This window comes from Thamnophis elegans, chromosome 5 (assembly GCF_009769535.1).
Source record: "Thamnophis elegans isolate rThaEle1 chromosome 5, rThaEle1.pri, whole genome shotgun sequence".
Classification (NCBI taxonomy): Eukaryota; Metazoa; Chordata; class Lepidosauria; order Squamata; family Colubridae; genus Thamnophis; species Thamnophis elegans.
This window is the reverse complement of record NC_045545.1, coordinates 59,615,305-59,687,393: the sequence shown is the minus strand read 5'-3', so window position 1 is coordinate 59,687,393 and position 72,089 is coordinate 59,615,305. Positions and strand designations below refer to the sequence as shown.

Sequence of the window (72,089 nt, the reverse complement as noted above, 5' to 3'; positions counted from 1 at the left end):
GGCAACATGGAATAGCAACATTTCATCAGAGCAATTTCTCCACCCAGTGGGCTGTTCTTGTGTCATGACCAGTTTGTGGAGTAAAAGAACCTTGGAAGATTTTTTTTCCTGCTCTGTGAGTCACTTAAGAAAATTAAAAATTATCTGGATAATTAGTTGTTTCCAGCAAGTTCAGCCACTTGTTAACTTGGTTTTAATCTGTTGTCTTGAGTAGAGTAGCCACCATTGCCTGGCTTATTGAAAGTCAGTCTAACATAGATAACAGTCCACAACTGGAGTTGCTGAACTAGAAAGCAGGATAATTAATGTTAGACAGGTCTAAGGAGTGGGAGGCTTAGGGGCACAATGAGAAAACCTAAAGTGTCTTGTGATCTAACAGAATCAACTGGCATTGCAAATTAAAGAGTAAAGAGAAAAGTATGATTAGAGACAGTCTGATAAGTGAAACCAGACAAAGACAGTCATTGGGTCATATAATTTCGCTTCACTCTTCCCATAGAAATGGTAAAGTAGAGGCAAATCAGTTTTGTGATAGCCATGAAAGTAAACCAACAGACTGGATTGGGGACTACAGAGTAAGATTCAAAAGCAGGCCTTTAGCACAGGCTTTTCTAATTCTGCAGGAATCATTGTACTAAAAAGACAAATTCAAGGGGAAAAAGCATTAAAAATTGTCAACTCTATTGTGCAGTTGAGTGTAATCTTATCTATGCAGATTAGCAGCCAGCACAACATTAGATTTAGAACCAGTATTTCTAGATTTAGAAATACTGATGTAGCACTAATTTTTGCTCTCCGACCTTGGGTCAGTCATTACACCAACTGTATGGCAGGAGACACAATTATTTCATCCTATGAGCTGGACGAATCTTGGGCAAGGGTCAAAGGCCAGTAATATAACAAAAAGGAATAAATGGAATGAAGGTTTGGAATTTCTAAGAGACAACGTAGGTACAAGGAAGGATACAGAAGTGATAATTCTGTTTTGTCCACAGTCTCTCATGTTCTGCTCAGTTGAAAAGAAGGATTGCATGTCAGTGATTAAGAGCAACAAGACCCATTCAAGCATTCACACACATACAGACAACTCTTGTATAAAAGAGGAGACAGAACAAAGCAAAATGTAGCAAAAGGAACATTGAATATGGTGTGGGTAGCAACAGAACTATTCATTGTTGTCATTCAAGACAATGATAAATCTGCATACAGATGGGAGGTTGAACAACTAGCTTTGTGGTGTAACAAGAACAGTCTTGAAATAAGTACACTCAAAACAGTGGAAATGGTGGAGAAACCCTCCTATACTATTACCTATTATAATACTAGACAACACAATATCAACAGTAAAGACTTTCACGTTTCTAGGTTCTATCATATCTCAAGACTTAAAATGGACACCTAACATCAAAAATGTCATTTAAACAAATGTTCTTTCTGTGCCAACTCAGAAAGTTCAAACTGCCCAAAGAGCTGCTGATTCTGTTCTACAGAGGAATTATTGAGTCTGTCATCTGCGCCTCTATAACGGTCTGGTTTGGCTCTGCAACCCAACAAGACAGACTCAGACTTAAACGGATAAATAGAACCACAGAAAAATAATTGTTACCAACCTGCCTTCCATCAAAGACCTGTATACTGCATGAGTCAAAAAGAGAGCTGTGAAAATAACTACAGACCCTGGACATAAATTGTTTCAACTTCGACTCTTAAAATGATGCTATAGGGCACTGCACACCAGAACAACTAGATACAAGGACAGTTTTTGCCCAAATGCCATCACTCTGCTAAACAACTACCGGTAATTCCCACAACATTGTAATATTACCTACTAAGACTATATTACTATTATTCTTCTCTTCCTTCCTTGTACATATCTCTTCCCACTTATGACTAACTATGTTGCTTTTCTCTTTAAAATTTATATTGCTTTTTTTTCCTAGTATAATTTGATTGCTTATCAAATAAGTAGCCTACCACTAAGTGTTGTATCTTGTGATTCTTGATGAATGTATTTTATTTTTCTTTATATACACTGAGAGCATATGCATCAAAGACAAATTTCTTGTGTGTCCAATCACACTTGGCCAATAAAGAATTCTATTCTATTCTATTCTATTCTATTCTATTCTATTCTATTCTATTCTATTCTAAATAAAGAGAAGTAAGGAACTGCTCTAGACAACCAAGTGGTTCCTGGGCCACCATTGTGCAATTGTGATTTACACTCTTAATGAGAGAAAAGTGCTCCCTGACACTCTTCGCTGAAGATATCAAGGACTGAATGTGCGATATTGCACATGCGAAACAAGTATGCAATGAACTATGCCCCTTCTCACATCGGTAACCCTTACTAGTCAGAGGTGATAAGCATGAGCTGGGTAGAAACATAATCTGATCTAGTTTAAGGCACCTTTTTTCTGCTTTCTCTTCCTTAGGATCTCCTCAACTTCTCTGAAAAGAACTTTCTTTGGTTTTCCCCTTCACTTCAACCTCTTTAATCTTTCTTCTTATATTTGTTCATCACTGATTGAAGACAAATACAGTAATATAAAAAACAAACAAATGATCACTGGTTTCTTATAGGAGCTGACACTAAAAGAAGAGCAGAGATCCAGCCCCCAATTTAATATATAGCAAGTGAGTGGGCAGAGACACACTTATACATAGGCATTTCTACTTGGCATATTATATAAATTTAAAACAATAAAATAAAAACTAAAACAATTAGAAATATGTGTGCCTAACTTGCAATTTTGGGGTCCTCTGTGTGTGTGTGTGTTTGGGTGTGTGTATGAGAGAGAGGAAGAGAGAGATCTTTGGTGTTTGATATAAGTGTCTCTTACTTTTGCATTCTGTACTCCTCACTGGATCATACGATCTAATATATGTATGCTACAAATTATTGGTTTCTAAGTATACATTATCTTCAAAATAAAGTACATGTTAATTCATGTCTCCAGCTAACGTATTTCTAATGTCACCATCATCATTCTTGATTCATTAAAAATCAAGGGAACATCACACATCCTTGTATTACTTCTTGTTCAGTACTTGTTCAATAACTACTTGTTATACATTTATTCTATTCTATTCTATTTATTCTCCCCTGTGCTTTATTCCCATTATGTAGCACTCTAATTGCATTCAGAAACCAATCTCCAATTCCTGATTTATACAAAACCTCATAAATTAATTTGTTTGCTTTTTCATATGCTTTCTCTAAATCAAGAAACATGCAATAAACTTTCAACCTCACATTCATGTACTGGCAAGATAGTGTCTTGGCAGGCAAAGTACTGTCTAGGTCAGAGATCCTAGCTTATGCAAAATAACATGACCACACTTAGAGTAAAAATAGGCTTTGATTGTGCTTGTGCATACTGACCAAAATTTATTATATTGTCTTTTGTATTTGTAAAGAACACACATGATTATCATTGATACACCGGTCTAGAACTTCTTTATTGTACTCAAAATGATTCTGCAACATAAAAAATGGGAATTCCAAAAATAAACCCCTGCAAAGATGTTATTGTAAGGGAAATGGCTGCCAACACTACATAGGAATTCACATGCCAGTAGAAATACTAATAAAAATGTAAGCATACATTTTTATTTGACCTAAAGAAAGCAAATAAGGTTTAACAAAATGGAATGTCAGAAACTGAGCAAACTATTTTGTTCATTCCTATGGAAATTATTCTTCCTGAGAGGTAGCCTTGCTTCTGCCCTTAATCTAACTTATGCAGGATATACTCAGATGAGTACTAACTTAAAATAGCTGGGGTATTTTTGGCTTCAGGATGAGCCAAAAGTGATGCAAGTATAAATTGATTATGGAGTATTTATGTGCGAATGCGTCCCCCCCCCCCCAATTTCTCATTATCAAGGAACAGTAAAATATAACTCTCTTAATTCTGGATCATCAACATCTTATTCAAAAAGATGCCTGAAAGTTCCTGGTCCCTTCAGTTGCAACTTTTGGCTTTCAAAAAGGACCTTTCGACATAGAGTCCTGGAGGTACAATATTGTTTGGGATAACATATCATGACCGATAGGCCACCTGTGATGCTCCCTTCAATTCTATTTCCTAGAGTGCCTCTAGATTTATAAACCACAGTACGTGACTGACAGCCCAAGGTCTCCCGCAGAGTGCATGGCCTGGGAATCAGCATGTTTGGAACTGATTCAAGGAATTTGCAGCCTATCTTGTAGGAGCAGGTTTGAAAGGAGATGTTGCCAAAGTTCATTAATCCGTAAAATTGTTCCTTGAGGGGAAAAAAAAGTTTGGGTGAGATGGTCTATCTGCAGGTATTGGATCTTATTCAGATATTTATAACATTCATATGTTCAGTTAGAAAACAGAAACATTTTTGCAAGTCCCTAAAATGGAGAGAGGAATTTCAAATAAGAAAAGGAGAAAAAGAAAATGGTAACCTTGAACAATTGAAAGAGATAAAAATGATGATTCCATTGTTTTAATATTTCAATAATTCATTGTGCTTAAGTACATAAAAATGAAGGCATTTGGCAATAAAATTTAGATCATTTGGACAACAGATAAAATGCAGTTGCTTTTTAAAAAGTGATTTCTAAGTAGTTCTGAAAAAAAACTGAGATGGAAATGTATTTTTTGTTAGGTTTTGTGATCAGAAAAACTCTGGACTGGAAATCTCCAAAGTTTCTTTTTAATCCTCAGCATCTGTGTCCAACCCATTCACTCCTGCAGTTTGTCTTCCTTATTTATTTTTCTGTATGTTTACTTGGAAGTGCAGACTTTTCCCAATATACACATTTAACATTTCCTGCTGGGAAAAAGAGTGACTGGAAATACAAAAAGCTGCTGAAGTCTCTGTTGGATTTCCAAACAGAAAGAAGAAACATACATAACTGTGTTCTGCATTGATGACAGCTGCCAGTGTACATTTGCTGTAATTTAATTTTTCAAAGTGCCATGGCAGAATATTGTATAAAACTGCTATGAATATTTCATTGATTTCGATGGCTGAGGAGGAAATCTTGATTGTCTCAGGCAGAATGGAAACTCAGTGAAAAGAATAGGACAAAAGTACCTTATACAAATAGATTTGCTTTTTAAATTTATTTCCATATTGAGCCTAAAATCTCCATTTGGAAGTAAGAGCTCCATCTCACAGTATTGGCTGGCAGGTAGTGACAATGAAATGCATAGCAACACATGGCATTTCTTTGCTTGTTTGAGCATTTGTTCCCTTTCTCTTGGCTCCTGGGCCAGGAAATTAAATTAAGACAATATCTGCCATCAGGTTTACAATGTAGAAAGCATAACATAAAATGAGAAAGGACTGGGAGGTAAGCAGAAAACAATTTTCCTTTTCAATAACCAGCTGGAATAGAAGCAGAGAGAGGGTGAGCCAAAAGTTGCAGAGTGTGTGTGTGTGTATATATGAATAACTAACTAACTAACTAACTAACTAACTAACTAACTAACTAACTAACTAACTAACTAAATGGCTTTGAGTCAGTCTTGGCTCTAGGCAACTACCTGAACAGTTTCCTACAGATTTTGGAAGTGATTTGCCATTGTATGTTTCCTAGGGCTGAAAGAGAGTGACTGGTCTAAAATCTCACAGCCAAAGGAGGGAGAAGAATTCAGTCAGTCTCCCCCTCCCTTCTTCCCGCCCCCACCCCTCTCTTTCTCCCTAAAGTGAATGAATTATCATGGTTTTCAATGGAAATTATATTCTCTTTGGATTTTAGATACAACATCACCAATTCCTGACAGAGATTAATTTAATATTGGCTTTTTCAATTTGATTTTGCTCAGAGATGATGACCACAATTCCCATCATTTCCAGCATTTGCCATAAAAGCTGTGCTTGATGGGATGTATAGAGTGATGTATCAAAGGTGATAGTTTGGGGAAGGCTGTTGTAATCAATTATGGGTATTCCAAAGCTGCATTTCCTGCATCTTCCATTGTCCTGCAAATCTGCCAAGCTATATTTTGCAGACTGGTCCCTGACTGCTCTCTTTTTTCCTTACGAAAATGTTTACAATTAAGTTGCACTATAGCTTAATACTCTATAATCTCAGATAGTGCATAATTTTATGATTAAAGTCGCAGGTTATAGTTTTGTAAAAAAAAAAAACTGTTGATGCAGGGGAGGGATTCTACCTGTTCAGACTGGTTCGGGGGAACTTGTAGCTCCGAAGATCGGCTGGGAGTGAACCGCTTCACTCCCACGAGCAAGAGCCCCACCTGCCCCCATGCTTTACCTACCTTTATCTTCTCAGCTGAGTCGTGCAGCAGAGTGGATTTCCATGCCTCGGCTATTTTCCTTCCCAAGCAGCAATCCAAAAGGTAAGTATTCTCTAAACTGCATACACACACGCAGCGTGCATCCTAGTGCATGCACAAGCAAAGTGCACACTCAGCGAACCGGTTGTTAAATCAGTAGGATCCCACCCCTGTGTTGATGTACATGAATTATCTATTTTATTGAAGGTAAGAAATGGAAAGCAAACAAACCATGCATGTTAATAAAGATGCATTTAAAGATGCAAATACAGATGACTAAATATCTTTCCCTTTTTTCAACACTTTTGGAACAAAAAAGGAAGGTCCAGCGTGTAGCAGAGTTTAATGTGTAGCTAAAGTAGTGGTGTAAAAGGGAAGGCTTTGGTTTGATTAGTCATTATGTCTGCAGCTGGTCCAATGGAAAACTGTACAAAAAAGATGGTTTGCACCCATCCAAGAAAGGGGCTGAGTTACTTGGCATTAAATTCACAGATTTTCTGGATACAAATTTAAACTGAACAGCAGGAACAGAGAATTGACTGGTACAGAAGATTTCTGTCCCCAGCAATCTAAAATTCATACGGTTATCAGTGCATGTAACACAGATGTTTGTGTGGGTAAGATTATCACTCCTGCTGTCAAGCAAAACCAAGCATTTCATAGTGAGTGCCATACCATGTGCATGAATCATACAAGTGGCAAGAAAATAGGGGCAGTCAGGCACAACACAGGTTATGTAGACAGTAAACACAGGGTCAATCAAAATGGACTCAAATGTCTATACACCAATGCACAGAGTATGAGGAATAAACAGTGCAAATTAGAAATTCAAGTAAAAGAGGGCAGATACGATATTGTTGCCATTACAGAAACTTGGTGGGATGAAACCAACAAATGGAACATACAGCTAGAAGGATTTAAATTATTTAAAAGAAATAGACCAAATAAAAGAGGTGGAGTTGCACTACATATAAGAAATAACTACATGTCTACAGAAATAGAGCACAACAATGATGAGACCTATCTTGAATGCATTTGGGTCAATATTAGAGGTTGCGGGGGGGGGGGAATGACATTGCCATAGGTCTATAATACAGGCCACCCAACCAAGCAGAGGAAGTAGATGAACTTTTTGCTGGTCAGCTAACTAAGGTATGTAAGAAGCACACCACAATAGTAATGGTGGATCTTAACTACCCTGACATCAACTGGGAAACAAACTGCACCAAATGGAAGATCCAACAGGTTCCCAACAAACCTAGCAGACAATTTTGTTTCCCAAAAAGTAGAGAAGGGAAGAAGGGGATCAGCCCTATTGAACTTAATTCTCACTAACAGAGAGAAAATGATAGAAGGTGTTGAAGCCACAGGAACCCTGGGGGCAAGTGACCATGCAATATTGGAATTCAACATTATGCAAACACAAGTAGTAGAACAAAGTCAAGCTGGAGTCTTGGACTTTAAGAGAGCTAATTTCAATAAACTTAGAGAGAGAGCTTGGGAAAAATTCCATGGATGAGAATATTCAAGGGGAAAACAATTCAAGAAGCTTGGAAAATTTTGAAAAATTAGATTACAAAAGCCCAGTCTAGTACAATACCAATGAAGAAGAAAAATAACAGCTCCCAAAAGAAACCAGCATGGCTGCATAAAGAGCTCTCTGACAAATTGAAAGACAAAAAAAGATAAGTATAAAAAGTGGAAAGAGGGGGACATAACTAAGGCAGAATATCAGCAAATAGCCTGAGCATGTAAAGATGAAGTGAGGAAAGCTAAGACTCACAATGAAGAAAGGCTTGCCACAAAAGTTAAAAATAACAAAAAAATCTTCTTCCAACATGTTAAAAACAAGAAAAAGGTTAAGGAAACAATTGGTCCATTGCTGGGAGAAAGTGGCAAGAAGGTGACAAGCAACAGGAAGAAAGCAGAACTATTTAACTCATGTTTTGCATCTGTATTTATACAAAGGGATAAAACAGTCCAACCTATCAAAAACAGCACCACAAAAATCAGATTAAGAACACAAGTTGAAATAGGGAAGAAAATGGAGAGTGAGCACCATGAATTAGCGAACACCTAGAAGCAAACAAAGTAATAGCCAAAAGCCAACATGGGTTTGTCAAAAACAGATCATGTCAGACTAATCTTATTGCATTCTTTGATGAAGTGACAAAATTAGTGGACCAGAGGAATGCTGTCAATATAGTTTATTTGGACTTCAGTAAGGCATTTGATAAGGTAGACCATAACCTACTACTAGATAAAGTAGAAGAATGTGGGTTAGACAGCATCACCACCAGATGGATTCGTAACTGGCTGACCAACCGTACTCAATGTGTAGTCCTCAATGGAACTGCATCTAAATGGAAGGAAGTATGGAGTGGAGTGACCCAAGGCTCTGTTTTAGGCCCAGTACTATTCAACATCTTCATCAATGATTTGGATGAGGGAATAAATGGGGAACTCATCAAATTTGCAGATGATAACAAGCTGGCAGGAATAGCCAATACTCCAGAAGATAGGCTTAAGATACAGAAGGATCTTGACAAACTTGGAACATTGGCCACTTAATGAAATTCAATGGTGAAAAGAGTAAGGTTCTACATTTAGGCAACAAAAACGAAATGCACAGGTACAGCATAAGTGGTACCTTGCTCAACAGTAGTAACTGTGAGAGGGATCTTGGAATACTAGTGGACAACCATTTAAATATGAGCCAGCAGTGTGCAGCAGCTGCCAAAAAAGCCAACACAGTTCTAGGCTGCATAAACAGAGGGATAGAATCAAGATCACATGAAGTGTTAATACCACTTTATAAGGCCTTGGTAATGTCACACTTGGAATATTGCATTCAGTTTTGGTCGCCATGATGTAGAAAAGATGTGGAGACTCTAGAAAGAGTGCAGAGAAGAGCAACAAAGATGATTAGGGGACTGGAGACTAAAACATGAAGAACGGTTGCAGGAACTGGGTATGTCTAGTTTAATGAAAAGAAGGACTAGGGGAGACATGATAGCAGTCTTCCAATATCTCACGGGTTGCCACAAAGAAGAGGGAGTCAAACTATTCTTCAAGGGACCTGAGTGTATAACAAGAAGCAATGGGTGGAAACTAATCAAGGAGAGAAGCAACTTAGAACTGAGGAGAAATTTCCTGACAGTTAAAACCATTAATCAATGGAACAGCTTGCCTCCAGAAGTTGTGAATGCCCCAACACTGGAAGTCTTTAAGAAGATGTTGGATAGCCATCTGTCTGAAATGGTATAGGGTTTCCTGCCTAGGCACGGGGTTGGACTAGAAGACCTCCAAGGTCCCATCCAACTCTGCTATTGTATTGTAACACGTTGCATATGCAATGCATATAAAATATAGGATCTCCATATGCCCCTGCCACAAGGATCTATTTTAGCAATAAAATGTACCCATTAATACCATATGCACTCTACATTGAGTAGAACCAGTTTCTGAAATATGTACAAATGGAATGCAGTATTTAAATGAAGAAATGTCTTCATTCTTCTTGTTTACACAGATACAATTATATAGATTTTCCTGCCAATCAAATTCGACATTAAAAACTATTTGGGAGAGAACTGGGGAACTTTTCCATAACACTAGCAGTAAGGATTACCCGAAATACCCTGAAGATTTGCTTGCGGTTGTGACTTGTTCTAATCTAAACATGTTGTAATGCACAAACACATAGATTTCTAACCTGTTGAACTGATGCTTTTAAGAGTCTCTCATTCTTCACTGAAGGCTCCTGGTGTAAGTGGAGTGCCAAACAAAAGCAACCTTAACACCGTTGCTACGCTGCAACATTTCACTGCAGGTTTGTCATGTATAACTTGGCAGGACTACCTACAGAAGAAAACAAAAAGAGGCAACTGTCAGACAAACACAGGAATGTAAAAATCCTGCTTTGCTTTTGGATTAACAGCCACCTGTTAATGTTATTTGCCTAACCTCTGAATAAAGCCCAGCAGCATTGTACAAGCAGTTTCATGTTTGCTGTCAAAACAATTACAATTGTACAAACAATGTCTCTGACCCATAGATACAGGTGAAATCCCACAATGACGTATCGTACCCTGTAACTACTAACACTGGAAAAGCAATTACGATAGTCTTCTGAACAGTGGAAGTTGGGAATTTTGCCAGCATTTTGGAGGAAAGGATCAACACCCAGGCTTTAACCACAGAGATGAGCTTTTCTAAATACATCTCAACCATAGTTTGGTTTAACTCATTTCTTAAAGGGGCCAGCAGAGACAGAGTTGGCACACTGAGGTTACATGCTGTGATGTCCCATCTTACTAGAATCATCGTGGAATGCATTTTTGTTTTTTAAGTTCAGTTTATATTTTTAATGCTTTTACTAAGGGCTCCTGTTAGGTAAGCTCCCCGTTGGGAGAGTGAGTATGTTCAGTGAAACGTTGTCAGAGTTGTGTTGGAGAACACACAAACCAGCATACAGAGACACTGCAGTTTAAATAGGCTTTTACTTTCGTGGAAAATAGAAGTATCAGAGTCCATCAAACAGTCCAAGTCATACATGGATAAGACAGTCAGTCATCAATGTCTTTCAGTTAAGGAATAATCCAAATAACATAGTCCATTATCATATAATTAGTCCGGTACACAAAGTTTGCTAGCATTTGCAAAAATTACAATAGCTCATGGCACTTCCAGCTTCCAAAAACACTCAGATCAGATCAGCCCACCATCTAACGAACAGAGAGAGCTAACAGTCATTCTGGCTCCCTCATATGGCCGATTGACAGCAACCAATCACATTTTACAGTATGATTTAAAGAAACAGGTACAACATTGTTGCATGGTCTATATATTGCCAACCCAACCGTTAGATTATATTCCTAACAGCTCTTCTTTATGGCCATGTTAAAGTAATTTCCCCCCAGTCCTTATGGTGGCCATAATATGGGTCAGCGTAGTTAGTCATTCTCCTTATTGCTGAATTCCCAGGAACAAGGTCAATGACTGGTGCTGTTATCACAATTTAATGTGGGACAAATGAAGCAAGGTGATCGGTGAATCCCCTGACTTTGCTTGCCTCCTGCCTAGCACCACTATCTGGCAGAAAAATATCCACATATCACTCTCCTTAATGTGGGAAGAGGCTAGAGAAGAGGTGTGTTTTGACACCTAGACCAATGGGTTTAGTGGTATCAGCTGAAGGTTAGATGTCTTTTGTATACAAGTCTAAGTACTTTTTTTAAAAAAGTAAAGCAACGTGGGAAAAAGCTCTTCCCATTTATCTTGACCTCCCTAAACTCCCCCCTCCACCTTCATGATGTGCAGTTGATCCATAGGATAGTAAAGCCAACAGCTCCTGTACCTCCAGGATTAGTTGAAGAGCCTATTCTGGGGGTATCTCCAGACCACCCATGCAGTAACAGCTGATTGGTGAAGTGGAAGGAAAACTGTACCATCCCATGAATCCACTTTGAGATCAGCACCTGATCTGTGGGGTGGGGCCCTTTCTGGTAAAGCAGGAGCAGCTCCCTGCCATTTCCTTACCCACACCATAGAACTGTGATGGCGAACCTATGGCATGTGTGCCACAGGTGGCACGTGGAACCTTCTCTGCGGGCACATGAGCTGTCACCCAGCTCAGCTCCACCGCGCACCCACGCACGCCTTCTGCCGACCAGCTGATTTTTGGGTCTCTGCTATGCATGCAAGAGACACATACATATGCGTGGGGGATGGGGGCACGCAGCTGCACAGGGGGTGCGGGCCATGCGGGTGGTGGTGGTGAGTTTATATTATTTCAATTGCACTTGCTGATTTTAACTGCTGGGCTGAAAGAAACAAAACAGAACATACATTGGCTATTGTAACTGCTGAGACAAACTACCTTTGGTGCTAATTGTTTAAAGGGTGATACATAAATTCATGGGTGTGGGTAAGTATGTACAATAAAAAAGATAAGTTCTGAATTCCATCTGTCAGAATAATAGAGGCATGTAACAAGATGGGAGTAGGTTGGAAGCCGAAAGAATCCATTTTAGTTTTATTTTAATCTGTGCTCATTTCAATTTGCTGTCAGATATGAAATGCTAAAGAGTTTTGGAACACAGCAAGAAACACTAACTTAACAAATGATATTAGATTTTTTTGATTAGTCTGCACATATGATTAGTCTGCACATATGTTTTTTTGTCAGGTACTCCAAAAATGTCTGCATCTGGTCAAGCAAGGACAAACATATATGTCTCATACACCGCTGTACTTACACAAAAGCACACACACCCATATACACCGTTTACATTTTCCAGAGCATAACCTGATCAGTAGAACCTGTAACTGTGTTTATGATGTCAGATTCCAGAGTCTCTTCTGTCTTTAAGATGTATTTCCTCATGTGCTATTTTATTTCTTGGCAGGCTGGTCTTTTTAGGAGAGTCTGGCATATGTCAAAGTGGAAATAAAGTTCCTATGTGGGGAGGGGGATCTTGTTAAAATTCTCATCAAATGGACCCTTGACATAGACCTTTGGTGCGTGAATGTGAAAAGGGCACATTGATGTGCAAGTGGAAGCTCTGTATGTGAAATTTGCATATGAAATGTTCTACTGTAGATAGAATTACACATTTAGAATCAGGGCTTATTTCTTATATAGGCCAATAATACATCCCACCACGGGCAATGAAGTATTTGATCTGGATGCCTCTGGTCCTGGTAATACCTGACAATGGATAATTTCAGGATAATTTCTCATATGGTTCCTCTTGAAGCCAGACTTTAACTGATCTTTCTCGAAACAGGAAGAGAAGATGACCATTTTACAGTCTTGCAGCTCAAGTGCAGAGTTATGTGAGAAGTGTCTCTTTGTGTGTGTGTTTGTGAGTGTGTGTGTGTGTTTGTGTATCTTACTGAGATATAAATATTCATGAATATTAATGAATTATTTGAAACACTGCTGAAATCCACACATTTAACTATTTTTGTATGGACATACTCTATGGATATTCCTGATGGGATAGAATAAGCTAGAGACCCATTGGCTGGGTTTCCAACAGATTGAATGTGTAACATTTCTGGATATTGAATCATAAATTTACCAAAATAGACTGGGGTTGCACAATAAGTTACCTAAAGTGTCCTTCCCCCAATACCTGTGCAAATTAATCTACTAAATAATTAATTATCTTGTTGAAATAAGTTGTAGTAATCTATCCATTTATCAAGCATGTTGAGTAATCTAATAGCATTTCCTTCTTAATTTCACATAATGAAACAGTTATTAGAGAAGTCTTCTGTCAATGCTGAATGCAAATTCTGGGAGCTGAAATCCGGCACATTTGGAAATAGCAATTTCCTTTTTTTTCTAGCATATTTTTTTGGACACGGACATGATCTAACTAGCCCATCTCACTGATCATATATTTGCTGGATCTGAGGTATGATCTACCCAGCTAATGCTGATCTTGTAAGGTTATTGTGAATCATGTCATCATAATCATCATCATCACCATCACCACCACCACCACCATATGGGCAAGGACATCTAACCATATAGTACCTAACTGCTTTCTCTGAAGTGCTCTTGCCAGGTCTGACACGGCTCTTTATAAGAATGAGTTTAGTATGCTTTAGAAAGAATTAAGCTCACTTATTAAACATGGTTTTAGTATTCTTAAGAAAGCTAGAGTGCTACTCTTTTTAAAATATTTTTTATTTTTAATTTAAAACAAATACAACATCCTTCTTTACATGCTATAGACACTGTAGAGTTTGTTTCCTTATTCAGCTTATCTTTGATCGTCAGCAGTGTTATCAATGCTTTTGCTAATAGAATTTCTCTCTTTAAATCCATAGATTCTTTGGTTTTTTCTTCTTCTGTATCTTGTCCTCTGGGATAAATTTCCTCTCCATTTAATTCCTCTTTCAGTATTCCATTCTTTTCATTTTCAGAGACAAACCAATCACCATACATATCATCAGATTTAATCTCTTTATATTCATTTTCCACTTCAATTTTTTGAGTTTTAACCACCACATTTTGCATTTGATAGACATCCTCAATTTCTTCATCATATTTTGCTGTTATATGCTCTAAGTCTTCCAGTTTCTTCTCTGTTGGACCACCCAGCGGCAAAAGTATTGGCTGTGGTCTCGGAGCATCGAGACTGCACGTCCATATCGTCATGATGTTGGCTCCTCCTTCTCGCTACTCTTGTGCTTCATGTCAATTAGGAAAGAGAACTAGATTTGGTTGGTTGCAAGTGGTAGGGTCTGTCACCATTGGGTGTATTCCAGATTTTCTATTTTTTCTGCCAATGAGATGCTTTGTGTGACTGAATGCTTTAATATTTTTTATTTCCTGGGGTGAGCAAGGGGGAGAGAGTAATTCCAGCTTTTGTGCTCATGGAGCAGAAGGAAACTCATGGTAGCAATAGCACTTAGTCTTATGTACCACTTTACAGTGCTTTAGGGCCCTCTCTAAGCAATTTACAGTGTCAGCAAACTGCCCCAACAATCTGGGTCTTCATTTTAGTGACCTTGGAAGGATGGAAATTTGAGTCAACCTTGAGCCAATGAGATTCGAACTGCTGAACTGCTGCACTGTTATTTTATTTCAGGAATGATTGAGGGCTAGCCTGTTCTTTTTTCCTACTAATTTGCCCAACCCCTCTTCTGCACTGCACCTTATCATCTAGGCAACTTTTGAATATACAGTGGGTCTACTACTGTTTCAGAAGAGCAGTAGTTCTGTTTGCAATAGTGGCAGATATCTGTAGCTTGGGTGTAGGATGAAGATAAAGGTTCATTCTCTGAGCTTGTGGGTTTGTTTCTGAATGTTTTGATAATAGGGTAGGTAACATATTCAGTGGAATTTAGGGGATGTCAGTATTCCCTGAGGTGGGGGCATCAGTAGGTCTTACGATGATGAGGTAATGTCAGGTGAGGGTCACATCAGTTGAGGGTTTTGTGATGGGTGTTGTGGTGAGTCAGGTGTGGGTGTGTCTAGTGAAGGTCTTGTGGTGGGTCTTGTGGTGAAGTGCTGGTTGGAAGGACTTGCATTGGTTGGTTGAGGATCAGTGGTGTCTCTGGTTGGCTGTATGGTTGATTTGAATTTTAAGGGTTTTGTAGGCTGGTTGTAGGTCAATATGTCTGTTGTTGTGGAGTGCCAGGCTTCAATGAAGTCACAAGTGTGGTGGTGTGGCCAATGATTCTTGTATTGCTCCAAAACTGGTGCTGTTTGGTGTCCGTGTGGACAGAGATAATCTATCTACACAATCCCAGCCAATCAGTATGTCACCTCTCAATGACATTCACCTGATGTAACCTTCCCATTACAAGACCTATCACAAAACTCTCACTGATGACCCACACCTGACCTAAGTCACGAGATCCTGACCCGATGTGACTCTCACCTGACATGACTTCACCATCACACGACCTACTGAGCACAGAAAGCCCTTATAAACAGAAGAACACTGACATGACATCTCCTAAATTCTGCTGAAGATATTACCTTGTTGGTAACAAAACATTCAGAAACTAACCCACAAGCTTAGAGAACAAATCTCCACCTTGATCAGTAGTCCTATGTTCAAAAATACCCAACTAATAAGTGGCAAGTGTGAAATGTCTCTGTCCCAGTGCCATATTGGGCAACTTGACAAGTAGCTAAACAGACCGTTCTATGCTGCTGCCTACACTTCTTCCAATGCCTCCTAATTCCATGACAGGTGCTGTTGTTTTTTTCCAGGCAGATAATGCTTGATAGAGGAGAAAATGATGGTGGGTGAATCCACCAATTGCTTTCCAAAATGTATTATGTTTTTTATAATTATTCAGATTCAAACATAGACAAAATAGATAGAAAATTATTTTCCAGACTATATTTCAACATTGTGGTTAGAAAGAGAAAGGCAAATTCAAATTACGGCTAATTAAAGTGGACTGTTTTCATTAACTATAATTAAGATTAATCATATTTGAGGCTTTAGATGACACACTAAATGAAGTGCAGAGAACTTGTGGCTATCCATTCAAATCAAATAATGTGTACTATAACAATTCAATTTAAGGGAATCTGGAGGATATGGATTCATCACATCTGCACTAAACTGAGTTTATGTAAAACAGAAGTAGAAATGTACAATGCTTTCCCAGCAGCCATCCCAAGGGAGAGGAAAGTATATCCAATAAGTGTTCATGTTTTATGTAAATAGTAATCATAGTAAATTTCTTCAAATTTATTGTATTTCACAGTGTGCATGCTAGGAAACCTTTATTAAACAAGTTGATAGGTATGTGAATTCTTTCATTAAAATGAATGAATTACTCCTTATCCACTCTTCATATGTGCATGTAAATTTAATGAAGGCTTAGCACCAGATTTAACAATATGGTCAATATCCATTAAATATACTATGAACTTTTAGAGTGACTTTGTCACTGAATAGCCATATCTTTATGTACTTTGAAACAACCATAAACTGTCTTAGTATTTAATTAACATCTTGTGGTAAAATATGCAGGTGCTTTTTATTTTTCTTAAACAAAGCTCTTTCAATTTTACAATATACATTCAGAGTCAAATGTTTTTCATTTTATATTCTTATTGGTTTAACTTGAACAATGCAAATATTGCTAAAAACATTTTCCAATCCCATATGCAATAATTTTTGTGCAACTACCCTCTTAGGGGCTATCCATGTGAGAGACCTAATGCATCTTCCTTTTATAGCCAAAGTTAGAATATTATAAGTATGACCAATTATGTAGAGATACTGAGATAATAATGAGAAAAGACAATTAAACTAATATATATTGACGGTTTGTTTCTCCGCGGTCACTAAATTCCACTTAGCAATTCCTGCATGAAACAGGATTTTCAGAGAGAGAGGCATAATAATGTGATGTCCATGATTGGGGAAATGTCCATTCTTGCAGTGGAATGTACTTCCTCCAGCACTTAGATAATGGCGGGTTTTTAAACCTCATAATATAGTTGTTTCAATCAATTGCCATGATCCATAAAAGTTCTGTTTTTGACATACTGAAGTACTAATTTTGAAAGGGTGCTTTTTGTGCAAGCAAATGACCTAGGGTGGTGATCTAGATTTATTTATAGCTTGCATTTATAAATAAATGCACATTAATCATGCATGTAGGGAAAGCCTCAGGGAGTTGGGCTTCATTATCAATTTTTCCATACAGTCAATCCATCAGAGATCTAAATATTTGTATATATATACAGCTGCTTTGCACAAACGTAATTTACAATGTAGCTTCATTTTTTCCTTATAGGAAGAGGCTAGGTTGCCTGGTCTTTTAGGTTAGGGAAAGTATAATTCCCATTCTATAATGGTGTGACATTTAAAACCAGATATAAAACCACAAATCTAACTCAAAAGCATTTTAGGTCCTATAATCCACTTCATTAAAACCGCATCCAGAAGACAAAATTAACTTTATTCCACAGATGTAAGTGAAGCCATTACTGTATTACCTTGCTACTTAGATAGTGTCAAAGCATTCTCTGAGCTAAATTATTAGCTTCTTTGCAAGGCAATTATATAATGCAGTGATGGCAAAACTTTTAGACACTGAGTGCCCAAACTGTGCGCACGTGCATGACCAAGCTGAAAGATGTGCATGTGCACAGACATGTGCAAATGCATGCATGCATGAACATGCACATGCACATGCACATGCACAGACATGACTCGAAGACCAGCTGGAGAGTGGGAAGTGGCGCATTCGAACACTGGCAGCGCGGCAAGAGGTAAGATCCAGTAAAAGTATCTTTTCTTCACTATCAGTTCAATAGCGGGAGCGTGCATGCAAAAAGTCCATGATGATGTGGATGGGTGGGTGGGTGGGTGGGCAGAGCTACTTGTTCGCCTGAACCAGTGCGAACTGGCAGAATACCACCTCTGGTAAGATATTTTTCTTTTGTTAGCTTCTGTTTCGTCGTTTGCATAGAAACAGAAGTTCACAAAAGAAACGCCACAGAGATCTGACCTGGGAAGATGGAGCACGTGCCAGGAGAGAGGGCTCTGCATGCCACATGTGCCATAGGTTCGCCATCATGGATATAATGTATCAATACTGCCTCCATCTGTCTGCATTTATCTGTTGGATCAAATCTGTATGATTTGGCAATAGGTTTTATTCAAGAACTTTTAGAAGTTCCTACCAGCCCCACCATTAGTGTGTGTGTGTGTGTTTGTGTGTGTGTGTGTGTGTGCATGCATGCATGCATGCTTAAGTCCTCATGTTTGATTTTAATAGAATGATGACTGCAGCCATGAAATAAAGAGATGCCTGTTATTTGGTAAATCAAATAATGATAGACAAAATATTATTTCATAGTGATAATAAAGATATTGTGAGGCTCAGTTTTCCAGATGTAACATATGGCTGAGAAAACTGGATTATCAGAAATCCCAAATGAAAAAAAAAGATGCTTTTCAAAGGTAGTGTTGGAGAAAACGGTTAAGAATATCTTGGGCTGAAAGAAAAACAAAGATTTCAATAACAAGTGAGATAAAATCAGACTACTCACTCATAATACTACTATTAATTAGATCAGGCACACTGGCTGGGAATGCTGGGAGTTGAAGTTCATACAACTTAAACTTGCCAAGTTTAAGAACTAATGGCACCTGAATTTCAAATAATATAGATTATTTTCAGGGGCTATCATTCGAATGCTACATATTTATTTACCATCTGAGCTATACATACTTTTTTTTCCACATACAGAGTTTGCAATTATGGATTGAAAAGATATTCTTAGTGTCAGTTTCAGAATGTTCCAAGCTATTTTCAATCTATGTAATACTTTTAATTCCACATGACAGTTCTGTACATTGCATGGTTATATTTATATTTTGTGTTTACATTGCTTGTAATTGCAGTTGTGTGTGTGTGTGTGTGTGTGTGTGTGTGTGTGTGTGTGTAGGTATATCTCTCTGTTTGCCCTGAAATAAACACCTCTTCAGTAACAGGCCTATGTGCTGAGCTGTGAATTTTCATCTCTCAGCTCATCAACTCGCCTTCCAGTCCAAACCTGTCAAGCATTTTATCCCCAGGCTGGCCGCCTTCTCTTCAACCTCCTAGTGACAGCAGGCATTCCCTTCGCACCCCCCCTTTCTCTTATGTAGGCAGCCCCTCCACAAACAAACCTCCCGCAGTGGTGACCCTTCCCCGTCAAACACATTTGACCCCAGATCCTCACACTCTGCTTGCCTCAGTGGCTCTGAGCCTGGCGGCCTTTACCATAACATTTGTTCTGCTCTGTGCATCTGACAGTCGGACTATCCCCAGTCACAGTTAGTAAAAAAGGGAAATGTTTACCAGGCGGCACTGTCTAGGTTGGGGGTTTATTAATTGCTGCCTTAGACAATTATTCAAGTGCGAGAGATTAATCATCTGGCACGACACATACGCACGCATACACACGGCCTGTGAGGCAGACGAGAGGCAGCTGTGTGTAGAAGAACGTGGTTGGCTGAACCAAAAAAAGCTGGAAAGAACTTGAAGAACTGGAATGCAGTAAAACGGGACCTTCCATTCACAAATCCTACTTGAATGTTCTTTGCCAAGGCAGTAAAAACTCATTCACCTATTTTTCTTGCCTTTATTGGAAATATGTTGGCAATGTGCATTAAGCCCTTCAAAATATTTGGCTCATGGTTTTTCCAATACTGATGTATTCAAAATTTTGTCTGGATTTGGGTTTCCCCCTCAGATCACCAAAAACTAAACTATGGAAAATTACACTGTTAGATTCGTGGCCCTAATTGTCACAATCATGTTAAAGAATTATGTTCAATATGCTCAGTTGGAAATTTCTGGGGCAGAAAAAAACTCTAATAATTTTAATTCTAGCCCTATTGGGCCCATCAACCCATAAGGCAACTTTGAGTAAAAAATGCTGCTCCTTAATTGGGATGTTAAAAGAGCCGATTGTGGGAGACTCCCAGCATAACTTAATGGGTAAAGGAAGAAGAAAAAGAATAATGGGGGAAAATCCATTATCATTTCACTGGATAGAACCTTTCAAAAGCACCACACCATCTTTGGAACTAGTTAACAGTATTTCAGAACAGGACTTAGTGAAATTGCATGACATACTTTTATATGATGTAATTAAATCACTGTAGCAGGGAGGAGTAACTGGCACTTCCAATGCCATATATGCCCCCTAAGACATCTCCCCCCAAATGTCTCCAAAACTTTTTGCCAAACTGATTTGTTATGCAACAGAGAATGGTAATTACATGCATCATAGTAACTTCAATTAATTTTACTAAAATAACTTTTTGTTTTGGTTATGTTCTGTCTACTTGTGTCTCCAGATCTAAGGCCAAAAACATAGCTTGTATGTTTGCTTGTATTTTTCCTGAGTTGTATTTTTCCTGAGTTGTATTTTTCCTGAGTTGTATTTTTCCTGAGTTGTATTTTTCCTGAGTTGTATTTTTCCTGAGTTGTATTTTTCTTGAGTTTAAAGGAAGCCTTTGAGCTTTCTCTTTCTTTGCTTTTAAGCCCAATAAGTACTCTTCTCTTGCTTCCTGCTTTCAAGTAGCAGATAATTTCTTCACCAATTTTCAGTAATCATGGTCAAAGGAATCTTGGAGAATACAAAAAAAAAAATACACAGTATCTGAGAGATGACAATTGAATGTATTTCTGTTCTTTTATGGCCTCCCAAAGCAAATTTCATTTAAACAAACAGCAGATAGGAAAGAAAAAAATGCAGCAGACGAGGCAAGTCACAGGAGGTCAGCAACCAGTGGTTTGATTTTGCTGACACTATTGTGTCATTTGTGGGATATTATTGGGCCACAGCACACTCCCTGTGGTCTTATCTGTGAATGCTGGAGCATCTTCTATGAATAACCATGCAACTGGGTTAGCAGATGGCAGCTAACATTATGAATATGTACCCCGAATGTGTTATTTAAGAGCAATTGAATTGGAAGCATACTGGTGCCACTGAACGTTGATGTGGAGGATGGTGGGGGGGGGATTGCTATCAACATTGGGCCTTGATCATACAATATTGGTGGAGGGAGAGGATAGAATTTAATTATGATAAGAATTGCTGGAATATATAAACTCAGGCATCTGAGACCCGACTCTAAACAGCCCCCAAAACAAGCTCACTTTGCCTTTATAAATCAGTGACACCCAACTGCATAGATTTTTCTAGTTCATTTTAACTTTTCACCCTAAGTGCAGTCCAGTCTTTGCCCACTAGGTTTGGTGACGCTCACTCCCCTCTCCCTCATCCCAATTGAGCTTTCCAAGCAAAGGGCAAGTTTCATTTCTCCCAATTCTAAGTAAAGCTGGTGATTGGACTGACTGCTTCTTCCAACCTGGGCAGTAAAACAACATCTTGAGGGCAGGGAGAGCATTTTAATGCAGTAGACTGTGGACAGGCATCCTCTTCCAAAACTTTGCTCCTTGGTGTTTCATCCAAATGCAATGGCTACCATACACTACCTACCAAAGAAGAGGACCAGCTCTGCAAGCAGCTATGGTAAGAAAACAGACCAAGATGCACAAAATCTACCCATCTGTATGGGAAACTTGGTTCAGTCTAATTCTCATCATCAGTTACTTTCTGCCACAATGGTACTCTATGGTTTATACAACTTTTCCACTGATTTTTCTTACGCTCCCTCCTCCAGATACTCCAATTTGTGTTTATATTTTAGAATACGACAAATCAGTGTCAGAAACGTTAATGAGATTTATTTGGGATACAGACAAGAGAGAATTTTTAGATGAGAATTTCAATTTCCTCTTGGCAATATTCCAGACCTCCTGCTCTGTTTCTAAACTTCAGCTTGAAGAATCTGTCCTGCCAGCACATCAAAGGGTATTGGGAAGCTCCACTTGGGAAAAATAATATCCCACCCCCATGTTGCTTTTCTATCATCTTTAACACTCATTGTTCATGATAACATTGAAGATGAGAGGTATAAAAGCCAGCTGGACATTTTTATCTTTGGCCTGAACCAATAAAACATATCTGTATTGCACTTTACAATGGATGCAGTTTCTGGACAGTTATATAAAAATGTACCTTCTTTTTCCTATACCAATAATTATTTGAAGATTGTGTTTTTGGAATGATGATCGCAGTGGGGGGGAAATGCCTTCCATGGGTTTAAACATTTGGTGACAATGACATGATAATGTGTTATGATATCATTGTGCAAATTATGGGAATTATATAATTGGTTTTAGGTGCATCATGCTACAGATAAAACTTATTTTTTAATTAAAATAATCTTTTAAAGTTGTCTGGGGGGAATAATTTGACAAGTATATTGGGATATTTTATTGATTGGTTGGTTTATCATAAAAGATAAACTACAAAACAGAAAAACAAAACAAAAACATACATTCAGCTCTAATAACAAAAAAGAAAAAAGTGTGTACAAAAAAAAGGAAAAATACCAAATAACTTTAACGTCCAAATACAAAATAAATTTAACATTAAATATATAGGGATCTGATATCCATTTAGGTAGGATTGGCATTTGCAGATAATACAGTGGGACTCCCATTTTTAAAAAGTTGATTTGAAACCATTTATGCCCATTCTTCTATAATCATCCCCTCCCCCCCATATGCTTACACACATTTCTTTGCCCAGGACAGAAAGGGTATTAGTTCCTGGGCCTTACTTGAAGAATATGCATTTCTATAATATTACACAGTGGGGCAAAGAACTAGAGCATAGGCCACTGCTTATTATATATACTGTAATGCAATGAGCATTATGAGTAGTTACCATCTTAAAGTCAGTTGTCTCTGATCCTCTGGTACAGTCCATCAAAGTGGGTGCATTGCAGGTCTTATTAATTACTAAAAGTGGAACTCAGGTAGTGCACTTTCAGTGTTGCAATCCCTGCCCTCTGAAAAGATCTCTTCCCAGAAATTTGGTCTCATCCTTATACTGTTCAGGAAGCAGTTGAAGACCTGATCGTTCCTCCTGGCCTTGGGGGCAGGTTGGCTGTGGAAACCCTCTTTTTCCTTTTCCTTGTTTTATTTTATTTTGCCATGATTTGTTTTAATCTTGTTTTGCATTTGGATCAATTGCATATGCTTTTATATATCTGTTAGTCAGTGGTGGGTTTCAATTTTTTTTAGAACCTCTTCTGTAGGTGTGGCCTGCTTTGTGGGAGTGGCTTGCCAGCCATGTGACTGGGTGGGATAGGCTTGTCAGCCATGTGATTGGGTGGACATAGCGAACTTGTAAAAAGTGGTGAAACTCACTTAACAACGCTCTTGTTTAGCAACCAAAATGTTGGTTCAGAAACTCTGGCATTTGAAGCACACAAGTCTTAAAGCTGTCAAGTTACAAGACCCTTGCACCCCTAACCCTTTAGAAAAAAAACCTCAGGGGTGTTCAAACTTGACACCTTTAAGACTTGTGGACCTCAACTCCCAGAATTCCTCCTCTCGCTCTTCATCTTGATGATGTGCGGACGGGCGGGATGAGGGAGCTGGAGCCGGTTTTAATGGGCACTGTAGATTTGTGGAACCTCTTCTATAGAAGAGGTTAGAACTGGCAGGAACCCACCCCTGCTGTCAGTTCTTAGCTGTAAGTCATTCAGAGTAATTTTGAAGTTGGGCAGCCTGTACTTAAATAAATAAATCACGGATATATACATGTCTGTACAATTGTTTTGGTGAAAGATAAGATTTTCGGCAATAAACTTGGGAAACTATAAGCTTATGCTTTCATCAATGAGAGATTTACAGGTAAAGAAGGCGATTGTAACCAACACTTTTTTTCTGCTTAGATTTGGGACAGAATACTATACTGTACTTCCTCTTGCCCCAAGAAAAAAATGAATAGTATCCAACAGGCAAAGCTGCCACCTACTGGTCTTCTGTTTAGGCAGCCATGCCTTTTCTTTATATCAAGAAGAATGGGAGCATCTAGAACTGAATCTGAAACAAGAGAGCTGGGCTGATAACAGGCTAGACTAAGGCTAACATGGGACCGGGCAATTTGTGGCTCAACCTGTGTGTGAATCCAACCATTATATTATGCCATTGTAAGATTTAGTGCTTTAGTGCTCCAGAAGGGTGGAAGGAATGAGAAGAGCATGACCAGCAGCAAAGTAGGTGGCCTCACTGACAGTGGCAATGAGGGTATTGTTGGAACATCAGAACATCTGTTCATGTTAGGGGCAGATTGTCATGGAGAGATCCTATATATGTGGTTGCTAGGATTAAACAAATTTCATGGCCCATAATCAATTAAAACAGTCTCAGGTTTTGCTAAATTCAGCTTTGGGTTTATGTGCTATGAGAACATAGCTGAGAAGATGGACCAAATAAACTTTTTAGATTGAGGGAACATTTGGAATTTGGCAGAAGGAAAACTTACTCTTTCACCATTGCAGATCTGAGCAAGAAAAAATCCAGATAGCCACTGATTATGTGTCATCAAATCATTTTCAACTCCTTAGTCACTGATCAAATTGAAACACTTTTTTTTGTATTATTCTTGGAAGTTGTTGTGTGACGCCAAATTATTTCTGGAAATACTGTGACCCATATAATTATTCTTAAGGGAAATGTTTTAATTAAACAAGAAATAAAAACAGAACACAAGAATGCTAGTTTTGTATTTTCTAAAATATTATTGATATTTACTTGAATATGTCTGGTCTTATAAAATAATGTGGGATAAGAGTCTGGTATTTTCTTTGGAAGGGTGCCCACCTCTCCAGGAAAGGTAGAGAAAAGGGTAGTGGGTGGGAGAGTGAATCCACTATAAAGGGGCAGGATACAGGAATTTAACATTTCAAACTTTGGAAAATACATAAACATAGCACTAAAACTTTAGTGTGACAGAAGCTACCCTTAAAGTTTTAATAAGAAGTTATATTATTAAAGGATGTTTGCATCTGTAAAAAAAAGTAGAACTTGAAGTCTTGAATTCAGAGGTGTGGCAAAAGTCCAATGTGGTGGGCATAGCTGGACTTGTCATTGTAGAATTTTGCCTCCCTCAGCAGATTCCCATGTTCAAGAGAAAATATTATTGCAATAACCTGGAAATTATATCATGATAGATAATAAAATTCATCCTGGAGGACAGAGATGCTGGTGGAGAGCTACTGGACCATTTCCTTCTAGTAAAGGGCAATTTTGTGTCTGGCTATATCAGATCTGTGTGAAAGCCAGTTTGGTGTAGCGCTGAAGGCATCAGACTAGAAGCCAGAGATTAGGTGCAAAGCCAGATGGGTGATCTAGAGTTAGTCACTTTCTCACAGTCGTAGGAAGGAGACAGTAGGAAATCTCTCCTGGAAAACTTTGCCCAGAAAACAGCAGAGACTTGTCCAGGCAATCTCCAAAAATCAGACATGACTGAATGAAAAAAAAAGAAGTGCAAAAAATCTCTATTGGCTATTTTGGGAGAATGATCATAATATCCCTTGAAAGTTCATAATAAATCTACTCTATAGAAAATGGAGAGTCTTGCATTTAATATTCAGGCAGGATTAAAAGTAATGTAATCCTTGAAATGTAAGAGGCTGAAATTCGTAATATCCTGATCTATGCAGGCTTTGAGCATCCTGGATATGGATTACAAACACTGAAGCATGGCACATCTGGAAGACACCAGTTGGGAAAGATATTTTAAAAGCTCATTTAGCCAAGAAGTATTGCTAGATCAAGTGAACAAAATTTATGGATAGGTTGCTCCCTAGTGGATCTATTGTGTAAATGTTACCAGAAAAAAATAGTATTGGAGACCTAATTAGTAATATTCCTGTTCCAGTCTTCACATATCTGTTAATAACAAGGAAATCTAGGTCACAATGGCCCAAGAAATATCCAGGAAGATGATGAGAATGGCAAGGGCTTCCAAGAAATAACATTTGATTATTTTGGTTTTAAAATCCCTTCAAGTCAAACTCGATTCCTGGTGGTTACATAAACAATCTATGTAAGTTTTCTTCAGAAAGACAGAAGGGGTTTTCCTTTGACTAATTCTGGATGCTTGACTTCCCAGCCAAGTTTACAGCTCTAAAGATTTCCTGATACTCTCCAAGTCAAGTATTAATCTGACTCAACCCATTGTAGCCTTTTTTGAGACCAACTATGGTCACAAGCTGCTGCCATTAGTTGTGACTGATTCTGGTTTATAGTATAATATGTAGACAGAATGAGTACAAAATTTGATTAGTCAGGTTCCTAATCAATTCAAGTGGGATATCTGTCTAAGCCACAAGGTACATAACTCTACCCTTTTCCCTTGTCATCTGATGTTTGCTGTCCAGTATCTTCTGTTCATTCTTGCCCTCATTTTACTTTCTTAACTGAGTCTCCATTCTGAAGCAACAGGTCTATTGTACCTGAAGTAGGCAACTATTTCTGCACTTCTATAACAAGAAATGTAGGAAATGGGTTTTATGGAAAAATTGTGATGTGGTGAGCAGGGTCAGAATTCTCAGAGCATATTTTGGGTTTTTTTTGCTAAGGGGCTTCTTGGGTTTGTGTTCCCTAGTTTGTTCAGCCTAAAAAGAGTGTTAAAATATCAAAGAAGTAGCTATTAAAGCACATTCTAAAAAGGGCAGAAAAGCAGCTGTTTTCCAGCTTCAAAAATTAAGAACTCGATTTACAGAGGCTGAATACATTTTATTAATGGATTGCTTATTTTTGATGAAGACTAAACTTCAAGTCACTCTTGAATCCTGGTGGCGATTAGGCCCTAAAGTTTTCTTTGCAACATTTTTGGAAGTGGTTTGTCATTGCTTCAGGATCACCCAGATGACTTCATGCCTAAAATGGGATTAAAACTCACGGTTTCCAGTCTGCTGTCTCATCTTCTACACCAAATTAATTATAGAACTTGCAAAAACAAAACAAAACAAAACCAACCCAAAAACCAACCCTTGAGTGATTGAGAATCTACATCAGGGGAGTCAAACTCATGTCATCATGGTGGCATCACGTGACGTATCAGGATTTCCCCTCCCCTTCACTAAACCATGCATGGGCGTGGCCAGCACGTGACACATCCAGTCCATGGGCTAGGAGTTTGATAGCCCTGATCTACATAGACAAAGGTATAGTTGGTAACATCCTTCCTCAATTGGCCATGAATCTGTTATCTGTGATTAAAAAAGTAATCATCAGTAGCATGCTTCCTGATACAATGATCTTTAAAGCAATAATTAGGCTCTTATATTTGAACCACTCCCTTATTTTAAAAAATGCATTTTATGACATTTACATTTATACCCAGATCTGGAGAATCCATGGCATCCAACAGGTAGCAGATGTAATGGGCTAAGGCAGCAATGGTGAACTTTTTTTGGCTCGTGTGCCATAAGCTGGGAGAGCACAGGCTGCACCCATAATGCAATGCGCACCCCCCCAGCGCACATGCAGGCATGACTGGCTCTGGCCCCCATTTTTTGCATGCTTTTTTCACCTTCCCCAGGCTCCAGCTTTATAGGAGCCTGGGGAGGGCGAAAACAGCCTCCCCGCCCCCCAGAGGCTTTAGGGAAGCCTCCAGAAGGCCCCTGAAGGCTCTGGAGGGCTTAAATCGCCCCTACGAGCAAATCAGAAGTCTGTTCCCGAACTTCCAGTTTGCCTGTAGGGCCATTTTTTTGTGCTCCGGAGGGCCTCTGGGGGGGGGGGGGGGGAGACTGTTTTCACCATCCCCAGGCTCCTATAAAGCTTCTGGAGCCTGGGAAGGGTCAAAAATGGCTTTTAAAAGGACTAAAAGGACATGTGCACTGTCCAGCTGACAGGGCAATACCTCATGTGCTCTGACAAATGGCTCTGCGTGCCACCTGTGGCTCATGTACCATAGGTTCATCACCCTGGGGCTAAGGCATGAGGTCTCAGGCCAGGGTGGAAGCAGGGATGGGCTTCAGTCTTCCCTTTTCATTCTTCTCAGGTGCATTGACATTGTTAGAGGAAGCAAACAAGGTTTTGTGTGTATGATCCTCTGTGCAACTCCCCAGCCAGCATTGTCCTTAAAAGATTATCCACTAATTGCAATACATTGCATCGTTTTTTCCTTTAAAAGAAATCAAAGGAAAAAGACAGTACAAGCCATGGGGTGAATCATTGCCGCCAAGGATGGGAAGGGAAAATATTCACTTCTAGAAAATGGACTTATAGGAAAATATTGAAATCTATAACTTACCCCATGATAGGAATTTTCAATCAGTCTAAATTCTGTATTATTCTCATAATACCAAGGGGAGGTAGCTTTTATTTTAAAGTATGTTTGATATATTGTTGCCTATCTCCAACTATTGAATATTGAAGAAACAAATCCATGTGTATGTATGCATCCCATATTATTGGTGATATGTCTGTTGACTTCATTTCCTATGCAACTGATTTCCACCTTGATTATGTCTTGCTGAGCAAAATCATTAATTGCAGGAATTGTGCAGTGCTTTCCACACTAATGGCTTTTTATTGGAGAAAAAGTTTACTCCAAGTAGAAATTATACTAATTAAAAAGTAAAACCCAACTATAACTTTACAGATGATATTGCAAAAAGGTATGTTTAAATATCACAGCTTCGATGCAAGAACTGTTTTTATACTTTCTTTTTAACAATAAAGGCACAGAATGTAACTTCCAACAGAAGATGGCACTAGTTATTTTCTACATTCTTGGAAGGGAAGTTGTGATAGATAAGAAGTCAAAACAAAATACAAGGCATTTGATGGATCTTTTTGACACAACTATCTTTCTGCTTCTATTTCTGTAGATGCAAAGCAGATTACAGAACTATTTTCTGGGCTATCATGAATCAGAGACCTCAAAAAGGAAGAGACTGAGCAGATTGGCGCCATTGAGATTATCTTCTCTGACATGAGCACAAGATGTAGGAAAGTAGTGGGTGGAATTTTAATAGGCTTTTGATGTTAAGTACATTTTGCAGCATTCCAGACCAGGGTGAGGACTTTGCATAAAAGAACTCTATTGCCATGCCAACAAAGGAGAAAAAACAAATAAACGGGGTGAATTACAGAACCATTATGCACAAAAAAAATGGCCAAATGTCCCTCATTTATATTTAATATACCTATTATCTGGTATATGTAAAGAAATTGTATGTGATCTTTGGTTTCATTTGTTACTCTCCTGGATACATCCATGTTGAAGATAAATTGTACTGACTAAAGACATGTTTAAGAAATACATCCCTACTAATGAATATATATTTCTTATCCAAGAAAAATAGCCAGCATAGAAGGAAACTACTTATATTGTAGGAGAAAAGCTTATATTAATCAGAAAATAGAACAAAAGTGAATGGGATCTTAACCCAATAGTGTTAAGAAAGGTATCAAAAGTTAAATATTATGTTCTGTAATAAAGACTGATAAATCTGTAGGCCAATGATCAGCCCTAGCATAGTTGACCATTGATAAAGCCTGTAAAAATGTTTTAAATGGTGACTATTCTCAATATCACTGAATATCATCAGCACTACTAAATCTGTAGCCCTATTTTCCTTTTAAGAACATTGTCTTTATAATGCCAATTAATGCCATGTATTTATGTATTTTCCTGAATTACCAATTTTAGGCACAGCTACTGTCATTGAAATGTTTACATACTATTAATGAACAGTTGACTTTTAAATTATTTTATAGCACATAACACTCGACAGAAAAATAAAACCCTTTATTGATAGTACGAACATTTAACATGTTTAATGCTGCCATCTATAAAAATGATAAAAAGACTTCTGTTTCATACATTTGACTTTACAAATATACAGATGTTAATGAACAATTAATACTAGGTTATACAGTTTGAACTTCATTAAAATCTAATTAGTCCATGACACTTTTCAATACACAATCAAGAGGATATTAAACATTTCAATTCCATATTTTAACTATACAGAAAACTGAAATACTAACCCTTAAAATCTTAGGGGATTAGCTAGAATAATTTTCATAGTTGTGCTTAATCGCAGGATATTGGCTATTAGCAACAAAATACTTTTCCTTCTACACTGTCCCCAATATTTTTGTAGACTATAGTACTCAGTGCATTTCCTAATGAAATTCATTACTGTGTATAAATCTCTATATAGTGTCATATTATAAAGAAAGGATACAAGTTAGTAAACATATATAAATATTTTAAGGGCTGCTACAATAACCTCTTTTAAGGTAAGACACAATACCATCAAAACGCTTAATTGAGTTCAGTTATATAGCCTTCCCAATAATGGTTGTACCATAAAACTGAATTGTCTATGTGCTTATCAGGGTTGTTTCCTATGCATCTATATTCAAACACTTAGGAAAAAATTTATATAGACCATAATATGTGAAGAATAGCATTAGGTTTGTATGATTTCCTGTATCAATATATTGTGGAATATAATGCAACCTCAGAAATATTTGACACTTTGTTAAAATACAATAATCTAGCAATCCCATACCAAAAAGGGAGGGGGGAGAACAATGTCTAGATCCTACATAGTGGCATCCTGAAGTAATGCTTTTTTTAAAAAAAAAATTGTAATGAAGAACTTTGGTCTGATGCAGGAATGGGCAATTTTGTGGTGGCAACTGGATGTGTGGCACTTATAATTGCTGGAATGAGGCAAGATTTTTTGGCTTATTTTTATCTTTAAAAGGCAAAATATATGTGACAATGATAGGCAAAGAAGTATGCACCAATTTCAGCCCTTATTTGCTTTAAAAGCACTGAAAAAACCTGCACCATCTAAACCCAGATATTTGCTCCTAAATTTCACAACAATACCACCCACAACTCAAGGGTTCCCCAATCCTGATCACTGAATGTCAAAGCAGCAAGTTGCAATAGTTTCAAAACATGTTGTGATTCTTATTATTAGTGCACGCTGAGTTTGGTGAGGCATTCACATATTTTTCCTACGGTCAAATTAAAGACACCCAGTTTATCATTAACCTTGATCTTGATTATCTCTGTAATGAGATACTCCTGAAACAATTTCAAACATGAACAGCTATATAAGTATATTGGCCCCACTGACATGATCAAGGCATAAACTTTTGCCCTAAAGTTTGCATTACTGAAAGATTTATTACCAAGAAAACTGCTTCTTGAGCCTTATATTGGTCCGAGTTTATTATTTTTCTTAGGAAAATGGATTTTCTCAAATACATAAAGCCTTAAAAGTAATTGTACAAGTGATCTGAGGTATAAATAATGTCAACGTGATCACTGTTAAGATTATGAGGGCAGGAATAAGGTATGTACACATCTTTCTATATAAACTGCATCTTTGAAAGCTTAAGAATTTGGTTTCCATATTGCTGCCAAAATGGGCAATTCTCTTCAGAAACAATAAAACTTATCTAGCAAGGTTTATGTCTGCTTGAGTTACAGCGTTATTATATCTGAAGCAATTCTTTACTTATTGCTTTGGATCTTTTTGTACTGATCCTACCTTTTTATATATAAACATCTGAAAATCCTGATTAGTCATTTCTGATTTCAAGTAGTATTTCACTTTTTTCTCAAGGAACAGCAAAGGCCCAACTCTCAGAAGTTCTACACACAACAGTAGAATGCTTATTAAAATTTTACTTATTTTGCTCTAGGGAGACAAACTTGTAAGGAATGGACAATATTTTGTAAAGATTGATAACTTGGTTGCTTAAAGCTAACAACTCTTTTCAAAGTTTGTATCATAGGAAAAACATGGGTTGAGTACAATTTAGCAACAGGACCAAGTGCGCCTGACAGCAGCTACATTATTATTTTTTTGTTCATAACAGAGAAAACCAATCTAATGTTCACCTTTGGGATATTTCCTATTCATAGCACATTACTAATAAATACGTTGGAAAGGATTAAGAACCATATTGATTTCAAACATTCATGATTCAGAAACTGTTATTTTCTACAGTTGGATAATGCCTACCGGTATTACAGAGAATCACATTCATAACTGCAGGCTTTAGCTCAGGCACTTCTTAGAAAAGTAATAGAAGTTTGCATGGAGTGTTTTTCTGCATAATTTAAAAATGAGTATTTTGTTGTCATAGTCCATAGGTCAGCTCCCAGAACAGAGCAACTGCTTCTCTTTTTGTTTGATTTCCCTGCTGCCATGAGATGCCTTGAGGCTCTGAATGTTCAAAAAATTGTACAAGTTGTATTATTTTCTACACTGTATAAAACAAAGAAACAAACGTGTTATACAAGAAGATTCTGTTAGTACTTAAATAAATAACATGGAGTGAATAAGACTGAGTTTCAGCTTTAGGAATTGCAAACACTTGGAATGTTACTCTTTTTAAGACTAGCTATTGGTTGGCAATAAAATCTCAATATCTTTCCCATTGGCTACAACAGCATTGCTTGAACAACTAGTTGCCATTTCCATAGGAGAACCCAGGGATGCCTGACTTGAAGTTTTCACTGGTGGCGTGGTAGTTGCTGGAGAAGGAGCCAGACCAGGTTTCTTTGGAGGAATTGGTGGAGGAGTTCCTCTTTCTGCTCTGGGTATAGTGGGTGATTTAATTCCAGGTGAAAGGGGACTTAAAGGACTAGAGACCTTACCTGGGCTAGTTTCACTTTTGGGACTCATAGCATTAGCGAGATTTCGGTAGTCTGTGCCAAAAGGTGAACTGTTAGGGGAGACAGATTTGATAGGGCCCTGCTGACTGGTGAATCTGGAGAGAACCTGAGTGACTGTATTGCGGGCAAGCTGTTTTGCTGCAGAATTATCAGCAAAAGTAGGTGACAAATCTCTGGAGGGTGGACTTTGGAGACCACTTGATTGATGATCTTGATCAGCCTGAGATTGGAATTTGTGACGAGCAGCATGGAAGCGCTGATTGATTCCCACTTGGTAGGAAGATTGGTAGCTAGGGTTGCTGGTTGATGTTCCAAGCAGACGCTTAGTCATAACTGGGGAGGAACATGGTGAAGATGTCAGAGAAGAAGAAGCAGTATTGCTGGGAGACAAGGAAATTCCATTGGAAGGGAGTGGTGGAACTGAAGCAGAAAGAGACTCTGTTCTTACTGGGGAGGTGCTACTTTCTGCAGTACTCTCAGCAGCTGGCCCAACAGACTTGCCCTTGTCTAGATTCTCCATTGCAGTTTGAGACATCTCAACACCTGTTAGTGTATCAGCATCACAATGTCCGTTTGCCTTGGCATAGGGATGGAGGGCTGTGGCCAGTGGTAACGTGTGTGCCAATTTGATTGAAGATTCCTGGTTCATGTTTTCTGTCAAGTGATTACTAGTCTGAGAAGCCACTGACCTACCTAAGGGGATTTCTGTAACAGTTGCTGTAGACACCACTGAGACACATGGGGATGTGTTCTCAACTTTGTTGCTGCCAGTTTTCAAATACGTTTCTACTTGTTTTAATGTTTTTTTCAGATCCTCTATTTCTTCTTTTAGGACTTTGGTGCGGTTTTCTTCCCGGTTAAGTTTGGCTTTCAACTGCTCTCGTTCAATGTCAAACTCAGATAACTGTTTTTCAACTTGTGCTTCCATTTGCAAGCCTCTTTTCTTCTTGGTTGCTAGCTCCTCCTCCAACTGGTTTACTTTGCTTCTTTCCTTGTCCAACTTCATATTTAACTCTCCAAGCTTTTGCCCTTCCTCTGTAGCTTTAGTTGTGGCTTTCTTACATTCCAACATAAGCATAGAAGAAAGTTGCTTGTGGTGTGCTCGCTCCTCCTCCAGTTGGCTAGCCAACTTTTTCTGTTCCCTCTCGAACTTCTTCACCTGAGATTTTTCAAATTCCAACTAAAACAAAAGTATATATTTAAAAATGTTAAAACCTTTAACATCCAATCAAACTAAAATAAATAAATAACAGTGAATAAGGGATATAAAGATTTGTCAGAGGAAAAAAGTTTTTAATATTTGTATTTGAATCAAAATAAGTAAAAGGTTATAGAGTAAATAGAACAATAATTAGATTATAAAGTAAATACAACATGGAATGTCTAATTTTCTGCTTGTGGGAGAAAGTAAAAACTCTGAATTTAGAGACCAACATAAGTTCCCACACCCATAGAAGGCATGTTCTCTTGTGTTAAACATTAATTAATCATTTCCCTCTGATTGCTACTTGGGAAGAAGACATACCTGTTGTGTGAGCCGTTCTCGTTCTTTTTCCAGCATATAAGTGACATCATCGCCTTCAGCAGTATCTTGGGCGTGTCGCTGCCTTTCTTCTTCAAGATCCAAAATTACCTTTCAAATGAAAATGAACATTATCAATCACATTTAGAGAAGTAATTACTACTGTATCCAAATGTAAAGAAAGAAGATTCTTATCTGCCCAAAGCAAAATTTAAAACAGGCACAGATACTCCTTAACTTTTGCTGATAAACAGATCTTTTTAAAAGGATCCAGGGCAATGGTAAAACAGACATCTACTATTCCCAGCATACATTTTAATATTCTTCAAATTTATCCTTGTTATTTAATTATATATGTAATATTTGACTTGCAACAGTAATTGACCCCAGAATTACATTTGTAAACTATTCTGGTCATTATGACTGGATTTATTTTATGACATTTTTGCATCAGTCATTTTGCATCAGTCAACACCACAATCACTAAATGAATCCATTTCATCCAATGGACATTCTTTGCTGGAAATTAGAAGTAAATGCTGGAAACTGGCAAAAAAATCAACTGAAAATAATGCAACATTGGAGAATGCTGCAAATGTCTGTAAGTACCTTATCATGTACCAAGAATGTGACCATGTTGACTGTGTTTGCATAGGTGTCTGTGGCCATCATAACTTCAAATCTCTGCAGTTTCTTGGCAAACATTCCCCACACGCCCCCAGTACTTTGCCATTGCCACCTTCTTAGGGCTGAGAGAAAGTGACTGCCCCAAGATCACCCAGCTGGCTTTGTGCTCAAGGTGAGAATAGAACTCATGGGTCTCCCAGTTTCTAGCCTGATCCTTTAACCACTACATTAAACTGGCTCTGGGATGTAATTTGAAAGCAAAATAACAATTAAGCAGCTATTTGCATGATGATCCATCTAAAGAGCTCTTTTACATTCTATACTGTATTAAAGAAAAATCGAATTCTATTTCTTGAAGCTTTAATTTCTTTTAATTAGACTATAATAAAGAGGAGTGTTTGCAGCTTTAAACTTAAATTTAAACTTATATAACAGCATAACACAATTTAAATTTAAATACTGCTTTTAGAAAAATACTAATACAATGCAATAAATTGTACCACAGTAATTTATTTCTGCAACTAAGCTTCAACAATGGTAAAATAAAAGAAAGGCATGGCTAGGACCCATAAACAACTATGAACAATATATACCAAAGATTCACAAATATAAATATCAGGCAACTAAATAGATGCAAAATATATAGCAGGTTGTAAGTATACATATTTAAAATTACAGTATTTTTAATTTACTGTTTTGGTACATTTCAATTTTAATGTTTTTGTTTAGTTTAAAAAATGTTTAAATTTAAGGTTATTTACAAAAAAAATGATCAGAGTATTTATGTATTTAACTATTTAACCACCCAACTCCCTCATTAATTAGCCAGAGATTCTTATATAACATTATATAATAGTGCATATTTAATAATTAAAATTAAAAGTAGGTAACTCTATAATACTATAGTGTTCCAAATAAGAACAATTATTACTTTTCATTAAGCTTCCAAGGAGATAGAAACTCACCTTTCGGTGTCTACTCTCTGCAGCAGCCAACTGAGACAACATTTTTTCCTGCATATTCTTGCAATGTTTCATTACTACCTTCAGAATGGATAAAGGATTGGCACAAACAGGTTGCTTTTCACCATAACTTTCTTCCTTCAGTGCTTCAAAATCTCTCTGAAGAGCCATCAATGGATCACTAATGTTGTATTTTCCATAACGTTCTTCAATAAAAGCATCTTTTCGTTGGGCCTGAAATTATGAATATTTATTAGCATCTAATAAAGAAAATCAAGTTAAAATCTTGTCACTTCAATAAAATAGAACATATGAAAGAGTAAACAGATAAGCAAATGCCAACACACCTTCTGCCTATATGCATGAGTATCAGAAAAGTTAATTTTTACAGCCCTATGAAATATTTGAGAAATTGGGAAGAGCCTCAATTTAACAAACGCTTAAAAAACATTGATTTATATATAGGCAGGGATTAAACAGTGCAAAAGGGAACAGTGAAAAAGTCAAGATAAAAAATAATATTAAACAGAGAAATACTAAGAAAAAAGCAGAACCTAAACATGTAACTTCAATGGAAGGCATTCACGAAAGGTGCAGTAAGAAAGAATAGAAATATGGACAGGTATAGGAAAGGAAGCAAAACCTAGCCCTACAATCACTTTATAACCATGATCTTGTATGCATTTCTACTACTTGTCGATTAAATAAAATAATGCATGCTTTTCTAGTTTTCTGAATGCAACTACAAACTATCAGATATAACCGGAAAGGGATCTGAAGCCAGGATTTAACACCATATATTTCACCTGCTATGAAATTCATGGGACTGATAGTGTATTTTCAGACGACAATATAGTTAGGGACATATGGCAACAAATAGTATACAGTAAAATTAATTCTTGCTTCCAATTGCAGAGCATACCCATAGTTTGAAAAATATTTTTCTTTCACTATGATCTCCAGAATCATCACTGCAGCTTTCACTTTGTGTCCTCACTTTTCCCAACAGGAAACCATATGCAGGAAAGGGAAGTTAAAGTTCAAAATGCACAGTTCTGTGGTATTTTAAGAGCCATTAAACAAGCAACTCCAAGATCAACACAGAAGAAAATTCACAGAAAAACTAATGGAGCATCTCTACCTTCCTAATCCTGTTTATGGGGATTGAGGAATACCATTGTTAGAAAATCTGCTCTCTTTTAATCTGCTTCCATTTTTTATTGTTTCCCATATTGGTTTAATACACAAATACAAGGGTATGTACTCAGTGGTGGGATTCAACCCACTTAACAACTGGTTCACCCAAAATGTGAGTGCACACGCATGTGCATGGCTTCCATGCATGCGTGCATGCATGGCTTCCACCACACGGCGAGGGTCAACTGAGCAGCCTTCTGGGGCCTGCTCCACTCCATTTTTGCTCTCTGGGGCAGCGGCTGCTTCTCTCTGCTGCTACTCTTGCTGGGAGAGAGAGCGTCTCTTGTGCAATTTAGCACCTGTGAGCTGTTGCTTTCATCTAATCCCATTCAAAAAGCATGCAGTACAGAGAAGCAGCAGTTATGGTGAGGGTGAGGCATTAAGATTAGCTGGACGGTCTGGACCACATGGCGAAGGAAAGTATATAGGGCGAGGCAGGCGGGGCTAGTCAGTGGTCAATTTTACCGGTTTTCCAAACTGCGCAAAATCATAACAACCAGTTTGCCCAAACCGATCTGAACCGACTGAATCCCAACCCTTTATGTACCTGTGCATCATGAGAACACATACATATGCACATACACATGTCCAAATAAAAATGCAATATAGTAAGAGAGAGATGGATTATATCAAATAACCCTAGAATTTGCTTTAATCTAATATAGAAATTTAGACAAGTATTTTTTTGATTGTAGTACTGAAGAACACTTCTAGGAAATGGATCATTTAACTCAGGAAATGAATCAGTTATTCTGAATATAAAATTAAAGCAATAGCAATAGCAATAGCAATTGCATTTTTGACATTTTTGACACAGTAATTTACTAGCTGTTTGAACCTGAAAGTACAGGCTTAAGTTCGTTACTTCTGTTCTAGATGGTATTTTTAAGAGGAAAAAATGCATGTATCTGACAAACAAAGCATCTGACAATTTGATGAATTGTCACAGGAATTTCTCTGCAGGATCTCTTCTGCACCCTGTGATTCGTGAATAATTCATGAGTTATTATTTGGGGCTTATTCATTCTTAGGAATGTCAGGAAGCAGTTAAATTATCTGGATGGGTAATATACTATAAATAAGGAAAAACAAGAAGCAAGCACCTCTGTACGGAAATGGACATACATTTCTAGTTGACTGAAACAGTACATGAATAACAACTGAACTATCTAAATCCTGACCAATATATGAGGATGAAAATGAATCGCTTTAGAAGAATTAATACAAACAGTTTCTGAGATAAAGGATTTTACCTTTTTGTAAAAATAGCTTAGTAATATCCTTTCTTAGTTCCCTAAATTGGAGCAAATTTAAAGGAATACAGGGACTGTTAGAGAAGATATTGTGGTTGCAAAATCCTTCCCATAAGTGATCAAATACTTTTGGATATTTAAAGTATGCATGTCTGTTAATCCACAAGGAATTAGTATCAAAAAACACAAGCCCCTCTGATTATTTGATTAGACAACTGTACTAAATAATATACCCCAATCAGTAAATGCTGCAACATTAGAGATGATTTTGGCACCTTGAGTGTTTCTTATCCATACTGTTGAGAAGATTGTTCTGACACCTCTTTGCCCCTGAAGCTGACTATAACATATTAATACAATGCAACAATACTACCTTAAATGGTGGTGAGAACATAATAATATGAAAGTATGATAAACTCAATTTGGCTAGTGACATCCATTAATAGCTCAGTGAAATTACAGAAATTGTCTTTAAAACAAAATTGTCTGAACTTCAAGACATATCTGACAGATTAAAATCCCCCCTTTCCCTTCATTCCAAATTCAACATAGGTATCAGATGATATTAATAATTTATTTATTTAGTCTAAGCCACTAACATTGTCTAAGATCAGGCATTCATACATAGTACATGTTGCGAATACTTTTCCTTTTGGCATTAGAGTGATATTCATTCTACAGTGTTTTTGCCAAACAGTAACTGTGAAGTGCTACTGAAACTGCAAGCGCCTAGAAATTTTTTGCTTTGTGAATCTATTTTGGAAACTTTCACCATAGCAGTCCTACAAAGGCTCTACATACAAGCTAAACAAGAGTCAATTTATCAGTGGAATCACATGTTTTGAATTACAGACAACTCTTACCCATTCTAGGATGAGAACACTGATTCTCATTCAGAATTATTCAGTGCTGAATAAGGCAATTTATGAATGGCCACTGGAAAAACAAACCTCTGTACTTGTAGAGGAAAAATACCCCAGGAAATTGAAAAAAAGTGAAATGGTGCTTGTTCAATCTTAATCCATACAAATATGAAAATGAAAAAGCAGTTATGAATGATTGTCCAGTAATTTAATCCAATCCGGATACTGATATTCCTGATGTACTACTATGTCTTCATTTTTGTGAACCATGCAGGAACATTAATTCTTTTATGATTATTATCATAAAAGCAGAATGTTAATGTTTATTAACATTATTAATGTTAATATTTATTAACATTACTAGCTGAAGAACAATGTTGATCCAATAGTAGTAGTTTCAGTTGAGGTTATAATGTTTCAGTACACTTGACTTGATCAGGCTTGCTTACAATATTGTATCACAATAGCTGGCAACATCCCAAAAGTTAAATCAAATCAAAGCAATTTAGGACTTGGTTGGGCGAACACTGGGAAATTTCAGGGCTGCAGGCTTAACTGAAAGTTCAAAAAAATAGTACCACTTGGATACTGTTATCAAGTTATTGTCAAGAAAATATAGACATTTCTGACCAGGAATGAAGCTTGGTTTGAGATGCTCTTCATTCTAAATGACATAAAATAAAAGCTACTAATTCATAAAGAACAGCCATGTAAGTAAATTCATGGTGAATTTCTGAAACAGGTAACAAGGTTTTTGTTCACAGTCACAAAAAAGATATTAAAAGAACAACTGTAATTTATACTTTTGAGGTATACATGTGACAAACTTACCAAGTCTTATCTATGTAATGTAATTTCAAAAGTTATGATCTACAATTTTATCAATATTATTGAGGATTGCTGGGAGCAATATACTGACTCTGTAAACTCCTTAAAGAGGGTTGTAAAGTGCGACCAAATTTCAGGAATGATGGAAAATGTAGCCAAATAACACATAAGACAGCATCTCTATTGATGGAAAACCCATTTCTACCCTTAATTTCTGCACAAATATAGAAAAGAAAACCACAAGTGCTCAAAAGGATAAATCAGTATTCTAGAGAGTTCTAAATTATTCTATTTATATTTTAAACTTTTAAGGCTACCCAAAGTTTAATAAAACTAGATATATGAAAGCTCCTCTGAATTGGGTATCCTTAATTAAAGTTCTCCTTTCAAAGTACAAATTGTGATTGAATTTCAGTATTGTGTAGTGGTTGTGGTGAACTTTTCCCATGAAAAGTGGGGGAAATACTAATGTTTCTGCCCAAATATGTGTTGCCCATATTCTAATAACTTCAAAGAGATAACACTGAAAATCATGAATATGAAGATGTTAGCAAGAAAAATCCTATTGGGAATGGTTTCATTCTCTCTTCCTCATTCTACAGAAATACTTAAAATGAAATAGATACCCTACTGAGGTCTCCCTCCCATTTCCCAATGAAGTTGCCAATTAAATCAGATGAAGATAACCTGCCATTCGAATGCATTGTGGAGCCTAAGTCTACTTTCGGCTGAAATGGACAAAGCATGAAATGAATTATAAGGCTTAAAAAAAAAACAAATCACATTAAAAAATGGCACAAAATATTTCAAACCCCCCTCTTGAAATCCTGCTTTGCCCATATGTGATGTAGCTCCATCTATTTCAATTTGAGTTACATCAGTACTGACAATTTTTTTCATTTCCTTTAGATTTTCTGAGAGGACAAGGAATGTATTAGACAGGGTGTGGATGGAAAGATATTGGAATTGTCAATATTGACATTCATGATAAAGGTGAAGAACTTTCCTCTGCCCCCCCCCCCCTCCAAGTTGAAGAGAAGGATTTGGAAATTAGGAGGGTTGAGCCTGTTTATTTTAGCCCATTTTTGTATATTTCCCTTTCAAAATGGAAGAAAAACACCTCACTGGTTTTCAAAGGATGGTCAAGTGCTTTAAGACTGCAATTATCAAGTTCTTCAGGGCTAATATAAATCCATGATGTACATCTCAATTATGTTTTTTTCCCCAAATGGCAACTGGACTTTCTTGATTTTTCTTGAAGATATTTCATTTCTCAAAAGCTTAAAAAGTCCAGTTGCCATTTGAAACAAGCACCTTTGGGACAACCATGACATGGATGCTGAGAATCTTCATAAACATTCATATCTAAGTGTAGAAAGAATACTGATTGCATGGCATATTGATAAATTTCTCAAGAAACTATGAGTGGGCAGCATAAAAAAGTTAAATAGAAACAATTCAAAATTATGGTCATAGAAAATCTTTTTCATTGCTGAAGTCCTCTGTATGCTATCAAACATAATGCTCAGTTATATCTTTATAACTGATAAACACAAATACAATTATTATAACCAACATTATGTTGTTATATTTACACTCACACAATGCATCCTGTATTAAATATCACTCTTTCATACACATACACATACACTATTTGATACAAGTAATATACAGGATCTATATATTTGGAAATGATTATATTTTTCCTTTTGCTTAATACAATTACAATCAATTAAAAGGAACTGGGAAAAACTTACAAGCAATGCACTAATATATAAAAAGAAACTTAAACTTGTCCGTAGTAAGATGACCAGAGAATACTTAAAATAGCTTAGAAAGAAGAGCTGAGATTGAAAAGCATCAGAGATTTTATCATTACTTTGTTTCTATAAAGGAAGTTTAAAGGGCAAATAACTAGAATTCTGATAATTATGGACATTATTCAAGTGTTATTTAAAGTGAAGTATTCATACTTTGTCAAATACTATTTAGTACTTTACATGGACATTACTTAAATGACACTGTCTTCCATGCAACATTTGCATATTCAAAATTTCTGCCAGAAGAGAGCCATGGCACTTTAGTTTGCACTAGCTATTACAGCTTCTCTCCTGCAAATATTCACACTGATTGTGAAGACACTTGTATTAGGAAACTGACATTACAAAGCAACGTTGATGGGGTTTTCCACAGCACTCGTGTGATCAGCATTCCATGAGTAATAACTGCCTTTCCTAAGAATGTATATTTGTCCTTTATCTTTTCAAGGCAGACATTCACAAAACCCAAAAAAGGTTTCTACAGTAATTTTGTCACATTATCTTTAGAGAAGGAGATACGAGACAAAAGATAAGTTCTTTCATCCTATTTAATACCAAGGGCAGCTACTTTAAATAACAACAAAAACCTATTCATGATTCCAATGTTTGGGGGTTTATTGGTTAGAGAATCTATGTAAAAGAGGAAAATGAGTTCTTCTGATAGAGTAGTCTTGTCTCCTGCAAGACTAGTAATTGTATTAACTATTTGCTACATGCATCTGTAGTTCACATCTGGGAAGATTTATGAATATAAACACATCTTTAAGTCATACTAAATTAAATACAGTAGGCCTTTCAGCATCTATAAAAACTTTAATTTTAAACAGTGGCTCTATAAAGCATTAGTTTGACTGATCCTTTTAAACAACATACAGCTGTCAAAACTACAGGAAAAGCAAGCTAACAATTTGTATTAGAGAAGGAAATAACATCCTCGGTACAATCTGTAATGCATTGTTCTAGGATTTATATCACTTGCTAAAAAAAGCAGTTGGGAGGTTCTACAGAATCACTCTTTGTGAAAATGGTTCAAAGGTAGCAATATTCTCATAAAAAAACAAAGAGTATATTTTTCTATAGTAGGCTTTCACTTATGTCTTTGAAGCAATCTATGATTTAGCCACAAAACTAGATTTTGTGAAGAGCCATATTGTTTTTACACATATAAAATTCTTACCAGTAAATCGGAGTAAAGATTAGATGCATTTAATGCTGCATAAAACTAGTGATTTATCCAGAAGAGAATTAGTACGTTATGAGTATTTAAAATCTGATGAGAATAGAAATCAGAAAATAGAGCAAAATTAACTGTACTTGTAATCTAGTGCTTTCCTGATGGTGTAGATATCAATTCACATTATGCATTGATTTACCAATCAACACAAACCAATGTCAATGTATACACATCAATGTGGTCAGGAATGCTTTTGTCTAATGTTATCTGGTATGCCAGTTGAACCCTTCCCTATAATGTGGGATTCTTCAGACACCATTCATATCTGAGTGGTCTCCCAGCTTGACTACTGCAATGGGACTGCTGTTGAAGACTACCTGGAAGCTTCAGCAGGTCCGGAATGCAGTGGACACAGGCAACAATGGGTTTGATTTAATACAGCCGTGTAACACTTCTCTTTTGCAAGCTGCACTGTTTTGCTTCTGGATGAAATTCAGGATGCTGATTGCTAAACTTTTCAGTCCTGGTACCAGCATAAAATCCAAAAAGGTAAGTAAAAGTAACAATATCACTTATTTTATTTGATAAAATAAACCAAGTTTGTATTCTTTCCTTTCATTTGTAATAGTCCTAACCTTTAGTTCATTCAAATATTGTCATAGGATTTGATTTTTCTTAATTTCTTCTTTGTTGCATCACACAGATTACTTCAAAGCTATAAGAAGCATCATTTGTAAATCTAGTGGGGAAAAATTATGCAGGTACACTCTCTTCATTCATTATTTGTATTTCCCCTTTTAAATTTTAAAAGCTCAGATAATTTCTTTTGTAGATCCAATGAAACATTCTTTTCAAAATCATTTTATGGCTATCAGTTCTAAATCCATTGCTGATATCATCTCCATCATGTCAGATAAAAATTATTCTACATCTGTCATTTCTTCAATAGCATCTTTTGGAGATCCTCTATTCACAAAGGCAGACACAATTACTCACTTTGTTCATATTGTGACTATTTTCAGATTTCATTCTTCAAAATTTTCCTTTAGTATGTGTATTGCTAGAATGTTTTGCACCTTCTTGCAGCCCTGTACAATATATTTTTCCTCTATCTGTAATCTTTAGTCCCTTCTAGTGTCCGATTTTTGAAATCATGGAATTCTTTATGTTACTTCTTGTAAAAACAATTTCCCACAAAAACTGTTATTTATAATTAATTCCAAAAATCATATTATGTAGGCATATATGTATGTTTGGGCATATTCTAGTCAAGATGCCAAAAGCATGACTCAGACCAGGTTCTTCTCCAACCACACTCACCTTACTCTGTGCTAAGGAAGCTCTCTAATCTAGCGAATGCCCTGCACGCTGACTTGCTATTGCCATTATCTCATAAGTTCAGAAGTACATGTAATGTGCTGAGATATATTTTCATGTCAGAAAAGAAAACTGATTAAGAAGTTATTTTTTAAAAAGAATACATCTGGTTTTATAATATAAAGCATATATTTTAATATGCAATGATAAATTAACTAACATTTTGTGTGAGGAAGGATATTGTGATTAACCTAAAACAGAACTGAAATTCTCGGTATTTCACATTGGACTTGACTAGAAGTTGAAAATGAAATGTAGAAGTCGAAAGTCAAGAACAACTAATTCTAGTAACATTATATTTAGGATATATAGACTTTTAGGTTAATTTTATTCTGTTTACCAGCCTGATTTTAATCCTTATTAAGGGGAAACTACTGGTATTTCTTATTTTCTATAATTGCACTCCTTTACATTGATTAAATTCTGTTCTTACTATTAATTTAATAGGAACATACAACTTCACTTTATTGTTTCTATTTTTGAATGGTTTCATTTTATGAATCAGAATAGTAAAAATGCTATCATAAATACTTAGTAAAACTTTATGGGATATTCTAGTTAGTTTTTCCTTTCTTTCTTCTTTCTTTCTTTCTTTCTTTCTTTCTTTCTTTCTCTTCCTTCCTTTCAAAAAAGGCTTTTCTCCTTATTTCTAATATCTTCATGTTGTTTTGAAAAGAGGAATAACGTGAATCAATTATCACTGTTTAAGTAAGGTCCAAATCATAAACACTTTGTGTATCGAAATTAATCTATTACTAGCTCTGGAGCAGATCTGTTTTTGTCTCATCCTTTTGTCTGGCAAAAATGACATATTGTGGCTCCCATCTATAAAGCAGTTCCATCTGACAGAACCCAGGACGTGAGTTTTTTATGCTGCGGCACCTTTAGAACATCATTCCTCCTGAGGTTACATTGGCTTTAAAATTACTGGTCTTTATGAAGCCTCTACTATGTCATCAGGCCTGGAGATGGAAAGATTGCAATAGGGCCATAATGTTAAAGAGCTATACGTTGACACTCTCCCATGAGTTTTGTGCTTCTGGTTAACTGTTTTTATCTGTTTTTAATTTTATTTGTGAGTTACATAAATGTAAATAAATAAATAAATGCAGTTAACATTACATCAAGGATTTGAATAAAATGTTGTAGAATAGATTCAATATATAACTGCCCAATTGCCTCCTCCCCCCAAATCCAATACTGTTTGTTTTTTTTAACTGTGAAAGACAAAATTTCAAAAAAAGGGAAATAATAGTAAAAAGAAACTTTGTGGTCTAGGAAAGAGAGACTAGAAACCTTAGAGTTTCCATAATCAAATTTATATCTCAATACCTTTATTATAATTTTTGGGCACCTTTTACATAAAAAAGAGAAACAGTTTAATGCAATAATTCATTATTTAGAAAGGAACAACTTAATAGGATAATAAAGCAACATATTTAATTATATTTAAGCTATAATTTGGTGAAGATATTTGGACCTCTGATATGTGAGTGTGGGATTAGCATCCCTTAAAAAGTAATAAACATAAAATTTATCAGTGTGGCCCTTGTATTTGGAAACAATTGAGGAGATCTGAACATGCTTTGGGGCATCATAAAAAGGATGACCAAGAGATTCTACCTTGCTGGATGCACAAGGGCAAGGTCTCTGTAAATATGGTGTCCTATGAAATCTTTCCACCAATACAGCATCAAAGTGGCTCCAAATTGTATCAAGATTTGTGTTTTTGTGTTTGTTTAACAAAACTACAGCTATAGGTGAACTGTAAGTTGATTTCCTAGGTAGTTTTCATGAAATTAATTGGATAAAATTTGTGATCAGCTTGAAGAGTAGTAATCAGCATCAAAACAGAACATGGAGGCTAAAGACTGAAGCTACTGCAAATACAAAATTAAGAAATGTTTAGCTGATGAAACAAATTATTCTATGTCTTAAGGAAGCAATAGAGTTTCTCCTTTCCACTGCCTACCACACGGGTAAAAAACAGACAAGTGAATATTTTTAATATGTAATACATCTACATCAGTTGAAAAATAAAAACTTGAGTATGAAGCAGAATTCTACAGCTGTTATGTGAATTTTTTTCAATATCACTTTATATAAAGAAGCTATTGTGTGTTTCAAAATTGTATTATACTATATGTTTCCCAAATAGTTTTGTAGAAAAGTTCCTCTTCTAAAACGGAATCTCCTTTAAATAGCTTGCTGCATAATCTCGAATTTCCTCAGTTCCTAGTTTTCTCTAGAGACAGATGTTTGAAAATAAATACAATCTGCGGTCATAACATGAGGGGAAGTGAGAAAACAAAACTTTGTTTACTGACTGGCTAGATTAAATTAGGAAAAACAAAACAAAACAAGAGGCTGAACCACTTATAAATCCAGTCCAAAGAAATGATCTTTATTGTAAAGGGGGGGAAATTACTAATATTTTAAAATGAAATAAAGATATCTAAAAATGTATCTGACTAACCATGTATCAATCTTAATCAACTGAATAAAACCTGATCTAGTAAAAATACATGTAACAGAGCATCTTACACCTCTGCATAATTAAACTCTACAATATATAAAAAATTAATAGTTAAAAATAGTTTCAAACTTACATGAACAGCACTGGTTAGTTTCCTCCTCTAGTCAAGCTTATCACATACAATACTGGGAATGCTCCCTCGTTTTATTAAAATAATAATAAAGCTGAATTTGGTTACATTCTTAGCAAAGCAGGAAAACAATAAAGTGCTTTGGATTTGATCTCCAAAAATTCCATTGCTCATGGGAGGGCAGGCAAAAAACAAAATTGCTTTGAGAAGCTGGAGACAGGTATTATATTTGTGCTCCTCAGGTTCTGAAGCATATTTCGGAGATAAAAACAGAAGCCCTTTAAAGCAGTAACAATGCAAATCTCCACATCAATGCTTGTCTAAATCCTGAGATTTTTCTTCCTTTTCTAAAAATTTTCTATAGCACTTTATGATTCTATTTTATGATGTGTGGCTAAATAAATAAACTTATTTAGACTTATTTTATTATTATATCTTAAACATTGAAGCAGTTTTTATAAAGGGGGTTACTTAAAATTTCAATTTTCTCTTGTTGAAGCAGACTATAATGCAAGAACACTGAATATTTAAGTATTTAAACTGCTTATGAAGTTCAGTCTTATTAATAACTGAAACAATATCAATATTGTTAATGAACTTATATTATGAACAATATGAACTTATATTAAAGCAGTGATTAAGCCTAGTCTGTAGCTTTATATTATTTGACAAAATATTAACAATAAAAGCTTCTTTCCCTTTAAACAGAATCTTCAGAGAGATTTGGTAGATAATACAGGGGAAAAATAGTCTCCAGGCTGCTATAAACACATATCCAGTTGATCTTCATAGTACTAAACAGAAGCAATGCAAAAACAAAGAAAAGAATATCTTTTCATGCAGTATCTTTTCTTTTTCTTTGAAGTTAAGAAGACCACATTTTGTGCACACCCTAAGATTCAGCAATTAAAAAAAAGTTCTGGTAAACCAAATATTGCTGGATATGATAAGACCAAACCTACAGTGCTAGTCAAATCATCAGCATTTTTTTAGTTTTCTCCACTATATTTTTCTTTTGCTTTAAAAGACTAGCAAATTAAAATCAAATAGCATATTGGTGGATAAGGCTATATTCTTCTGTCATCAGTTGCTGTTTACAGTCCATTTAACTTTCAGCAGTTTCAAGCTGTCATTCCTCATCCCCCACTGGTGACACTCAGGATTCAAAATACTTTTAAGAATATAGATAAAATCACAAACTAAAAAGACCTGCAGCTGGAACAAAAGAAAGCAAAGAAGTATCAATAGTAATAGGGTGTCATCCCAAAACATTTGGTTCACCACTTGAACACCATCAGCATTGACAAAATCCTAATCAATAAAATCAGCTTTATTTGGAACAATACTTTTAAACAACATCTGCCTATATCAGATCTTTAGGAAGGATTTAATAGGCAGACAAAATGTATTTCTACAAGTACTGTCAAATAAAATTGTCCACATATAGGCATATTCATTGTAAAAAGTCAACAAGAAAACATTATATCTTTAAGCATTGTGAAAATTATCTTTAATTCTGTAGCTAGGGACAAGATTCAGAATTCTTTTTTGTTTAGACTTCTAATGGTTATCCACAGTTCCAGGAATAACATACAGAAACATTTTGAGAGGATCAACATATCTTAATATGTCTAATTCATGTTAAAATGACCCTAGGAAAAGCCAACATGCACTGGGGAATATTAACTTTAGGATGAATCATTCAAAGGGAATGAGACGGAAAATGTTACTCACCCAAAAAGGAACAGGACAAGAACAATTAAAAAAAAAACCCGAGGAAAATAGCCAGTTGAAAAGACAAGAGGATTATAGCTGAAAATGCCAGGCCAGAAGCATTAGAAGTGACAACATATAATCTCAAAAAGTATGATAGAAACTTTAGGGGGGAAATGGCTAGGATGTTGTTCCTCTGAAAGTCAAAATGTGCATAGGTTTTTAAAAAACCCACCAAATTCGAAATCTTAAAAGAAGCAGTTTTGGACAGACACTGTAGTGATAAATACCAGTCCTCAAACACAATAAAGGTACTAGAAGTGTGTTAAAGACAGTAAAACCCTTTTCTTAACATGAAAAATTTTATTAGGAAAACATCCAAAGAAGAAGCATAAAAGTTATAAAAGACTTCAAATTAACATTTTGACTGGATAAATAAGAGTACAGAAAAAAGGGAGCCAGTATATACCATAAACAATTATGCCAACAAAAAGAACATTATGGAACTAAAAAGAGAAAAAAGCTCTTCTACTGATTTCACAAAGGAAATCCAGTGCCTGGACACCTATTTTGAAAAAACAGGAAACTTGTAAAAAAAATGAGGAAACTGATATGTATGAATTAATAGAACACAGCTTCAGATCTGAGCCCCCAAATTTTTGATTGCTACTGTAAATCGCAGCTAAGAGGTATGTTCTGTATGTTTCAGTTGCCAAGTGAGTTTGCTCAACCCAGATCTAGTCAACTTGAAAGAGATAGTAAATAGCAGTGACAAAATGCAATCATCAGCAATTTGTAGTCTTTATCACAGTAATATGAGAAAGGGGGGAGGAGAGGGAGATACATATATGTGGATATCCAAAAATTAGCGATATATTTCAATATTTGGCACTAAATTTATCAACTGAATTACAAAAACACTGTCAGAAGAAAATAAAGAGAAACCATTTTTAAATGGATGTAGGACATGGATCTATATTACTATTCCTGTCTGTTGAGATAACATTGTTAGTTTACCAAGATTTGGTTACCAAATCTTCTCTTTAACAGAAACACATTGATGGCACTGAGAACGAGAATTTCCAAGTCATACTATTTTCTATTAAAATATGATGTCCTTATTTTTCATAATCAAGCTCCTCATCCATTACATCATTTATTTTTGCTGTTAATCGAATGCCAAAGTACAGACTATTATTACAGGATTTGTTACATAATATTTATATAGTAGAACTATATTTCACCTCTCCAAATATCTATAGGTTACCTTTAAAGCTTCTATGACAACATCTCTGGCTTCTAATTCACCTTCAAGGATACTGAAAAGTGTCAGTAATTCAACTTTGTTGAGTTTTTCGAGATTCATCTTGAATACCTGGAAAAAATATTGGAAGTTTAGTCAAACAGTTTGTATTAAGTCTATTTTAAAAATGCAATACAATACCATATAATTGCAACAATGGCATTTTAATGTTTTCTAAATACTACTCCTTTTCATGACCAATGTAACTACTTGGGGAAAAAAACACCCTAATAATTTACCTTTTCTCATGTGCACACAAAATGATGTATGTATGCTTTACTTGCTTTGGATAGAACACATGAATTCTTTTGGAAGTCAACATAAATATTTAAGATCTCTGCCACAGTGGACTCAATCTACATTTAAATGAATAATTTAAAATATATAAAGGGCTATAAAGAAATTGGCAGACAAGACAAACCAATTCTTATACCACTTCAAGGTTTCTAAAATCTATTTTGTCTTTTAGAAAAATAGTCTTTGCACACTTTATCCTAGAGAGAATTTATCGCATTCAAACTGTTCCACAGTCACCATTAACTTTTTGCAAATATTTATATTGTTCCATACAGACCCTGAAAAATGAAAGTGCAGATGTTTTTGCTTGAGGTGTAATACTTTTCTAGTTGCAGTGCTTTTAAACGTAAGAACTAAACATATAAGACTATTAAAAGTATGGTTTTATTGATTTTCCAATGCATTAAATACATTACCATACAGAAGGTAGAGTAAAATATTAACTCCAATTTCAAATTCTGAAAGGCAGGGAGAGTAAAAGAATAATTATCAATGGTCTCAGCAGATATTCTTCAAATGAAGCACATTATTATTCTTTTTACTATTGTGCCTATGTAAAATCCACTGTAACAGCACATTTTAAACTGTCATCATGCCAAATAAACAAATTGATTGTCTAGGCATAGTTGAAAACTTTTTTTATGAAAACTTTTATATACATATTTTAAGTTGTTACAATAGTTCAAACACATTCTACAATGAAATCATTTCTGTATAAAATAAATAGCAATACAAGCTGTACTTTTAAAAAAACGTTTCAGCAGGAAAAAGGTTTTTTTGGTTTTAGAAACTATGTTCCAAGAAATTTATAATTGTTAAAAAAATGATATGAACTTTTAAAAAAGAGTACTGTTACAGAAAGTTTTTAAAATTACTAGAAGACAATTAAAAATAAGAAACTACTTTATTTTTCACTAAGCGGTAACTTACCAAGTAATTTAAATCAACAAATTAATGTATTTTAGATAGTTTCACTTTGGGAAAAATTCTTAAAACAGTAAATATTTAAGTATTTCAAAATACTGGTTAATTTCTTTTCAAAATGATAGCATTTGAAACTTGTGGTATACAAACATGCAGTATCAATAATGTGTGTTTTATTCTACACACATATTAAAACAATCTTTTCTATTTAAGAAGTACAAAAATAAAATTGTGTATCAAAAACAGAAAACCCCGCCAGCTCTTAACTGATATTAGAAAAATGAAAATATAAACCACAGGACATATTTGAAAACTCCTGATGAAATGATGCTTCCGAAAATTAACGTAAATAATATTAAAGATTTGTTTGTTAGGCATTACATTAACATTACAGGACAAAAATTCAAAATTACAATATTCATATATAAGTGTTAACAAGCCATAGAAGTAACAAATAGCTAATATAAAACTATACTAACTACATTTTTTTCTATGTATAAGTAATTGGAGTATCTTTGCTATAAGATACCCAACTGGAATTTATCTTAAACCTGTCCTGTTATTGAAACAAGGCTGCTTTGTACATAAACTTTATTAAAATTCATTGTATCTAAATTACAGTGAAATGATCTGCTTTTATTTTGTGGTAAAACTTGCTCATATGGTATGACATTCATATGATACTGAATATACAGTATAGATAACGTCTTTGTAAGTTTACAAATGTAGCTTCCTTCATCCTGATGAAAAGTCACCTAAACTAATGAAATAGTTAGAAATAAGGTTTGCAATCTGAAGATTTAAAATAGTCTGTTCATTTATGCTGATGCCAGTAGTTTACTCAAACTGAATTAATGTTTATTTGCAATAACACTGTAATTAACACAATAATATCAAATACAGTTTTATTGCGTTTCATGGATTATTGGTATCAAATTGCATTTTAAACTGTTGTTAATTTAGGATGCAATCCAATATCAATTTACCTAAGATATAGCCCCACTAAATTCATACTGCAATTTATTTCCAACCTGATTTTTTCCCTCTTATTTTAATAAGAAAATAATATAATTGCTGCATAAATCCCACACAATACAAAAATATAACCAAAATATATACCATATATATTTGTGGATAAATCAATTTTTTGATAAACTAATCCTCAAATTGTGGATAAACTAAGCTGCATTTTTCATGGAGTTTTTTTGGTTAAAAATGCAACAGCCTGCTTATCAGTGTGTGGGCTTATTGAAGAATATATATGCGACATATGGTTATTTTAAAAAATGAATTATCATATATATGTATGAATGATTTGATTTTGGAGATGTATTCTGGTCACTAAAATTTTCAGCTTAACCACAAGCACATACAATATTCTTATGCTAAACAAATTATAACTCCTTTGAGGTTTTAATTTTTTCACATTTCTGGCAATCTCTGACAGAATTCATATTTTTCACATGAAGAATTAAAAACATATATATATTTGCATAGGCATTTATATTTCCTTAGACCTATGAAGATACTTTTTAAACATAAAGGAAGCAGTAGCATTTGACAATTATTAAGTTCAAATAAAGCCACAGATAAAGTCTTCATTGAACTGAGCTCAACTTCGGGTGGCTTCATGGATATGATGATACAATATGGAAGTGGGTTGATACTACCTTCCTCTGGGAATTGAGTTTTGAGGTTTCTTAATGGTCTCAAAAACAATGAAGTTGGCCTAAAGTTGTCAACAGTTCAGCCAAGGCTAGGGCCCCCAATAAATGTGTGTGTTTGTGTGTGTGTGTGTGTGTGTGTATGCACATAGTTTTATAGACACATTTTTGCATTCTTTTATACACATTTTTAATAGCTTATCTACTATTTGAATTTTTCCCGAAAGTTTCACATGCACTATTCCTCATGGATTATGTTTAAAGCTAAGAATTGAAAAACTTGGTAAGATATTTGATAAGCATTCTAGCTGCAAATAGGTAAACTTTTTTCTTTTCTTCTATCATTCATTCTCTGCCGTTTGTCCTTTTTTCTTCCTTGTGATTTTTCAGTTCTATTTTGGGAAATAGCCAGCAGTGATACCAAACCATAAATCTAAGCCACTGGAGACAGAGACTGCACATCTATGCAGCCTTTGAATTTGAATTAGTGATTGTTCTCAATGAAACCAAACACCACTTCATGAATACTCTGAATACAGGCTAAATGATACAATTTAGAAATACCTAAACTTTCCACAAATAATAAGCTGATGCTGAAATGAAGAACTGCTTGAATTTTCTGACATATCCACCCTGATTCATAGTATCAGATTTTTTGTATGTTTATACTAAGTATGGAAGTTGGACAGAATAGATTGTTATGATTTAAACAATAACATAGCATGAAGTAGTATGTTAGGGGGGAAGAGAGAGAGAAAGAGAGAATTTTTTAAGAAATGTTTTTTTCTATTGCTAAAAAGATAACACAAATTGAGAGAATGAAACTGCAGTGATTTTGTGGAATGACATACTGCACTTATGTTTTATTCTTTCCAAATACCTAGTTATTCACATTCCTTAGAAATCTGTCCTATTTTTTGCTGATTTACCTTTCTTCCTTGTGTTTCATGGCAGCAACAAGATTTTTTCAAGCATTAATAAATAAAAAAGATTTGCCAAGTTTCTTCCCATCTACAGTATCTTTATGGGAAATCTTATCAGCCTAATTTATTAATTAATATAAATTGGAAGCCATTGTATATATACACCAACTGTATATAAACCTGTATAATGTATTGTTGGTATAATAATTAAGGCTAGTGTAAGGATTCCTTTCAATTTAAACATTAATTTCACCTGTTACATGCTTTCCCATCAATTCAAATCTTGATAACATTAGTTTTACATTATATCATTATTTCTAGATTTGAAACCTTTTGAGAATCAAGCTTGCTTTTCAATGGCTTTTAGTATCCCATACTGTACCTATTTTCTAGGACTGTATATGAATCTGTTTTATCTATACTGACAGAAGAACATTTTTATTCTCCTTTAGAAATATATCTTTGGCAATAGAAAAAAGTATCTTTATTGTGGAAATATAATCTATTCCTAACAGGCTGGGAAAAATCTATAGAAATAGAATTTATAGTTATTTTATATGCACACACCCTTTAACATTACATCTGAAACCTGTAACTAAATCTCCATTTGACAAACTAAATTGCTCCTTTTGGAAATCCCCTTCATAGTCAGTGTGAAGCAGGGCACATGGATACAATAACATTGAAAGCTGAAAGAAACATGAAGAAATACATTCAGGACTATTTAGTGATGATCGCAATACTAAAAATAACACTATTCTATTAAGGTATCACTAAATAAATCCTTGAATTAAAGATTATGTCTTGCATAAAACAAATCACTGTGTCTATTTGAAGTCCCTGTACATTAAGTTTATAGATACAGGCAAATAATCATTTCAGCAGTTATTTGCCAGTGCTAAAAATCAGACACTAGACAGCATCCACGCCACTGACCCATGGGTTATAAAATGCATGATTAAATAAAGTATTGGGGAAAATTGCTTTCAGACATACTGTACAAGCTGTATCAACATTAATATCAAACAATTCATCAGTTCATCAGCGCTTTACATGGGGCTGCCCTTGAAGAGTGTTCGGAGACTACAGTTGGTCCAGAATGCGGCCGCGTGAGCGATATCGGGTGTACCTAGATATACCCATGTTACACCTATCGTCGGTGAGCTGCACTGGCTTCCCATCGGTCTCTGGACGCGCTTCAAGGTGCTGGTCATGACCTTTAAAGCCCTACATGGCTTGGGACCTGGATACCTGCAGGACCGCCTCCTGCCACATACCTCCCAATGACCCATAAGATCTCACAGGCTGGGCCTCCTCCGGGTCCCGTCGACCGGGCAATGCCGGTTGGCGACCACTCGGGGGAGGGCTTTCTCTGTAGCTGCTCTGGCCCTGTGGAATGATCTCCCCGCAGAGATCTGGACCCTTCCCACTCTCTCGGCCTTCCGAAAAGCCACTAAAACCTGGCTGTTCCGGCAGGCCTGGGGCTGTTGACCACAAAATATGGTCCAGCCCCATCTAGAACTGAGTGCATGGTGTGTTGTTTTTAAATCTATCTTTTCTTTTCCTTATATTTTTTGTTTTGATTCTATTTTGTATTGTAAGCCGCCCGGAGTCCTACGGGATTGGGCGGCATATAAATGTTATTAAATTCAAATTCAGAATATGGAATACATTCCTACCAGCAGTTAATTTTATTAATTCAAATTTAAAACCTTCAATATCCTATATTTTATTGCAGCATCTTGATTTATAGACATTCAGAAAAAAGTTTCTGGTTTTTATTTTCTGTGCCCCTCTAGCTACTCAGCACACTTTCAACAACTATTAAGATAATGTATCATTATGTGCAAAGATACTGGACTTGGTGATGACAAACTGACAAAAGCAATCAGAATTGTTTAATGAGTGCAAATATTTTTAATATGACTCAAATTTGCTTTTCTGTAACCACAGGAAGGTAATTTTCAAGTTTGATGTAATAGTTTTAAGCAAGCTAGTTTCTTTTTCTTTCTTTTAAAGAAAACACATACCCTATGATGGTATATGGCTATCTACACAGTAAACGATCAAATATGATTTTATTACAAAAACAGCATAACAGCATGAGGCTATTAAAAAAAAATAACCATGGCATTTCTCAAATCTTGAACAGACATTGGTTATATGGTCCAAAAAGAAATCCAAAGCAGTCACCTCATAAACTAGATAAAAATGAAATAAATACAAAGACATTATTTCCTAGGTCCAGATTGTTTTCCCGAACAAGATTGACATTGTATAAATACTACCTTTTTCCTTCCTATGAATAGGTACCTCCAATCTATTTCCTGACGTTATTCAGCCGCATCCATCCACACTTCGCTGTTTAATTTTCGCCCTTAATAACTTACCCTTAATAACGACATATACGTCTCCATTTCCGAAGGAAACTTAAAAACTTGCCCGGCACAATGCCTCCTGATCCAGAGAGAAACATTTCGCATCGCAGCATCCCTAGGTCTTATAATGCGAGTAACAGGTTCAGCAGCATTTGCCTAATTTAATTCCCAGAAGGAATTGTGAAAGCAGCCGAGCCAAGCCTAAGAAATTAATCTACTCGACCCCCGCCCTTATCGCCCAACTATTAGATTCTCACGGCCACTTCACATCTTATATACGGCTAGATATCGATCTGCCCGCCCGGTGACTTAAAACGCTCGGCTGGGTTGGTTTTATTTCTAAGCTTCAGATTTCGTAGCCCCGTTTCTATACAACAGCAGGGAGGCAGGCAAGCCTTCCCCACCCCATATTTAAAAAAAACAAAACAAACCCAAAACGAAGCGATTTCACTTACTGCCGTCCGCGAGCCTGAACACGCTTCCTTGGAGCCCGCCTCAGTCAAGCCCCTCACCTTCTCTCTACCCGCCCAGGCCCTCCTTGAGCCCCCATCGCCTTCACCCCTAACGCATCAGCCTCCGGCCTGACAAAACTCCAGCTCCCAGCGCTGCGACGGCGGCTACCGCGACAATAGCCCGCGGTCCTCCCGGGTCTGAAGCACGTCGGCTGTCCCTCCCTCGCGTCCCACGGCTCTCGGGCAGAGGGGCCCTTCCGCCAATGGGCCTCCAGGGGGCTCCCGTCTCTCCTCCCTCCCCCTTGCCGGTTTCCAACGGCACAGGCGCGCGCGCGGGGATGCTCCGACGCGCCACTGCCCGCCGAAGGCCCCGAAGCCGCTAGATCAGCTCCGATCCGATGCCGACCTACCAGGAGCTCGGCCAAACGCCCGCAGCCGTCGTCCTCGCCGCCACCGCCTTCGTCGCAGCCAAAGCCAACGTCCCCACTCGGCCCCACTCTCCATCCAGCCTTCTCGAGCGGTCCAAGATTGACGTCTCCCATCACCAACCGATGTCCAGCGAAGCCCAGGCACTCGGCCAATCGGCAAAGGAAGGGGCGGACACGATAAAATAGTCAGGCCCTTCAACGTTTTTTCTAGCCAATCAGAAGCCGGGACCGGTGGTTTGTTGAGGAGGGTGTGTACGTCGGTTTCCGAACGGGCTTGAAAAAAAACCCTTTTGTTCGCTGTGGTTGAAGTAGTAGTAGATAGAGCGGAGTTCTGATTGAGACGTCATTTCCGGAGAAAGGTTTTCGCGCAGCCGAATTAACTGTAGCGGGTTTAGGCTTTTTCAGACGTTCGATCGGACGTTTTCTTGAGTTGGTTTTGAAATTTTGCCGTCGAAATAAATGCCGGTGAAGCGAGATGATGTCGCGCTTTAGAGTATTGCAACTTTTATTCCTTTTGTTGAGACTTCTGAGCTTCTTGGTGGATGCCTGATTGTAGACTCCTAATAAAAGTGGTTCCAGTTTATTTTTGAGCAAGTTGTTTTAAACGTGGATTAAAAAAAAAGTCTCTGGGTGTGTGCGCGTATGTATGTTTGTATCAATATATCTAGTTCATGTCCTTTAACGGTCTCATTTATGATGCTGATAACTAAGGGAAAAATATTTGGAAGTAACTTTTAAACTACAGACCTAAAATACTTTAGCAGAGGTACTGATATAGACTAGAGCAGGGTTTACTCCCTCTTCAATGTGCGCTTGTTTTGATGGTTCGTTGTCAGAAAGCAAGCATGAAAAATCCCACACAACGGGTGTCTTTCCAGTTACCTCCAAAGGACCAAAGGTGCATGGGCAGCAGCATTTTCAGTGTATTCTATCTTAATTCAAAAGGATAAACGGGAATCTTCGCCTATGGGCTTCCCTTTGACCTATATAGAATCTATGCATCTCTGTTGCACAGATGGAATTCCTTTTCAAGGTGGTTTGAATGGTAAATCACCTTAATCCCGTGTAGATGGAATTGTAGTTGAGATCATTTTTGAAGGGTTTCATAAATATTAAAAATAAGATCTATGATGTTGGATTAAACAACATTGCTTTTTATAATTGAACAAATGCTAGAAAAATTGTAGCATTTGGGGGGATGCAGATCACACTATTAACACTACTATGTTATGGGCATCCTAGATTGTGCTATGTTCATACATTGCCATTAAATCATAATGTCACTTTTTTGCTTTTGCTTAGCATATTCTGTAACATTAGTGAGGGAAAGAATTTGCCATTCAATTTTCCCTCACATTCCAACTTCCCAGCTACTGTATTTCCAGGGGAAAAGGTGAGGTATTGCACAAAACAAAAGATAACAAGCTTGACAAAGAGGTGGAGACTTGGCAAAGGTAATAGCCCATCCAGATAAGCTAAAGATATCATATATTAACACCTCTGTGTGGCTGCCTCCTCCAGCTGCAATGCAAATTAATCAGGAAACCAATTGATAGGGTAAAATCCCACAGGCTCAGCAAGGTGCCTCACCACCATCTTCTTTTGGCCATCTAGTTAATTATACAGTAGCTTTCAATAATTCCTAGTGGGCAGGCACTGTTTCTGGGAGGAACAAAGGAAAAGGTATAAAGGTAATCACTTGATAACTGTAACTCTGTTTGCAATCTTTGATCCCTCTACTTACCCTCTTGAATAAACATTGCCTCTGCTCCAAGCAACTTGCCTGTATATTCTTTGGCTGACCCAGTCTTGTTCTGAACTCAGGACTTTCATCTAACGCTAGCTGCTGCAATTTGTAAATGAAGATTTATTATTACTATAAATACATTAAAATAATTTATAAATTTATTACTAAAATCCTTATTAAGGCATGAGAGTTAGTTACTTGAGGGACCATCTTTCTCCAGTTATATCTACCCATTCTATCAGGTCCAAGCTAAGTGTTATATTGCAGTACCATCAGTCAGGAAGTGTCATCTGGTGAGACCCAGAAAGGGGCCTTTTTCTGCTATGGTACCTACATCGCCTCATCCCCTGGAGATTAGATTGGCCTTAACTCTTGACTTTTTGCAAGGCCTGGACGTTGGGACTCAGGAATGTGATAGAACTAGCGCAGTTACTCTGCTAACATTGTTTTAATGAATGGGATTATCTTGGTTGTGAGTTTTATGTTTTTTTAATCCCTTTTATATGCTTACATACTGGTTTCTTTGGTTTTTGTGTGCTGTTTTTAGATTTGTTTTAATTGTAAGCCACCCAGAGTCATAAATAAGATGGGTGGCTATGTAAATTTGAAAAGAAAGAAAGAAAGAAAGAAAAAGAAAGAAAGAAAGCAAGCAACAATAGTATTTATTTAAGAAGTCATTGTCAAAATAAACCATAACTTAGTATGAAATATGTATCTACTCATCTATATGGTAATGGGGTCACAGATGTCAAATATTTTTGAGATCCAAAAGCATGCACATTTGCAATCAATGATAATTGATTCAGAATGAAACCAGTGATATCATGACACAAACTCCACCCTTAAGTATTTGTGTCCTGATACCTCAGAGGTGTCAAACTGGTGACACGTGGACTGCATGGTGTCACATGCAGGCCATGTCCATCCCAGCTCTGCAAAGGGAAAAATGTGAAATCTCACATGATGGCAACATGATGCTCTGAATTTGACACCCATGTGATACCTGATTTACCCATAACAATAGAAACCCTTTTGTTAAGAGTATAGGAGGATAGTTGAAGTGAGGTCTTTTTCAGGCATACCTGTAGCTGTCAGGAGCTTTCTACCTTGTGATACACAAGCCCTTGCACAACAGTATGACTGGTATATCTTGTTGGACAACATATACTGTTCATATTTCAGACATTTGTATGTTTTTCTTCTGTCCTCTTGAATATTAAATTATGGGTGGAGTTAACATTCTTCAAGACCAATATTTATGTTTGTTTTTTTCTTCTGTTCATCCCTGTCCAATTTCTGAGGACTACTTGGAAAAGTCCCTGCAATTTTCTTGGAAAGGTTTTTCAGAAATGATTTGTTGTTGCCATTTATTTGATTAGCTAGAAGTATTCAAAATATTAATGTCTGGCTATGGGCTGTAGAAAAGTGTACAACCTGACTTAATTGTTGTTATGGCTTCTGAGAAAACAAACTTGTTTGCAGAATGCAGTTAAGAATATTACTGCCCTACCTGAACCGGGAGGCTCTCACAACAGTCACTCGAGCCCTTGTGATCTCTAGGCTGGAATACTGCAATGTGCTCTACATGGGGCTGCCCTTGAAGAGCATCCGACGACTTCAGCTAGTTCAGAACGCGGCCGCGCGAGTGATCATGAGCGCACCACGGTTCGCCCATATAACACCGATCCTCCGTGAGCTGCGCTGGCTACCTGTCGATCGTCGGGTGCACTTCAAGGTTTTACTTACCACCTATAAAGCGCTCCATGGTAGTGGATCTGGCTATCTGAGAGACCGCCTCCTGCCAATTACCTCCCTGCGTCCCATCAGATCGCACAGAGTAGGCCTCCTCCGAATTCCATCCGCCAGTCAGTGCCGACTGGCGACTACGCGGAGGAGAGCCTTCTCAGTTGCAGCTCCGACACTATGGAACAACCTCCCCATGGAGATCCGTACCCTCACCACCGTCCAGGCCTTCCGCACAGCCCTCAAGAACTGGCTATCCCGTCAGGCCTGGGGATAGGATTACTCTCACCCCGCCCGAATGTTGAGTGAATGGTGTGTTTTTATGGTTAATTTCTTTTATTCACGTTTCTTTTTCTTTTTAAGTCTTGTCTTGCACTCCCTTCCCTCCATTGTTGTAAGCCGCCCTGAGTCCCCTCAGGGAAAAGGGCGGCATATAAATGTTTAATAAAATCCTAAAAAAATCCTAAAATCCTGTGTAGCTGAGATAGAAAGGTTGGAGATTTACATAACATTTAATCCTTTACCCACACACAAAAAATGCATGTTGAAATTAGAAATTTTCCAGAATATGTAGAAGTATCACTTCATATTCTGAAGACACTGCTATTGTCCAAATTATAAAAATGAAACAATGTTTCTTAAAATTCTTTCATATGAATATGTGGTTTCATGACTGCTAGCAATGTATTCCTTCAAAGGCCCATTGACTTAATTTCTTTCAAGCAATGGAAACAAGTTCAAAAGCAACTATGTCATTGGCATGAATATAAGCTTTAATTACATTTTTAATCAAGTTTAAAGAGCCTTAATTTCTATAAACATACTGCTTGGGTTCAAGGTAAAAACAATTCCAAGGCACCTTAATCATGGATTATAAATGTATCTAGAAGAAATAACATTCTCTGGATAGTGCATCATTTTTTTTAAGTTCTATTTTGAAGTATACCGAACATTTATCGCCATCTTGCATACAAAGCTGTTTTATTCTGTGTTGGATACTTTGTTCTTCGGGCATTAATGATGGTTCAGATTTCATAGCATCATTTTCCCTGCAATCTGACCTGGAAATGTCAAAGTTACATAAATGTGTACATTTCTACTGAACTACCATTTTCCCAAATGATAGAAGTTTGCCTTGTATTTATATATTTGGGAAATATCTAAATGGAAACTTAAATTGACTGGTGGGGAATAGAAGCATGGCTTTTTTCCCAGTGGCCCCTGCTCTAGGGAACATCCTTCCTTTGCCTATTAGAATCTCCCATCCTTATTAACCTTAAGGATCTAAAAACTTGGCTATGTTCCTGATGCTTGGGCACTGAATGGGTTAATGGTCCCATTTCATGATTGTATTGCTAACTGGCAAGTATCTTGACTGCTATGTATATTTATTTTGGATTTTTTTTATTATTTTAAAATGATTTTAGTATTTTTGATTATAATGTATTTTTTTAACTGAGTCATGGGCTGAGGTGGGTGGCTATAGAAATTGATTGATTGATTGATTGATTGATTGAATGAATGAATGAATGAATGAATGAATGAATGAATATACATATTTAGTGCAATTTATACTGAAATACATTTCATTATATGAGGACTATCAACAGGTGATCTCTATTCCCTTTGGTATCCACCTACTAATGGTTGAAGGGCTACTTTAAATTTTAAGCCATTCTCCCTCAATCTTTTCTTAATTTTTGAAGTGGAATTGTAATGAACAACTGGACTGTGCAAAGTTTTGAAGGGGACATTTACTTTGTGAAGCAATCCATATGATATAGTCACATAACATAAAAGTTAAGTTTAAAGTGTAACTAGTTTTATACCAGATATAAATAGTACTTTCAAAGCACATTACTAACTCACTGATCAGCCACTATTAAACCCATATGTGCCACTTGTTACAACATATTGAGTATATTGTTCACCATTTAAATGATTTTGCCAATAATTTAGTAGGGCATATTCCAAACTCTCTCTTTTCAATTGCAATTGCACTTTTCTGATGATAGACTTGATAGGTGGTTGTGTAGATGTAATTAGAAAGCTGTAGGTGTTCAATTTCTTGGGATCATTCAGTTCAATTATTTAATCAGTCAACTTGTCTTACCTGAAATCATATTTAAAAGGCATGCATTTCGATTTGACATGAGTTTTATAATTTAAAAACACGATTGTCCTTATGCTACAATCTTTAAGATGCATGTTTTAAGATTTGAAGGGCTCAACTTCAGATCCAGAAAGCCTGAAGTAAAAACTTAAATCACAGGTGGTCATATATGTAGCATAATTCTCAGTATGTTTACTGGAAATAAATCTAATTTCTGGACTGGCCTTCCTTTCATGGTATAAGTATCGGTATATGCATAGGAGTAAATTACATTGCAATTAGTGTTGCTGATTCCTTAGCTTATTCCTTCCTTCCTGAAGTGGGGTACATGCACAGTTTCTTCTTATTAAATGAAATTCTCAAGCCTATCAGTTTCAAAAGCATTTGTGGTACTATGCCGTCAGGCTGACAAACTGATTGTGGTTTGAACAAATCTACCTTTCTTCTCAAATGTCAGGAAAATACAACCTTGTAGTTATTTGCCACGCAGACAGCTTTTAGATGATTGACCCCAATCGGATTGATCCAATTAGGGACAATTAATAATATATTATTATGTTTCATCAAGTTGACTCTTAGCAACTACATAGATAGATTTTCACATGAATGACCCTAATATGTCCCTAATATGGTCCCTAAGGACTTCCAAGAGTGTATCCATTGCCATTTCAACTGAGTCCATCTAGATTGCTTCTGGTTGTCTTCTCGTTTCTTTCACCTTTCCCAGCATCAGAGTCTTCTCCAGAGAATTTGGTCTTCACATAATGTATCTGAAGTATGATCATTTGAGCTTGGTCATTTGTGCTTCGAGTGATAGTATTATTGCAACCATCTAAATAATCTATTACTTGCAATAGGTCAGTGATGGCGAAGCTTTTAGACACTGTCCAAACTGCGCGTGTATACAAACTGAAAGGTAAGTATGCGTGGACTTGCATGCACAGAAATGCGTGCATGCGCAGCAGAGACCCAAAGACCAGCTGGCCGGTGGGAGGCGGGGCATCCCAATACTGTCAACACAGCAAGAGGTAAGATCTTTTTGTTTCATGAGCTTCTGTTTCGTCGTTTGCAGTGAAATAGAAGCTCATGAAAGAAACACCACAGAGATCTGACCTGGGACGACGGTGCATGTGCCAGCAGAGAGGACTCTTTGTGCCACCTCTGGCACATGTGCCATAGGTTTGCTATCATGACAATAGGCTAACAGAAGGCACACTATAAGGTTATTCAGAGACGCGGTGGTTCAGTGGCTAAGATGCTGAGCTTGTCGATCAGAAAGGTTGGCAGTTTGGTGGTTCGAATCCCTACTGCCATGTAACGGAGTGACCTCCAGTTACTTGTCCCAGCTTCTGCCAACCTAGCAGTTCGAAAGCATGTAAAAATGCAAGTAAAAAAATAGGAACCACCTTTGGTGCGCCTTCAGCATTTAGTCATGCTGGCCACATGACCACGGAGATGTCTTTGGACAGTGTTGGCTCTTCGGCTTTGAAGCAGAGATGAGCATTGCCCTCTAGAGTTGGGAATGTCTAGCACATATGTGTGAGGGGAGCCTTTACCTTTAAGGTTATTCAGGTGAAACTTTGCTTTTCGGTTGTAAGTATTGCTGGTGTGTGGGTTTGCACATGTTACTAATTTGGCTATCCTTAAATATTTGCAGCTTGAAATAAACTACTAGTAACTCAATTCTGCAGGCATATTTAGCCCAGAGCAGAACAATAATCTTTGAAGCAAATGAAAGAAGGAAGAATGAAGAAATAGGAGTTGGGTCGCTTGGATCCTTTGTTATGAAAGACAGTTCTCTGTATGAAGGATTGTACAGGCCAAGTCCAATTTATTGTTCAATAAATTTAAGAAACAAAAACGGGGGATTTGAAGCTGCCTATAATTTTTTGGATCTGTTAATCGAGTGATCAAGAGGCAAACAAACAATTCTTTCCCATCAGAAGTAATGGAGATTCCTATTTAAATTACACTTGTTACTTCCATGTTTTAATTTTATAACATAAGCAATTTTTTTGTCTTTTAATGTCTTTTTTAATGATGCGTGGTTTTTTGTACAAGTGGATTCCTAAATGATCATGACCAGTTTAAGCATGACATGGACTTGGTACATTTTTTGGCAACTGTAATGAACAATGCAAAGCATTCAAACTCTGTGCCGTGAGAACTCTTCTGGCAGCATTGCATATTTTAAACACATTGAGGCTTTTTTCTTAAATAAGGAAGTCATAAATTGAAGTAGAGGCATGTAGGGAGGAGTTTAATCCTTTACTCCCATCACCATTTCCTCCTTTAACTCGCTGACAAGTTGTTTTTGCTAAAATAGCTATTTACTACAAATAGAGCTATTTCCCCCTTCTTCTCAAAAAGTTCCTGGAGAAGATAACAGAAATCCAGGGCACTAATCAGCAAAGTAGGCAGGAAGGCTGTGAAATGTACCATCTAAAAATAGATCCCAAAACCTAGTGTTTAAAATCTAACCTATCACTGGTTGTACCAATGGGATTTCAGTAACAGAAGCTCATGAGGTAAGACTCAATCAGTATCCAACAAAGACTGACTGAAGAGTTTTGGGGAAGTTTTTGAACTTCCTTTACTCTATATTTATTGAATGTTTGCCTGTTGCTAGACATATTTGCCTAATGTTGCTCAAGCTGACCATTGATAATAATCTGTGACTCATGTATTTGGGTGTTTCCATGGCCGCTCCTCCTCATTGTCAAGTAAGAACCACACCAGAAAGACTCTTATGAATATGCTATTTTACCTCTTCATTACAAAGTCTTTTAGCTGTACTGACTTATTCTAGATATTGGCAATTTGTTCTTACTTCAACTTATTTTGTTAAAACTGAATGCCAGTTGATATGAGGTGGTTTTTAAGATGTTGTATATAAATGATTTATTCCATGAATGGCAAGCCAACATATATGGATCACTTAATATACCACAATGTGGGGGAATACAAATCTACTGACTTATCCAAGTTTACCTGATAAATCCTAAACTTTATTGAGGAGTGGAAGCAGTACCTCCATACTGCCAATTTAATGCTTCAACTTTGATATTGGAGATGTGAAATGTTTCTTTGATTCAGTAATAGTTATAGTGGCTGGAATAAAATATCCTTTATTGCTCTTGCATTTGATATCTTTTTGATACTTAGAAAGGATTCTAACCAGCACGTTTTACTGGAATATGAAACCAAACATTTATGGGAAGGGTTATGAATGGGGTCTTTTCTTAATATGCTTTATCTCCAGAAAGCATCATTTCTTGGACCAAATGATGAAAGAAATAGTAATTCTCATGAATATTGAGTGTTTCAAAGCTTTGTACTGATGCTTTTCTAACAAATAATTAGATATGGCAAAATAGAAGGTTTTTCTCTCAAGAATAAGTCAAGATTTCCCACCTTTAAACATAACAATTAATTACTGCCAAAGAAAGGCATACAAATATTTATGTGAACTATTTGATTGTTATGCTAGTTCCAATCATGTTTTAGGATTGTTACAAGCTACAAACTTTCTAAAAAAATAAAATTTAGAATTGTTTATGTGAATATGTATCTCCACCCTGTGTCCAAAACCTTGTACTGCATCACAGAGCTGTGTCATCTGTGCCTATGGAAATAATTACCCTGTTTTGTATATCAAGCACATTCAAGCGAGCCTATTACATACAAGTTAAATAGCAACAGCACTTAGACTTATATGGATTCTATTTGCATATGCTGCATGGCTTGCTTGGATGTCTACTTCAGCAGCAAAGGGACGAATGAAAAGAGAATTAGAATGGAAAAACAAACTTATTTTTTTAGTTAGACTAAAAAAATTAAAGTAATTAGGATTGCAAAGAGTCATTCAATAAAAAGTAACAGACAAAACAAAAATTAGTTGCTTTGTACACTAAATAAAAACGTATTTATTTTTCTAACAATTTTATGAAGCCATGAGCTTGTATGAAGGATCCCACAATTTGCTGAACTCTGTGTAGTGCAATGACCTCATAAAATATCCTCTTTGTTAATGTAAAATAGTTGATGGCTCACACTTTTACTTCTGTGATTTTCTATACAGACCAACATGTGTACATGTAAATCACAAGCAGTGATGAAAGAAATAGACTTCTCCCATTGTTGCCAACTTTGCAGTGCCTAAGGCTTAAAAAGGAATAATACAATTTTATCAAAATGTAAGTTAGGGACAGGAAATGAACTGATTGCCCTGGATTTAAGAGCTCTGTTAAAGCATTCTCCATTGAAAAGGTGCTGAACCAGAAGCTAGCTCCACTTTCAGGATACTTGTCTTCATGAGACTATGGTTTTAGACCTTCCTGCATGAACTTGGAAAATCTCCAGGGAGAATCTTTGCTTATTAGTCTGGATGCAAAGCCCCCAGTTCTTGGCAGGATTCAATGTTCACTCAACCAAAAATATTCTTGCGGGGCAATGAGTAAAGCATTGAGGTTGCTGCTGATAGAGACAATCAGGATTAATTATGTTGAAATTATATCCAAAAAGAATTGTGTTAGTACACCTTTACTTAAGCACTACCACCTAAAAGCTGATAAGTCTTTTGTGTTTAAACATTAAAGATCCATGTAATAACTGAAAAATTCTGATAAACTGTGGGGTTATTTTGTAGCAGACATTTAGAAATTCAATTTCAGACTAATGTTACATAGTTTAGTGGTCAATGGAATTTATTTGCGTGCATGTCTCTGTGTTTATACATATGTATAACAGAGATACAAATTTATCTGATCTGGTAAATCCTCCCAGTAACACTAGTACCCAGTGTCCTTGGACAGATATCAAATTATCCTGATTGCTGTGATACTTTGTTCCTCCTGCAGTTCTTTGAAACTCTGAAAAGACACTTTGAAAAGATTTTACATCTTTGCAGCACAAATGTATCTCAAATTACAAGTCTGATTTCAACTGTCCAACAAGTACCCTCTGTTCTAAGGAAAACTCTGAAACACCATTCCTGTATTCAAAGTCCTACCTTTTCTAATATTCCTACTGAGAGACTCCAACAAATCTCAGAGACTTTGGACAATAAATATATGAATACAGAGAAATGTTTTCCATCAATATCCTCAAACAAGATCTAGTTTAATTACCTTCCCACACTTTTAAAGGATGTTAGCCTGAGTAGACTCTATTAGATCCAGGGATGTCTGCAGGATATAGTCAAAAAAGTCAAAATGTGGCCATGATAGTAACAATCAAACTCTACCTATTTTTAGGTGCATTTTATCTCTGATGCAAAACTTGACACATGATTGCAACTTCCACCTTGATTTTTTTTTTGCCATACCCAGAATAGATCTGGTAGTGTACTGCACAACCCACCACATGCTGACTCTCTTCTTTACACATTAATGTATGTATGTATGTATGTATGTATGTATGTATGTATGTATGTATGTATGTATGTATGTATAAGGTGACCAGATTTTCAGATTGGTAAAGAGGGACACCATTGACGGGGGTGGGCTTGATTAAAAATTTTATTTTTTGTCAAAAGGTCACCCCAGGACACTGAAACCAGCATAAATACGAATCTGTTGCCAAACAAAATTTTGATCACGTGACCATGAGGATGCTGCAACGGTCGCTAAGTGTGAAAAATGGTCGCAACGGTCGCTAAGTGTGAAAAATGGTGATCAGTCACTTTTTTCAATGCCATTGTAACTTTGGTCACTAAATGTTTTCCCCCTCCTCGAGACACCTCACTTCTTCCTTCATTCCTCTTGCTTATCTACCTTCACCTTATCCGTCTTCTGCTCTTTCCCTCTCTTCCTTCCTTTCTCCTTCCATCCTCTCTTCTTTCCTCACTCACTCCCTTCCTCCTTTTCTCTTCCTTCCTCCTTCCATTCTTTCAGCTTCATTTCTTTTGCCTATCTACCTTATCTGTCTTTCTGCTCTTTCCATTTCTCTCTTCCTCTTCACTTCTGTTCCTTCCTCCTTCCCCCCTTTCCTATTTCTTCCTTCTTCCTTCCTTCCTTCTGCCTATCTATCTTCACCTTCTCTGTCTTTCTGCTCTTTCCCTGTCTTCCCCTTTCCTCCGTCCCTCCTTTCCTTTCTAGTTCCATCTTTTCTTCTTTCCTCTCTCTCTCCCTTTTTCTTTTTTCCTTCCTTCCTCCTTCCTCTTGCCTATCAACTTCATCCTCTTTGTCTTTCTGCTCTTTCCCTCTCTTCCCCTTTTCTTCCAACCTCCTTCCCTCTTTTCTCCCTCCCTTCTTCTTTTTCTTCCTTTCTTCTTCCATCTTCCTCCTTCTCCTTCCATTCTTTCTCCTTCCATCCATCTTTTCTCCTTCCATCTTCTCCCCCCTCCCTTCTTCTTTTCCTTCCCCCCTCCCTCCTTCCTTCCCTTTCTCGCACACAGGAAGGGGAGGGGGGGCTTTCTAGTCGTTTCACAGCATAATTTCTTTATCTAACTTTTAAAAAAGTGTGCAAATCAAACTTGAGATTTTCGTAACCTGCGAAGCACCAAGTTATTATCTTCTGTTGTTGTTACAAATTCGCAGCTACTCCATTCTTTCCGATAGGGAACTGCATTTCCCAAGATGCCTCAGGTCCTCAAAGCGCTGAACGCGGTTTTGTAATTGACTCCAGCAAGGCCCGGTAGCCGCCGGCTGGGGTGGCTGTCAGGGCGCTGACGGCGGAGCAGACGCGCCGTTTGTTACTGCTTCCAGCAATCGAGAGGGATGAGGGAAGTGACTGAAACAGATGCCGCTGCAGGAGAGTGAGGCGGCGGCCAGCCGTTTCACCTCGCGCAGAGAACTTCCACTTGGTTCCAGGGCTTTTGCTGGGCGGCAGCAGCCCCGGAATCGAGTGGAAGTTCTCTGCGCGACTGAAACGGCCGCCGCCGCAGGAGAGCCGCAGGGGAGGGCGGCGGGACGCGACCATGCCTCGCGGACTCGCGGCGTGGTCACTGGGAACCACGCAGCACAGGCGCCGCCACGCCGGCAGAAGCTTTGTGAGTCTGTGACCGAGTGGAAGTTCTGTGCATGAGTGGCGGCAGCTGTTTCACTCACGCAGATAACTTCCACTCGGTTCTGGAGCTTCTGCCACCAGTGGCGGCGCAGCACGGGCTGGCTGTGACACGAGGAGGTGAAATGAACTCCGCAAAGGGGGAGAAGGAGGAGAGGAGGGCTGTCTCCTCCCCCCAGCGCCTCCCGATTCCCACCGGTACCAATCCATTCCATGATTACTCACCAGTGAGTAAGCACAGCTGCAACCAAAACAAAAGACGAAATGAAATGGAGACTTGCGCAGGCATGCTAAGCTAAGCGGAGTCCAGCCAATCAGTGAGCTGGCTGGGATGGAAAATTTTCAGCACGCGGCGTGCTGAAAATTTTCCATCCCAGCCAGCTCACTGATTGACTGGAGTCCAGGCCAATCCAATCAGTGAGCGGCAGGCTGGGCTGGCTTAAATTTGTAGGATAGAACAGAATGGTGAGCCAGCCCAGCAAGCTAGCAGCTGATGGGTAGGGGAGAGAGAGAGCTGCGAGCAACAAAAAAGCGTGTTTTTTTAAGAACAGCGCGGGACGCGGGAAAATTTATGAAAAGGCATGCCTGTCCTGCCAAATGCGGGATATCTGGTCACCCTATTTATGTATGTTATGGTATGTTCTCTCAAATGGGTAACTATTGGTAATTATTGCGTCACTTAGCCCTAAAATATAAAAATTCAGGTCCTGACTTTAGAGATCTGTAAATTAAATAAAAAATGACATCCACTAGTGAGCATTATGCTGCTCAGTCAGAAACAGACTGGTAAAGGATACTCAAGAATGGAAAGCATATAGATGTCATGTATAACTTCTTGTTTTTTAGTTCTTAATCTGTTTATGGCTAGCTTTTATTTATTGCAGTTGTTTTTGTATATTCCTTTTGTGTGTTTGTGGTAGTGGAGAGTTGTAGCCATCTATAAATAGTTGAACAAAAATGGATTTTTGTTTTACAAGTATATATTATTGTGAGCTGCATCAAATGATATTATTATACTGTTGGTTTTGTTCTACTCACAGAATGCTGCACAGAGGCAGCCATATACACAGAGATGGAAGTGAGAATGACAGACAACTTGACTGGAAATCTGCTCTCTTAATGTTAGATTTACTTCTCTGATTCCTTTAACGTACAGCATATGACAATTTTGGCTTATTATTTAGCTCTGCCTTTAAAGTGTAAAATAGACATTGTCTGTGTAGTTAAGATCTTCAAACAACAAGCCAAATAAATGTAGAGTGGACCCCTTCTGCAGTTCATTCAGAAGTTATCTGATACCGCACTGAAGAGATTCAACCCTTTAATTTTTAGCACAAAAGCAGATGCTATTTTGGGTTTCAGCAACAAAAGCATCCCTTTCAACATTCAGCTATTAATTGTACATCAGCTTCCATTCCTGGTGAGGCTTCAGCTGAAGCTGCACAGAGAGTTATGAATACTACAATGTAATAATGACAAGTTACAGCTATGACTGATGGGATCTATATTTCCATATAAGATGATACTATTACCACAATTGGCAGGCTTCTCTCTCTTCCAGCTGTATTGCAATTGTAAAGCAGTGAGCATCTTTATCTCCAAGAGACATTGACTCATTGTTTCCCAGAATTAATGAGCAGATGTTTCCTGAGCTGCCTTTCTAACTAGTTTTTGCTGCTTTCTTGTTGTGCTGTAAATATTCCTCTTTAGCCAATTTGTTCCAAATAGCAAGAAAAAGAGAAGCACTGCAAAGAAAGCATAGCTAATAATGTTTAAGGTTTTAACAGATCTCAATATCTTGAATCTGGAATACGGGTTTGTAACTGGACAACAAATTTCCAAAGCTTAAGTGGAAAGGAGAGAAAATACAGTAGGCAGAAATCTGAATGATTTTGTTTAAATTCTAGAATATTCAGAACCCTTTCTCAACACAATTTGTCCAGATGTGGTGGATTATTAGAGCCATGGTGGAACAGTGGTTAAATGCAGTACTGCAGGTTACTTCTGCTAACTACAGGCTGCCAGCAGTTCTGCAGTTCAATTCTCACTGGTTCGAGGTTGATTCAGCCTTCCATCCTTCTGAGGTCGGTAAAATGAGGATCCAGATTGTTGGGGACAAAATGCTGACTCTGTAAACTGCTTAGAGAGGGCTGCTATTTTAACTCCTATCATCTCCTATATACTATCAGTAAACTTTACTGAACTCAGTGGAACTTTAATTACTACAAATAAGAGTATACATTTGTTAATGTACAAGCTGTCTCATAGAAAGGAACATATAAACCTAGCAAGTTCTTTTATA

General features: G+C 36.9%; 1 protein-coding gene across 3 annotated transcripts; it reads right to left on the bottom strand.

Moving 5' to 3' along the window:
• Nucleotides 1–29,952: 29,952 nt before the first annotated feature.
• Nucleotides 29,953–57,752, bottom strand: CTTNBP2NL (CTTNBP2 N-terminal like). 3 transcript variants are annotated; one of them, XM_032218368.1, is made up of 6 exons: nt 57,162–57,752; nt 50,078–50,185; nt 35,983–36,213; nt 34,394–34,501; nt 32,851–34,048; nt 29,953–32,458 (listed from the first exon to the last, which is right to left on the bottom strand). In XM_032218368.1, exons 1-6 carry the CDS (start codon nt 57,291–57,293, stop codon nt 32,454–32,456), a joined length of 1,782 nt encoding a protein of 593 aa, XP_032074259.1. In that variant the 5' UTR covers nt 57,294–57,752; the 3' UTR covers nt 29,953–32,453. The 3 variants fall into 3 exon arrangements, with proteins under 3 accessions (XP_032074259.1, XP_032074257.1, XP_032074258.1); XM_032218366.1 differs by having other exon boundaries at nt 29,953–34,048; XM_032218367.1 differs by lacking the exon at nt 57,162–57,752 and adding an exon at nt 56,755–57,033 and having other exon boundaries at nt 29,953–34,048.
• Between the last annotated feature and the right edge of the window lie 14,337 nt (nt 57,753–72,089).

Coding starts and splice junctions, on each gene's coding strand:
- CTTNBP2NL (XM_032218366.1), bottom strand. CDS start 57,293: ATGGGAGACGTCAATCTTGGACCGCTCGAGAAGGCTGGATGGAGAGTG. Junction 34,502..35,982: donor CAGAGAGTAGACACCGAAAG/GTGAGTTTCTAT, acceptor TTCATTTGAAAG/GTAATTTTGGATCTTGAAGA. Junction 34,049..34,393: donor GAGAACGGCTCACACAACAG/GTATGTCTTCTT, acceptor CTTTTGTTTTAG/TTGGAATTTGAAAAATCTCA.